This window comes from Rhinoderma darwinii, chromosome 4 (assembly GCF_050947455.1).
Source record: "Rhinoderma darwinii isolate aRhiDar2 chromosome 4, aRhiDar2.hap1, whole genome shotgun sequence".
In the NCBI taxonomy this organism is placed as follows: domain Eukaryota; kingdom Metazoa; phylum Chordata; class Amphibia; order Anura; family Rhinodermatidae; genus Rhinoderma; species Rhinoderma darwinii.
The window spans coordinates 39,810,562-39,882,650 of NC_134690.1; the positions used below are offsets into that span (position 1 = coordinate 39,810,562).

Here is a 72,089-nt window from a genome sequence, read left to right on the forward strand (position 1 = left end):
ACCCTAAACTTTTGAACGGTAGTGTACCTCCCACGGATGCCATCCATCCCATGTTTAACCCCTTCCCGCTGCCACCACTTTTGACCTTCCTGACAGAGCCTTATTTTTTTTAAATCTGACATGTGTCACTTTATGTGGTAATAATTTTGGAATGCTTTTATGTATCCAAGCGATTCTGAGATTGTTTTCTCATCACACATTGTACTTTAACCCCTTCAGGACTGAGCCTGTTTTGGCCTTCAGGACGAAGCCGATTTTTCAAATCTGACATGTGTCACTTTATGTGGTAATAACTCCGGAATGCTTATACCTATCCAAGCGATTCTGAGATTGTTTTCTCGTGACATATTGTACTTTATGTTAGTGAAAAAATTTGGTTGATAAATTCAATATTTATTTGTAAAAAACACCAAGATTTGGAGAAAATTAGCAAAAATTAGCTTTTTTCTAAATTTAAATGTATCTGCTTGTAAAACAGATAGTAATACCACACAAAATAATTACTAGTTAACATTTCCCATATGTCTACTTTAGGCTGGTTTCACACGACCTATTTTCAGACGTAAACGAGGCGTATTATGCCTCGTTTTACGTCTGAAAATAGGGCTACAATACGTCGGCAAACCTCTGCCCATTCATTTGAATGGGTTTGCTGACGTACTGTGCAGACGACCTGTAATTTACGTGTCGTCGTTTGACAGCTGTCAAACGACGACGCGTAAAAATACAGCCTCTTCAAAAGAAGTGCAGGACACTTCTTTGGACGTTTTTGGAGCTGTTTTCTCATAGACTCCCATGAAAACAGCTCCAAAAACGGACGTAAAAAACGCAGCGGAAACGGCGCGAAAAACGCTGCGAAAAACACGAGTTGCTCAAAAAACGTCTGAAAATCAGGGGCTATTTTCCCTTGAAAACAGCTCTGTATTTTCAGACGTTTTTGGTCACTACGTGTGCACATACCCTAAGGCTGGGTTCACACGAGCACATTAACGTCCGTAATGGACGGACGTATTTCGGCCGGAAGTCCCGAACCCAACTCAGTGCAGGGAGCCGGGCTCCTAGCATCATAGTTATGTACGATGCTAGGTGTCCCTGCTTTAGTATTAGTATGTGAAGTTGAAAATCGACTTTTTTTCTGGAAAAACGTCGACATTTTTCATTTTTTCAAGGAATAAAAGAGAAAAAACACCCCAACATATGTAAAGCAATTTCTACTGATTATAGCAATACCCCATATGTGGTAATAAACTGCTGTTTGGACCCACAGCGGGACTCAGAAGGGAAGGAGCACCATTTGGATTTTGAAATTCTGATTTTGCTGGAATAGTTTTCAGTGCCGTGTCGCGTTTGCAATGCACTGGAGGGAACAAAATAGTGGAAACCCCCGGAAAGTGACCCTATTTTGGAAACTACACTTATCAAGGAATTTATCTAGGGGTAAAGTTAGCATTTTGACCCCTCAGTTGTTTTGCTGAATTCATTGGAATTATTCTGTAAAGGTAAAAATCTACTTTTTTTCTGAAAAAAAAGGTAGCCATTTTTAATTTTTACAAGGAATAAAGGAGAAAAAGCACCCCAACATTTGTAAAACAATTTCTCCCGATTACGGAAATATGCCATATGTGGTAATAAACTGCTGTTTGAACCCACAGCAGGGCTTAGATGGGAAGGAGCGCTATTTGGCTTTTGGAGCTCAAATTTAGCTGGAATGGTTTTTGGGTGCCATGTCACATTTGCAAAGCCCCTGAGAGGCCAAAACAGTGGAAACCCCCCAAAAGTGGAAATTACACCACTTAAAGAATCTATCTAGGGATATAGTGAGCATTTAGACCCCACAAGTCTATTTGCAGAATTTATTAGAATTAGGCCGTGAAAATGAATATCAACATTTCTTCCACTAAAATGTTGCATTTTTTCAATTTCACAAAGGATAAAGGAGGAAAAAGCTGCCCAACATTTGTAAAGCAATTTCTCCCGAGTACGGCAATACCCCAGATGTTGTCATAAATGATTTTTCATTAGAAAGTAATTAACCCTTTCTGGACTGATCCATTTTTTTCTTTTCCTTTTTAGTTTTTTCCTCCCCGTGTTCCAAGAGCCATAAATTTTTTATTTTTCAGTCAATAGAGTGGTATGAGGGTTTATTTATTGAGGGACGAGCGGTTGTTTTTATTGGTACCATTTTTTGGTACATACAACTTTTTGAGCACTTTTTATTACATTTTTTAGGTAGAGCCAAGGTGACCAAAAAAACAGTGATTTTGCCGTTTTAAATTCTTTATTTTTCACGTGAGACGCGCCATACATCACCCCCCACACTAAGACATGCTATGTCATGTTGCGCGAAGGGGTTAATGTGCAGCGGATGGTGCAGAGTGAAAATTAAAATTTTCCACTCATATGTCATTTTAGTGCACTACATGTTTATGCCCAGTTTGTGCCACTGAAGACAAATACCTCATAAAATATTAACCGGGTTCTCCCGGGTATGGCGATGCCATATCTGTGGACATAAACTGGTGTTTAGGCACGCTGCAGGGCTCAGAAGGGAGGGAGCGCCATTTGGCTTTTGGGGCGCAGATGTAGCTTGGTAGTTGTTCTGTTTGGGGTTTTACTGGTATTTCAGTTTATAATGTGGGGGCATATGTTATCTGTGCGGAGTACATCAGGGTACATGTTATCTGTGCGGGGTACATCAGGGTATAATAAGAGGGTATAATAATGCAGTAAATAAATAATAATTCTTAGATATGTGGCCGGTGTCGCACTAATAAATTGCGCCCGATCTTATCTGCTTTTGGACACTCTGCACATTTTGCATCGCCATATTCTGAGAGCCAGAACTTTTTTATTTTTTCTCCACCGGAGCTGTGTGAGGGTTTATTCTTTGCGGGACAATCTGTAGTTTTCATTTGTACCATTTTGGGGTACCAGAATTTTTTTTGATCACGTTTTATTCCATTTTTTGCCAAGCAAGGTGACCAAAAACCATCAATTCTGACAATGTTTTTTATTCTTTTTTTTTTATGGCCTTCATCCTGGGCTATAAATTACCATTTTTCTTTATTCTGCGGGTCGATACGATTACGGCGATACCATATGTATATACGTTTTTTAATGTTTTGCAGCGCTTGTGCAATAAAATCACTTATTTATAAAATAAATTATTTTTTGTGTCACCATATTCTGAGAGCGATAACTTTTTTATTTTTAAGTAAAAAAAGCGGTGTTAGGGCTTGTTTTTTGCGGGATGGGTTGTAGTTTGTATTGGTACCATTTTGGCGTACATGCGACTTTTTGATCACTTTTTATTGTATATTTTGGGAGTGTTGGTAACCAAAAAAATTGTGATTCGGGCACTGTTTTTCATTTATTTTTTTCGCGGTGTTCACCGTCCGGGAAAAATATTAGAGTTGGGGCCATTACGAACGCGGTGATACCAAATATGTGTACTTTTTTTAGCGTGTTCTTTTTATAGGAAAAAAAGCATTCTTTGTTTATGTCACTTCTAACTTTTATTTTTACACTTTTTAAAAACATTTTTATTATCTTTTTTTTACTTTTTTTACTTGTCCCACTAGGGGACACTTAGACTTGCAGCTCTGATCGCTGCTAGAACACATTACACTACCTACGTAGTGTAATGTGTTCTAACTGTCATTGTGATGTGACAGTCACACTGACAGGAAGCCTCGGAGGACCGGCCGGAGGCTGCTCCTCCGAGGCTTCCATACATGGCAGCCCGGAGGCCATTTTCTGGCCTCTGGTTGCCGTGATAAGGATCGCCAGCCCCCACAAATGCATGTGGGGGGCTGCCGATCCGCTGTAAACCTCTTCAATGTGTTGATCGCAATCGACCATCGCATCGAAGGGGTTAATTGTAGATTTCAGCGGCGACAGGCCACTGATCAGCAACGGGAAGAGCAGGGCAGACACCCTGCACAGTTAACCGCCGCTGCGGTGTAGCGCCGCGCAGCGATTAACTGTTAAAGCACGGACGTAACTGCACGCCCAGGTGCGCGAAGTTACTACTCACCTGGGCGTTCATTTACGCCAAGGTGCGGGAAGGGGTTAAGTTAGTGGTAAAATGTGGGCTATACATTCAATATTTAATTGTGAAAAACACCAAAATTGAGTGAAAAATTGCAAAAATTAGCATTTTTCTAAATTTAAATGAATTAATAATACCACACAAAATATTTGCTAAATAACATTTCCCATATGTCTACTTTATGTTTGCATAGTTTTTTTGAACATTTTTTTTATTTTTCTAGGACGTTACAAGGCTTAGAACTTTAGCAATTTCTCACATTTTCAAGAAAATTTCAAAAGGCTATTTTTTCAGGGACCAGTTCAGTTGTGAAGTGTCTTTGAGGGGCCTATACAATACAAACCCCCATAAGTCATCTCCTTTTAAAAACTGCATCCCTCGAAGTATTCAAAACAGCAGAAACAGAAAGTTTCTTAACCCTTTTTGCATTTCACAAGAATTAAAGCAAAGTGGAGATGAAATTTTATTTTTTTTGCAGAAATTCATATTTAATCAATTTTTTTCTGTAACACATAAGGTTTTACCAGAGAAACACCACTAAATATGTATTGGCCAGATTCTGCAGTTTTTAGAAATATCCCACATGTGGCCCTAGTGTGCTAATTTACTGACACACAGGCCTCAGAAGCAAAGGAGCAACTAGTGGATTTTGGGGCCTTCTTTTTATTAGAATATATTTTAGGCACCATGTCAGGTTTGAAAAGGTCTTGTGATGCCAAAACAAAGGAAACACCCCAAAAAAGACCCCATTTTGGAAACTACACCCCACAAGAAATTCATCTAGGGTAGTGAGCATTTTACTTCTCTGGAGTACGGAAATACTCCATATGTGGGCATAAACTGCTGTTTGGACACACAGCAGGGCTCAGAAGGGAAGGAGCGCCATTTGGCTTATGGAGCATAGATTTTGCTGGATTGTTTTCTTGGCACCATGTCGCTTTTGCAAAGCCCCTGTGGGACCAAAACAGTGGAAACCACCCAAAATTCACTCAATTTGGGATACTGCCCTTGAAGAATTCATCTAGAGGTGTAGTGAGCATTTTGACCCCCCAGGTGTTTCATAGATTTTATTAGAATTGGGCAGTGAAAATGAAAATAAAAATTTTTCTTCAATAAGGCATAACTTTAGCTCAAACGTTTTCATTTTCTCAACAAATAAAGGAGAAAGAGCACCCCAACATTTGTAAAGCAACTTCTCCTGAGTACGGCAATACCCAATATGCGGGCATAAACTGCAGAATTGGTTTCTGGGCGCTATGTCGCCCGTGTGGGACCGAAACAGTGAAGACCCCCAGAAGTGACCACATTTTGGAAACTACACCCCTCAAGGTATTCACCTAGGGGTGTAGTGAGCATGTCAACCCCGCAGAGTGAAAATGGGAATTTTTCCATAGATATGCCAATATGTGGTGCCCACCTTGTGCCACCATAATAAGACAACTCTCTAATTATTATGCGGTGTTTCCCGGTTTAGAAACACCCTACATGTGGCCCTAATCTTTTTCCTGGATATTTGACAGGGCTCAAGAGTGAAAGAGTACCATACAAAATTCTATTTTGGCAACTTACAAAGTATTGGTTCACAATTGCAGGGGTTCTGGTGTGAAATAATAAAAGAAACCCCTGAGAAGTGACCCCATTTTGGAAACCGCACCCCAAGGCCTTTATTAAGAGGTGTAGTGAGCATTTTCACCCCACAGGTCTTTTCCATAAATGAATGAGCTGCGGATGGTGCAAAGTAAAATTTGACATTTTTTGCTAGATATGCCATTTCAGTGGCAAATATGTTGTGCCCAGCTTGTGTCACTGGAGACACACACCCCAAAAATTGTTAAAGGGTTCTCCCGGGTATGTCGATGCCATATATGTGGAAGTAAACAGCTGTTTGGGCACACTGTAGGGTGCAGAAGGGAGGGAGCGCCATTTGGCTTTTGGAGCGTGGATTTTGCTTGGTAGTAGATTTGTTTGATTATTGCTGGTATTTCAGTTTATAATGTGGGGGTACATGTAAGTCGGGCAGAGTGCATCAGGGGCATAGTCAGGTGGTATAATAATGGGATAAAATAACAATAAAATAATCCATAGATGTGTGTTACGCTCTGAAGCAATACTTTCTGCAAAGGCCGGTGACGCACTTATAAATGGTGTCCTTACTTATCCCCCTTTTGGTTCACACTCCGCACCTTTGCAGTTTAGGGAATTTTGCTGGGAAGTGTTGACCCGGTATAATACGGGCGCCCACGCTTCCAGCAGATATGTTTGAGCCCTCCCCTTCCTAATTTTAGGGTCTTGATAAATCGCCTCTTGAAACAGAAGAAATGTTCCCCTCGGGCAACAAAACTGCATATTTCTCTTTCCTGACTTATTGGAGCCTAAACTAATTAAATTTTTTCATAGACGTATTGGTATGAGGGCTGTTTTTTTTTTTTTTGCCAGACGAGCTGTAGTTATTATTGGTACCATTTTGTTGTACATGCGACTTTTTGATTACTTTTTATCGTATTTTTTTGGGAGGCAAGGTGACCAAAAAACATTAATTCTGGCATAGTTTTTTAGGTTTTTTTTATGCAGCGTTCACCATATGATATAAATTACATGTTAACTTTATTCTGCGGGTCAGTACGATTCCGGCGATACCTATTTTATATTTTATAGCACTTTTTTATGTTTTACATGTTTTTGCACAATAAAATTACTTTTGTAAAAATAATGTATTTTTTTTGTCGCCATGTTGTAAGAGCCATAACTTTTTAATTTTTTAGTTGACGGAGCTGTATGAGGGCTTGTTTTTTTGCGAGACGAGCTACAGTTTTTATAAGTACCATTTTTGGATACATGTGACTTTTTAATCACCTTTTTATTTCAATTTTTGTAGGGAAAAGTGACCAAAAACCAGAAAATTCGGCATAGTTTTTTTACGTTTTTTTTTTACGCCGTTCACTGCGTGGAATTAAATAACATAATATTTTTTATAGTTCAGGCCATTACGATGACAGCAATACAAAATATTTATGGTTTATTTCTTCTTCTCAATAATAAAGGACTTGATAAGGGAAAAAGGGCACTTGTGTTTTATTTTATTTCTTGAAGCTTTTATTACAACTTTTTTTCCCACTTTTTTTATTCTTTTTTCTTTTCTTTTAACACTTTTTTTTTTTAGTCCCACTTGGGAACTTGAAGGTCCAACTGTCAGATTTTTTTTTTCTAATACTTCCACTATTTTTGTTTTTAAATCTATTAGATCTGTCCGTCATTCACTCACAGCAAGCCGATTAGGCTTCCGCTCTGGGCGTGGCCTAATTGACTTCCGTAATGGCAGAACAGGAGGCCATTGTTAGGCCTCCTCTTGCCATAGCAACAGCGGGCAGCCCTCCGATTGCAGGGCGGGGCAGGGCTGCTGATCTGCTGCCAACCGCTAAGATGCAGCTATCGCTTTCGATCAAAGGGGTTTATGGCAGGAATTGGAGCTAGCTCCGGTTCCTGCCGTTACAGGTGGATGTCAGCTGCAACATTCAGCTGACATCCACCGCTGATTACGCCGGCTCATCTCCTTAGCCGGCGCCATCTTGCCGACGGCTACGGAAGCCTTTTAGGCTCCTCCACCGGGCAGGGCCTCAAAGGCTTCCGTACTAGGCAGACCCGGAGGCCTCCAGTTGGCATTGCACCCACCGGCCCCGTGGAAATTTATTTGCTGGGGTGCATTTAAGGGGTTAATGGCGGGGATCGAAGCTAACTTCAGTCCCCACCATTACAGCAGGTTGTCAGCTGTAAGATATAGCTGACATCCAAGGGTGATGGCACCGACTCAGCTTCTGTGCCGGTGCCATTCATTTGTCGTAAGTATACGACAATTTTGTCGGGAAGGGGTTTAAAAAGTATATACAGTGAAGGAAATAAGTATTTGATCCCTTGCTGATTTTGTAAGTTTGCCCACTCTCAAAGACATGAACAGTCTAGAATTTTTAGCCTAGGTTAATTTTACCAGTGAGAGATAGATTATATAAAACAAAAAACAGAAAATCACATTGTCAAAATTATATATATTTATTTGCATTGTGCACAGAGAAATAAGTATTTGATCCCTTTGGCAAACAAGACTTAATACTTGGTGGCAAAACCCTTGTTGGCAAGCACAGCAGTCAGACGGTTTTTGTAGTTGATGATGAGGTTTGCACACATGTTAGATGGAATTTTGGCCCACTCCTCTTTGCAGATCATCTGTAAATCATTAAGATTTCGAGGCTGTCGCTTGGCAACTCGGATCTTCAGCTCCCTCCATAAGTTTTCGATGGGATTAAGGTCTGGAGACTGGCTATGCCACTCCATGACCTTAATGTGCTTCTTTTTGAGCCACTCCTTTGTTGCCTTGGCTGTATGTTTCGGGTCATTGTCGTGCTGGAAGACCCAGCCACGAGCCATTTTTAATGTCCTGGTGGAGGGAAGGAGGTTGTCACTCAGGATTTGACGGTACATGGCTCCATCCATTCTCCCATTGATGCGGTGAAGTAGTCCTGTGCCCTTAGCAGAGAAACACCCCCAAAACATAATGTTTCCACCTCCATGCTTGACAGTGGGGACGGTGTTCTTTGGGTCATAGGCAGCATTTCTCTTCCTCCAAACACGGCGAGTTGAGTTAATGCTAAAGAGCTCAATTTTAGTCTCATCTGACGACAGCACCTTCTCCCAATCACTCTCAGAATCATCCAGATGTTCATTTGCAAACTTCAGACGGGCCTGTACATGTGCCTTCTTGAGCAGGGGGACCTTGCGGGCACTGCAGGATTTTAATCCATTACGGCGTAATGTGTTACCAATGGTTTTCTTGGTGACTGTGGTCCCAGCTGCCTTGAGATCATTAACAAGTTCCCCCCGTGTAGTTTTCGGCTGAGCTCTCAGCTTCCTCAGGATCAAGGATACCCCACGAGGTGAGATTTTGCATGGAGCCCCAGATTGATGTTGATTGACAGTCATTTTGTATGTCTTCCATTTTCTTACTATTGCAACAACAGTTGTCTCCTTCTCACCCAGCGTCTTACTTATGGTTTTGTAGCCCATTCCAGCCTTGTGCAGGTCTATGATCTTGTCCCTGACATCCTTAGAAAGCTCTTTGGTCTTGCCCATGATGTAGAGGTTAGAGTCAGACTGATTAATTGAGTCTGTGGACAGGAGTCTTTTATACAGGTGACCATTTAAGACAGCTGTCTTTAATGCAGGCACCAAGTTGATTTGGAGCGTGTAACTGGTCTGGAGGAGGCTGAACTCTTAATGGTTGGTAGGGGATCAAATACTTATTTCTCTGTGCACAATGCAAATAAATATATATAATTTTGACTATGTTATTTTTTTTATTTTTTTTAATATAATCTATCTCTCACTGGTAAAATTAAACTAGCCTAAAAATTCTAGACTGTTCATGACTTTGAGGGTATGTTCACACGAGGGCGTCCGTAACGGATGAAATTACGGGGATGTTTCAGCCTGAAAACATCCCCGTAATTTCAGCCGTACCGGCATGTGCAGGCGCTTGAACGCCGCGTCAATTACGGCCGTAATTAGCGCTGCTATTCATTGGAGTCAATGAATAGCGGCTCCAATTACGGCCAAAGAAGTGACAGGTCACTTCTTCTACGCGGGCGTCTATTTACGCGCCGTCATTTGACAGCGGCGCGTAAATATACGCCTCGTGTGAACAGACAAACGTCTGCCCATTGCTTTCAATGGGCAGATGTTTGTCAGCGCTATTGAGGCGCTATTTTCGGGCGTAATTCGGGGCAAAAACGCCCGATTTACGTCCGTAAATAGGCCGTGTGAACATACCCTCACAGTGGGCAAACTTACAAAATCAGCAAGGGATCAAATACTTATTTCCTTCACTGTATTTAATGTATATTGTATGTTTTTTTTTACTAGTTGGATGTGATGGTTGCCTCTGATGGTCACCCATCGACTCATATTTAAAAAAAAAGTAAAGTGTAATGTATACATTTTTTTTTACTGGATTGCACAAGTTTGTCTTGAATTGGTATCATTTATTATAGTTACTTATATAGCGCCAAAATATTATGCACTGCTGTACAGAGGTCCTCTTTTACTATCCCCATTGGGGGTCACAATCTAAATTCCCTATTGGTATGTTTTCGGGGTGTGGGAGGAAACCGGAGTACACCCACGCAAACACAGGGAAAACATACAAACTCCATGCAGATGTTGTTCTTGGTTGGATTTGAACCCAGGACCCCAGTGCTGCAAGGCAACAGTGTTAACCACTGAGCCACCGTGCTGCCCATATTCTGTCTCATCAAAGGCTAAAGATGCTGTTCTGTCCCTCCCCATGCTTTACACTGCCATTTTGTCATTTCAAATATCTGCTATGTATAAGCTGAAGATCACCAAGAAGTAATTGCATGGAGGAGAGGCGTAACGATAAGGGCCCAATGGCCACTTAAGAGGACAGCAGTACTATAAATGCCCCATTACAGATTTTGCACCAGGGCAAAGAAGCTACAAGTTACCATTACACCAATAATTAGATTGATTATGAGCTCTAAGTGTAACACCCATGGCCACGGGCCGTTGGGAGATTACTCAACTGCCGACCGCCGAAGCCATGGATCTGTGAGTGCTGGCCCGCATCTCCTCCTCAGGAGACGCCAGTACTCTCTACTTCCACTTCATTCTGCGGTGTCCCGTAGGGGGCGCGCGCACGCTCGTGCCCAGCCTTAAAGGGCCAGCACGCGCACATGAATTTAATATGTAATTAGCCCATAACTCACCGTGGCCTATAAGATGGGCCCTGCCCCTTCCCTCATTGCCTGAGCGTTGTTGTGTTTACCCGTGTTAGTCTTTGCAAATAGTCTCTTAGTGTTTTCCAGTTCCCAGTGTTCCCGTACCTGCTACCTGTATCCCATCGTACCTTGTCTCTGTGCCATAGAGATTGGAGTCATGTTGTGCCGTATACTATGCCTTCTGTGTTACACCGCGCCTGACGTCTGCCTGCTGCCAAGGTCCCATCCGAGCCTAACCATTGCTACTGTCTGAATTACTACAGGTACCCTTATTTGAACTATAGACATTGACTTGGTATCCTGTTGACCAGCTGCTATCCTGCTACGGTGGTATTGCCCAGTGGGTCCACATACCCACAGATCATGACACCAAGCAACTAAAACTAAACTAAAGTGAGAAAGAGAAGATTATCAGGTAACTGCCTCTTCTATTTTCACAATTTTTCTACTATACACAGAATGACATAGTCCGTTGGGTGGTGGAGAGTCCGTGTGGGTCATCAGATAGTGGAAATATTTGGATTCAAAGCCAAACTATGTGACGACATGAACAAAATGCAAGAAATATTTCCCTACATGCAATGACACTTATTGTCGTAGAAATTGCGTTGCTGTGAGTCATTCTTCGACAGAGAAGTTAAGGTTTGTATTGACTCTTTGCTTTAACACAAAATGGTATAACACGGGACAAAGCAATCACAAACATTGTGTAAATATATAAAGTACAGTAGATAGTCAGCTTAATGACCCAGATAAATCTGGCAGATAGGAAATTCTCATCCCAGCACTCATCGTCACATTCTCAGGTTTATTGTTCTTATTTGCTGAGTTTGTTGAATCATTATTTTACATGGCATGCAGTTTATTCATTTGGTTTTATTTACTGTATTTGGTTATTATGTTTTCACAATGATGAATATTTATGTTTTCTTTGCTGTAATCTCCTGCGATCACTATATCGAAGTGGCAGTGGTGCTTGGAAAACTTTCATCAGAGGCCCCATGGTCAGCCAATTATAGTCAATAGCCGACCGTAAAAGCCAGAAAGAGTCGCCAGGAGACATAGTGGCATGGCGCTTTCCTAGTGCCGCTGCTAATTTGTTCAAGTGATTGGATCACATGGGTCAGACCCTTCAGACCAATGTCTATGTTGAGACAACCTCTTTAAAGAGAACCTGTCACCAGCATTTCACTTATTAAACCAGCAATACCTGGTGGTAGTGGGTGAAAAATCATTTGTATGTAACCTACAATTATCTTCTAAGTAGCTCTGTACCTTTAGTATTCAGTTTTTTAGTGTTCCCGCGCCATATGCTAATGAGCATAAAAAAGTCATATCTTCGTATGAAAAGAGTCATATCTTAATTCCTCAAGCCTTTCCAAGTTAACGCGGATTATTAACATAAAAGGCGCAAAATGTTTGCCAACCGTTATTTACGGTCGTAGGAGGAGTTTAGGAGAGGGGATAACAGCAATTAACTCTTGACAGCAGTGACCAGTGAGGGGTGAGTAGAGTTCAATGGTGAAATGCTGGTGACAGAGTCCCTTTAAGTCTTTTTATGGTTAATGTGGTATCAAGAGATAGAAAAAGACTAATGGGGAATGTATCAACCTTTTTTGTGCTGAGTATCTGGCGTATAAAAGTTGCAAAAGGGCCAAAACGTCGCAATTTGGCCTTTTTATGCCGCCCTCGCCACTTTTGCAAAAATGGGCGTGGAGATGTAAAGGGGCGTGGTTACGGCGGCCCAACAAATTTATTATAATTATAATTGCAAGATCTTAACGACGGGCAGCATCAGGACCTTGTATGACCTGCTGCACGTTGAAGGAGCCTGAGGGGACCTGGAGCGGAGAAGAGGAGCGGTGCGGTAAGTATACTTCCTTCTTATTTTTGTCCGGTGGGGTGAGGATGGATGTATGCGCCTCTTAATAAATCTGTTGCATCTTGTTCTAGTGGAACGGAGTAACCCAAAGTTTAACTTCCATCAAGCCACTTTGCCCCTTCTCTGCCACTACTTAGAGGGGTATTCCCAGAATGGACATTTATCACATATTCTCACTGCACCGGACCGCTGAAACCCCCACTGAGCCCCCTTTAATCCTCATTGCACGACCACTGTGAAGTGTACTTTAAATGGATTAGAAAAAACAAGAGGGGGGAGGAATCCTCCAGCTCACCTGATACGTTATTTTGTATAGTTGACAGCGCACGAGTACTCGTGTCGGCACACGATGTATAGACAGCAAAGATAGAGGGAATTGGATCCAGCGCTAATTTCGATAAAATGGAAACTGTTTCCAAGTTTTATTCAATCATTGTTTAAAAAGGATCCATAGGTTGGAATGCTGGTGTCCAAGAAGGGATATCAATCCAAAAGGGGGGAGCCTACGCGTTTCAGACGTCTCGTGCGTCCTTAGTCATGGCTGTTGGACGCACGAGACGTCTGAAACGCGTAGGCTCCCCCCTTTTGGATTGATATCCCTTCTTGGACACCAGGATTCCAACCTATGGATCCTTTTTAAACAATGATTGAATAAAACTTGGAAACAGTTTCCATTTTATCGAAATTAGCGCTGGATCCAATTCCCTCTATCTTTGTTGTACTTTGAATGGAGCTGCAGTTGAGCATGCCCAGTGCCGCTCCATTCAAGCTCATCATCTCTGCGGGGGGTGAATTGAGGAGGAACAGGAGTCTCCGGATCCCTGTTCTAGTGATCGGTGGGGTGCCAGCTGTGGGGACCACTGCGTTTAGACAGTTATCACCTATTCTGTGGACTTGATTAATCTGAGACAAGTGGTTGATAGAGATTGGCTGCCTGACAAACACATAAACTGTAATTGTTGTGCAGCCTATCCCTAGCAACCAGACTGTAGTGAACGTATAATTGTGGCCAGATTGCTGTGTTCTAGCCACGATCTGACATAATAGTGCATCAAATACAAAACTTGCCTGTCAGAATGCATGGAGATAAAAACATGGCTGTATTACGGCTCCGTTTTCTGTCGAGATGTTGTAAGGCTATCCTCCGATTTCATTTGGAGGTTTTTTGTATGTATTGTGTCATCGGACTCTGTATATTTGGAGGTGTTTTCTCCTTGAAGCAATGCCAGAGAAGGTACGGTAGTGCACTGATGCTGTAGGGCTCTGTGCTAAAGGAGCCATGCCGTGTGCATGAGCATTTAAAGAGGTTGTCCAGGATTATAATTTTTTTTAATTAGCCCCTTTACTCTTAGTATTCTTTAAATTTGAACTGTTTAAATGTAAAATCCTTCCTCCTCCTGTGTTGTGTCCCATAGAGCCGGGTGGCAGTGGTCCGGCCACAAAGCCTGGCATAAAACAATTCCGCCATGTGGTTTTAGCACAAATTGGTGCTGTTTTTACAGTATTTTTAGTGTTTACAAGTTTTTTAAGGTAAACGGCAGTTTAACCTGCAAAAAAATGTGCGGACATTAACAATATTTTAAAACTGCACAAATTTGCGTTAAAACCGCATGGCAGCTCAGTGTTCGGCCGCACCTTAGTTGTCTAACAGCCTCTACGTGTGTTTCTACCCTTATACATTGTTAAGACAATTAGCACAATTAATAGTGCCCTGTGTCCAAGCATAACAGACGGAAATTTTGCCAATCCACCCCCCCCCTCAAAAAAATATTTGTTTTTAACATAAATGCTAATGTATACAGTATGTACCTTACAAAGGTATCACTCATCCCACAAAAAAACAAGCCCTTATACAGCTACATCATCAGAAAAATACAAAGTTCAGTTGCATTGCTTACTACAGTTCCAAACTGCCTGTGGAAGTCACATCAGCACAAAAACTGTGCATCTTTAGTTTCATGAAATGGGTTTCCATGGTCGAGCAGCTGCACACAAGCCCAAGATCATCATGCACAATGCCAAGCGTCGGCTGGAGTGGTGTAAAGCCCGTCACGACTGGACTATGGAGCAGCGTGTTCTCTGGAGGGATGAATCACTGGCAGTCTGATGGAGGAATTTGGGTTTGGCAGATGGCGAGAAAATGCCACCTACCAGCATGCAAAGTGCCTATTGTAACATATGGTAAGGAGGGATAATAGTCCGGAGCTTTTTCTCAGGGTTTCGGGACCCATATTTCCAGTGAAGGGCAATGTTCTACAGCATATTTTACACAATTGTAGCTTCCAACTTTGTGGTAACATTTTGGGGAAGGACCTTTTCTGTTCCAGCATGACTGTGCCCCTGTGTGCAAAACGAGTTCCAGAAAGACATGGTGTGAGGAGTTTAGTGCGGAGAAACTTGAGTGACGAGTATAGAGCCCTGACCTCGACCGCTTTCCAACACCTTTATGATGAATTGGAACGCCACTTGTAAGCCAGACCTTCTGATCCAACATCAGTACTGGCCTTAGCCCAAAAATACTCTTGGTTGAATGGGCACAAATTCTCACACACACTCTAAAATGTTTTTGAAAGTCTACCCAGAAGAGTGGAGGCTGCTATATCTGCAAAACGTGGCCCAACTTCATATTAATGCCCATGGTTTGGGATGGGATGTCGAACAAGCTCATATAGTGTAATTGTGGCTCTTAAAAGGGTAGTAAAGACATGGGAGATATACTGTATAGCTTATGTGACCAGCAGACAACAGTAATGGAGGGATTGAGCTGGTCAGAGATTACTTATCTGATCACATGACTATTAGATCCTGTCCTGAGACGACCTCTTTGGCAAGGTACCCCTCACTGTTGCTGAGTTCAGCCCCGTGATCTAGGCCAATGTTTACAGCCCTTGCAAAATAAACCGACAATGAAAAAAGTTGTTACATTATATCTATAAAATATGGAGTTGTAATTAGTGAAAGTGACTTTTGTTTTCAACACAAAATTTATCTGAATTATCAACTGTAGATCTAATACTTTTTGGACTTTTGAAACAAACATAAAAATCTATTCAGGGTTATGTATAGATATGTGTTTTTTAATTGGCTTAGATGACTGAATAGACCATGTAGTGCTATTATAAACTGGATATGACATAAATCTGATCGTTGGGCTTCTGACCATTGGGATCCCCACCGATCCCGAGCATTAGGGGTGATTGGTTTAGTGTTCAGTAGAGAGCTGTCTCTATGTGTGCAATTACTCTCTATAGAAATTAAATAGCCAAATATTGGTTCCATATTCATTTCCCTCGAGAGTAAACAAACATGGACAATCACATCTCTATGAAGAACAGGGGCCTGGGACTTCTTGATATCAGGCTTGGTATGGGTCCTAATGGTCAAACCCTAACCAGTTATCATTTTGTGGCATATCTAATTGAAATGCCATTAGAATTAAAGGGGTTGTCCACTTTTAATTTGTTTTATTTATAGAATAGGAAATCATACAGATTTCTAATATACATATATTTAAAATTCTTCTCACATACCTTTCTTATATCAGTGCAGTTGCCTTTGTCTAAAAATATAAAAATAAATGGTACAGCCCACACATTAGTCCATAGTAATGCACCCATAGAATAACTGAGTGGACTAAACATAGCGGCAGTCATGTGACCCCACATCATGTGACCCCTGGCTTTCAGGTATCACTGTCCAGGTATATTGCAGGTGAATAATAGGTTATTGAGGAGCAGAAGTTATAAAATATTTCTACCTACAGCAACAACTCCTCATCATGTCTGTGAGGAGAAGCTCTTACATTCTTCTCACTGTCTCCTGTGTAATATGTAACTTTATTAACAACATGACAACATCCCCTAGGGACAGGCAGCCATTTTATAAATAATCTGCAGATAGTAAATACAGGCAGTGAAGTAGCTGTACATCATTTTTCCACCATTAGTCCTATTCACTTAGTCCATGGATGTTTCCTCTATGAGGCCTAATACATCTATGTCATGTAACCCTGCTGCTAACTAAATGCAAGAGGTCACATGATGTGTGTATGGTGGTCACATGATGTGTGTATGGTGGTCACATGATGTGTGTATGGTGGTCACATGATGTGTGTATGGTGGTCACATGATGTGTATTTGGTGGTCACATGATGTGTGTATGGTGGTCACATGATGTGTGTATGGTGGTCACATGATGTGTGTATGGTGGTCACATGATGTGTATTTGGTGGTCACATGATGTGTGTATGGTGGTCACATGATGTGTGTATGGTGGCCACATGATGTGTGTATGGTGGTCACATGGTGTGTATATGGTGGTCACATGATGTGTGTATGGTGGCCACATGACTACATGTAATCGATCACACATGTAATCGATCACATCTAAGTTATGAACTTAGATGTGATCGGTAACAGCTCGATCCTGCGTATCAGGACCCGCTGACACTGACGCCAACTTGACGGGTACAGGATTCAGTGTACGATACAGCTGCTCAGTATACAGGATACAAAGCAGCTGTATCTCAAAAATAAAAATATTTTAGTAAAAACTCATTATAAAGATGCATCAATCAGACTAACTGCCATTTAAAAAAATAAATAAAACTAAAAAAATCCCCTTCAAAGGCGTACATAAGCCTTTAAACACTATAATACATTGTTTTGTTAAAAAAAAAAAAAAAGTGTTCAATGGTTTACAAATCCATTGACTAAGGGTATCTATAATACAGTATGCTCTTACGGAAATATATAGGGCATCAATATAATACAGTATGCTCTTACGGAAATATATAAGTGCTACTGTACCTGCTGATCATATGGTCTCACCACACTTGTGGTCGACACTTGGCCAATCACAGGAGTTTAGGATAACGATCAGCAATATTATTGGCTTCCATGTTTCTCTAAAAATATCTTGTATCTTCCCTTTTAAGAGAAATTATTTTTGCTAATGCAAATTTTCTGCGTCTTAAAGCAAATATGCTGACCTTAGCGTGCAACCACATGCGGCAGACAACATACCTTAGTCCTAAGGTTAAACTATACATGAAACATGACTGGAGTGCGCTAGGACCGATGAGCACCCCCGTCTTCCGGTATTGTCCAACATGACACATACAATTAGGCTAGAGCTACACGGCAGCATGTGGTATTTAGTGACATGCTCAGATTATTTTTTCCATAGGGAAACATTGAGACTAGAGCGATACTGGGTGTCTCCATGTTGCTCTAGCCTTTCTGTCAGAAAGAACTGTTGGGGATCCTCCTAGTCACCTTCTTTCAGAGACATGTCTAACGTGACCCACAAAAAAGTGGACTATCCACGTGGACTATCATTAGCCGAACGTACACCCACAAAAAATATTTTTGGGCCTACATTTGACTAGTACATATACCTTTACTTCAACTACATTGACAAGCACAGTTAACTTTGTAAATAAATATGTTGCTGGCTTTACGCATCTTACAGTTGTGTTACATGATGTTTTCGTCACTATTCCCATCCAAAGTTTAATTAGAAATCTATTGGCTTCCTATTACCAGAGAGTAATGCATTGTGGGACCTCAGTTGACAGTTACACAGTTAGGTCACATGTCTGACAGCAGAGTGACAATGAATTGCTGTCTGTTTCCAAGGACATAGGAAGAATTATAAACACCTCTGTATTTGTACAAAGGCAGTAGAACAATGTCGTTTCAAAGTTACTCCACTTTTTATATAGATTTTAGCAATGAAATGCTTAAGGGGGTTTTCCAGGCAATAAAAATTGATGGCCTATCCTCAGGATAGGCCATCAATAGCTGATGGGTCAGGGTCTGACTTCTGGGACCCCCACCGATCAGCTGTTTTGAAGGGGCCACATCGCTCTTACGAGCGCTGCTTCCCCTTCATTTATTCTTGCCAGGAGTCGGACCCCGACCCATCAACTATTGGTGGCCTATCCTAAAGATAGGGCATCAATTTTTATTGGCTGGAAAACCCCTTTAAACTGAAATCATAGTTTACACACATATATGTAGCAAGGCCCAGTTATAGGAAGGACATAAGGGGCAATTGCCAGGGGCCTCTTCAATTCAATTCCCTCCAGTGATTCCCAGACAAAACACATGATTCAGAAAAGTGTTTAAGTGCACCCCAAAAAAGTACATCAGTGTTTGATCAGTGAAGGTCTAAATCCCGGGACTCCAATCAACAAAGGGAAGGGGCTGCAGGCGCTGCCTCTGTCTTAAAGAAGTTGACCCACCATAACAACTTATTACCTATCCACAGCATAGGTGATAAGTGTTTGATCGCTCCGGGTCCTACCGCTGGGACCCCACCGATCACGAGAACGGGGATCTCCTGTGACACCCTGTGTCTGTGTAAACAATGAAGCACTCACTAGGCCACCGAGGCCCTTTTATTGGGCTGATCTACAGGGGTCCTTAGTGTTGCAATCCTAAGAATAGTCCATCAATATTTAAGTCCCAGAAAACCCTATGTCTACCAACCTATGCCTGACCTATAAATATTTGTACACATGCCACGGGCCCCAGGGTTTTTTGGATCGGAACCCACCGTTCAAACATAGGCTTTGAAAACCCTTTTAATATGTGGCAGAGGTGATTATGTAGCCCTTACTAATATATATCACTAAGGGTCGGAGGTCTAGCTTCCTTTTGCGCCATCTGATCCCCCACCGGCCTAGTGGGCAAACGTTCATTTTTATTACCACACACATTACCCTGGTGGGGATTACCGACTGCCATGGTCAGAATCTGTGATGATGGCATCATCACAAACTGCTGACAAAAAACAATGAGGTGCACAAAATAACAGCGGTGGGGAAAAACTGGTGGCTGTTAGGTAAGTATGTAGGAAATATTTTTATTGTCACATTTTGCCTCCAAAGAAGACTTTTTTTTACATCCTTGGAAAAGCCACGCGTGATGTCACTTGGGTTCTCCACCAATTTGTTTGCCCATTGAACTCCACCAACGTTAATCCGGCCCAGCATAAAGCACTATGTATAGAAAATTCATATAATTCTAATCTCTGGTGCTGCTGTCATGGTCACTGCGACTCTGCTGTTTTCCCAGCTCTAGGCCCAGGTCATCACACTAATCTCCCAGGCAAAACTTTACCCTTTGGACCTTTTGCAATTTGCTCTCAACTCCCAAACACAATAACTCAGCTGGTTTTCCTGCCTATATAAATTCATGTCCAAGGCAAAAGGCTCATTCTCTCCCTGGGACGCAAGAACAGAAGACAGGATTGGCATACAAGGGAGATAAGGAGCTCCTGAGAGCTGTAATAGCTCATCATGGGCACTAGGACGCTCTTGCTCCTGGTGCTGTTCGCCAGCAGTTGCATCTTAGCTCGTAAGTAATCAATCGACTCATTCTGGGGCAATTCTATAGATATCATTTTAAAGGACCTAAGAATTGGAAAGGCAATGCCTATAATAAGAATGGTTGACCAGGGCTGCCTACTGAAATACTGAGGCTTATTAAGTATTCTACAAAGATATTTAGTAGTATAAAATAATAGAAATAAAACAGCATTGTTACGGCAAACAACAGTTTTATAGATCATTGAACAACCATATATGGTTTTAATGGTTAATTAATGCACAAATAACTTTAAAACATGTATGTGTTGTTTTAATAAATTATTACTTCTATTATTTTTTTATTCAATTATATTAAATATAAAGTGATAAAGTGTTTAATGTGTTAAAATAAATACATTTTAGTGAAATATTACAGTATAAAATAATACATTTCTTAATAATTAATTAATAATAAATACTTTTATTATTGATTGAATGTCATTATAATTAATAAAGGAACCCAAAAATAGTGTAATTAATATAATCTATATACCTATATTATATAATTAATATTAATATATTAAAAGTAATAAAAGCTAAGGTTAACCCTAACGTTATTATTATCTTCAAAAATTTGGAAACATTTTAATCTCCCTCAAATGTAAAAACATTCATGCTTTGGACTGTTATTGAACAATATCTATTACAATATTTATTTTTTTATTATATGTATAAAAATTTGAAATGAATAGAAATTACAAATAAAAAAAATAAAAAAATAAAAAATATATATATATATTTATTATATTTGTAAGCTTTAGACGTTATTTTTTACTGTTGTTTTGGGATTTTGTTTTAATATAAATAGGATATATAGAAAACTTATTTGTGAAAATATATAGTCATTTTTATTTACTAAATTAAATAGTATTAGTGATAATAGAATAAAAAAAATATATACTGTATATATGAGATAGATGGGCGACATAAATAGATAGATAGATAGATAGATAGATAGATAGATAGATAGATAGATGATAGATGATAGATAGATAGATAGATAGATAGATAGATAGATAGATAGATAGATAGATAGATAGATAGATAGATAGATAGATAGATAGATAGATAGATAGATGATAGATAGATAGATAGATAGATAGATAGATAGATAGATAGATAGATAGATAGATAGATAGATAGATAGATAGATAGATAGATAGATGATAGATAGATAGATAGATAGATAGATAGATAGATAGATAGATAGATAGATAGATAGATAGATAGATAGATAGATAGATAGATAGAGATAATGAGATTAGATAGATAGATAGATAGATAGATAGATAGATAGATAGATAGATAGATAGATAGATAGATAGATAGATAGATAGATAGATAGATAGATAGCTAGATAGATAGATAGATAGATAGATAGATAGATAGATAGATAGATAGATAGATAGATAGATAGATAGATAGATAGATAGATAGATAGATGAGAAATTATATATATTAGACATTTTTAAGTTGTTAAAAGAAAAGTTACATTTTAATCGACTTTGTTACTTAGTAATAAGATAATTGCACAAGAAGATAAACGTCCTTATATTTATTTGGCCAGTATGTCTATGTAGAAAGCTGCAGAATGTGTCTGTAGGCTGCTGTAAAGGCTGTATATACAATTATACAATGGAAATCACTTTTCTACCTAAAACCAAGAGCGATCATCTGTGCATTCAGCCTGAATAAACTTTGTTGTTCCATTGTAATAAGACAATATGACATTTTACATGGTGCTGTGGATATTAGAGATATATATATATTTTTTATTATTATTATTTTATAAAAACTATGTTTTTTTTCTATTACATTTGCAGAAGAAGATGGGACAGAAAGCCAAAATCCCAGCTGTTCAAGTAAGAATATAAGATGATATTTTATTCATTATATATGTTATGGATTAATAAATTAGAGCAACAATGCTGCATGGGAATCCTTGATACCAAATGGAAGCTAAAAATTCTTATTACGTTTTATTATCGGAGTTATAAGGCTCTGTTCATACAGAGTATTTTGACTAGTTTTTTGGCGCGGAAACCGCTCCGCAAAACTCGTCAAAAACCGTCCGAAAATGCCTCCCATTGATTTCAATGGGAGGCGGAGGCGGTTTTCTCCCGCGAGCCATAAAACTGCCTTGCGGGAGAAAGAAGGGACATGCCCCATCTTCGCACATCAATGGGAGGCAGAGACAGCATATTTTGCTGAGTTTTTTTGCCCGTAGCAAAGTGTGGGCGCGAGTGAAAAACGCAGCAAAAATCGTGGCAAACGGTGTGGAATCCCAGACGGAATTTTGAGACAGAATTTTCCTCCTGCAAAAAAACTCAGTGTGAACACAGCCTAATAAGAGTTAACATAGTCTTGCAACAGTGTTTCCATCTGTTTTTGGAATGGACTATGGCACCTAACTCCTAGTCAGCCTGGTAAACAGCAGGCAGTGAGGTGACTTCATACCTGCCCTATCAGTGTGGATAATTATTTATTGCAGATAATCTTCCCAGGGATCATGAATGTACTGTGTGTTTAACCTTTGTATTGAAGGCTGGAGGCCATTCCTGTTCCCTGGAAGAGATACATGTTGTCCATAGGACAAAGTGTGAGATAAACTGCTGTACCTTCGCAAGTGACCACTGTTACATCAGTGTAGTGTGAGGACATAGCGCCCTCTAGTGCTCACCTGATATATTGCAAGTGCAGCTGAGATTCATATACATGTCACTTCCCAATCATGGTTCATTGTTAGTCACAGTCTAATGGAAATACAAGAGAGGGATTGAGAAACTGTACAATGTATTTATCTGACATCCTCTTAGTGACTTCGACTTCTGCAACTTTTTTTTTGTTTTATGCCATAGATGGTCACATTTATACATACTAATAATATATATTTTTTAATGGGTATCTAAACTTTTAAAAAACTTTTGACGTCATAGTGACATGTCAGAAGTTTTGATCGGTGGGGGTCTGAGCACTGAGACCTCCACTGATCGCTAAAATGAGGCAGCAGAAGCGCCCTGATGAGCACTGCTGTCGCTTCGTTTCTGAATGGCCAAACGAGCAGTTTACGGACTCATAGACTTTCTATTGAGTCCATACACCGCTCCGAAGACAGCTGATCAGAAACAAAGCGGCACAGTGCTCACGCAAGCGCTTCTGCTGCTTTGTTTTAGCAATCGGTGGGGGGTCTTAGTGCTCGGACCCCCACCAATGAAAACATTTGACATGTCACTGACATGTCAAAAGTTTTTTTTAACGTTTAGTTACACTTTACAAAAAAGAATGTGCAAATCTCTCGTCTTTCATAGGGCTAGTGTGAAATAAAGTAATTTCCTCCTCAAAAAATCACCAGATAAATACTTTCAAATACCTTATTAGGGAATTCTGGGTAAATAGGTTAGGACTTTCATCTATCAACCAAAGAGCGGTTATAAAAAACGTCTCTCTCTCTTGAGGAATCAGCATGTCCATGCATTACACCTACATCTTAATAATTTCAATGAAACGGTGTAATTTTTTATTTCACCTGTGGTGGCGCTGCTAAGAAATAAAACACTTACTACCAGAATCTCCCCAGATTCCAGCTGATCACTGAGGGGACCCAGCAGCAGGACACCATTTGATCAACTTATTGTCAAGGGACCCTTCTAACAAAAAGTGGTTGTCCAAATAAGACAACCCCTTTAAGTCATCCTCTTCAGTCCAGGTCTGGAAAAGCTAGGTGACAACCAATATGGGCATCAGTCCAGTCACCAACACTCAGCTTTTCTAGACTATTAAAAGCAAATCCACCTAGTTAGGTAGTGAAATGGAAGTGCATAAGTACTTTATATTTGGGTGTATTTAAATGTGTTGTTTTTTTTGACGCAATTGTTTTAATCATGGAAAAAAACGCAGTTTTTAAGAAAAAAATTACTCATGTAAATACACCCTTTAGCTACTTGAGAATTTTGGGCACAACCGCTGTAGGTAGAATAATGTAATTGAAAAATACATTAAAGAAATACATTAAAGGGATCCTGTCATCAACATCTTACCTGTTAAACTCGCCTGACCCCTCAATGGCCGCAGCTGTCCAGAGTGCGTTCCTGTTCTCTTCTTTCCTGAAGTCCTCCTCTGTCTGTAAATATCGTCGTTTAAACTCTTCCCGCCTTTTATGGTAATTATTTTTCCCTCTGGGATGCAGCTTCTTAACCCCGCCCACCGTTGCCACCTGTCTGGCCCTGACTGGCTAAGGAGCTGTCAATCAAAAAGAAGGAGGTGGAGTCCACTCTGAGATGCTGGAGGAATGAAAATCTGACTCTTTTCAGATAAAGATTTGACTCTTTTCTGCTCATTTGCATACGGCGCGGGACCACTGAAAAACGGAATACTAAAGCTACAGAGCTTACTCAGAACATATTTATAGCTTAGATGACAATGATTTTTCACCCACTTTCACCAGGTATTGCTGGCTTTATAGCTAAAATGCTGGTGACAGGTTCCCTTTAAATGGTCTTGGTTATTTTTAAATATATCATTGTGAATTTATGTAATGTAATGAGATTGTTCCGCGTGGGAGGAGCCATACACAATCAAGAGTAGAAATGAGGTGGGGGTAGGGTTTGGTTAATGTGCCGGTTACATAGGGTGGACCTACAAACTTATTCTCTACATTTTATTCAGGAGATGCAATCAAATTCAGACATCTTAGGAAATATACTTACAATTATGAAGCTTCTACATCCAGCGGGGTGACCGGGACTGCGGATTCACAGAGTGGCACCAAGTTTAACTGCAAGGTAAGTGGATAAAAACAAACCGCACATAGAGCTCTGCATTTTTGGGGATTTTTTCTCTTTCTAAATAGTCCCATATTTATGTTTTATATTAGGTTGAGCTGGAAGTGCCACAGCTATGCAACTTCATCCTGAGGATAAAACAGTGCACCCTGCGAGAGGCGTATGGAGTAAGCTCCGATGCCAAAGCCCTCTACAAGAAGGCAAAGAACTCTGAAGACTTCTCCAATGCTATGTCCAAGTAAGTGAGATGGATATTTTAAGGGACCACTACAACCATTTTAATAAAATAAGCAAATTGTAGAGCTTTCCAGACTCATTACAATAAAGGCTGTGACATTTCTCGAAAATGTTCCTGTCTAAAATGATTGTGGAAAAAAAGATCCGTATTTTTATTGAATAAGATATCAGCCTAATTAGAGAAGGAGGCGCTGTTGCACTTCTCTCTATGGAAAACAGTTTTGTTAGCGGTGGTCATAAGTGGTACTGCAGGTGACAGAAGTAAATATCAATTCCATGATATGAAGGAGGCATTCCTTGGAAATGGAAGACCATGGTAGTCCACACATGTCAGTCAGTGACAAGAGTTATATAACAAGATATGAGAGACCAATATTATAGAAGGGTTTGTATCCCCTTTAACAAGTGCAACTACATGCAGTGTAGACTGAAGCATCAGATTTGTATGTCTATGGCTGAGTACCATTCTATTTTCCATCTTCCAAGTACAGAAATGGATTTTGGATTCTCCTGCCAAGGGGCCAATTTGAGACACCTAGGGGCCCAGGACGAAGCCTTGTTCTTACTACTGTTATATTGATTCCACTGCTTTATACTTTTATACTGTACATTTATGATGTAATGAAATGTCCCCTGCTAGGTATGAAGTCAATTTCAGTGTTCAGGATGGAAAAAGGGTCATTTTATATCCTAAAGAGGAGGAAACTGTGAATATTCTGAATATTAAGAGAGGCATCATTTCAGCTCTACTTGTTCCAGATGAGACACAGCAAACCAGTAACATGGTAAGAACTCCTAGTATGGCCCGAGAATTGTGGACCCGCAACCTATGGATCTCCAGCTATTGCAAAAACCACAACCCTACTGTTGTAAGGACATGGTGGGACTTGTAGTTCTACAAATGCTGGAGAGCCACAGGTTGGAAACCTTTACTTTTGAATGTTGCTGTTCTCAAAAAAATATTTAAGCATTACCCTATGTATAATCTATTAATGGGCTTCTTTACTGTGGACTTTCAGGCCTGTCAGCAGACACAGGCTGTAAACAAAATTCTGCTGACAGTTCTTCAGGGCAAGCACTATTCATTTTAGGGATTACATGGTGCCCTTTTATTTTCTAAAAACACTGCCACCCCTAACCATGGTCTGTACCTTGTATTGCAGCTCAGTCCTATGCACATGAATATTGTTGTTTTTTTTATGCATTTCTATAGTTTTTTTATTTTGTTCCTATTTCTTCATAGGATACTGTATATGGAAAATGTAAAAGTGAAATCAGTGTAGGAAAGAAAGGAGGCACCGATGTTACCGTCAGCACAAATCTGAAGACGTGCGATCAGTTCACACCACACAGAGACTACGTCAGCCCCATTGCCCTCTTTAAAGGACTGGTATGTAAACTTTACCAGACTGGCTGTGGCAGATATCCAAGGGTTTACTGGTTTATATATTGACCTTATATATTCTTATCCCAGAATACCCCATTGTCCACACTGGTCAGCAGCAGCCAGTCTTGTCAGTACACCCTGGAAACAAAAAGAAGACATGTGACGGAGGCGTCCTGCGTGGAGACTCACCTCTTCCTTCCCTTCTCCCACAAGTAAGTTTAACGAATCACGCCGGAAAATTTACAAGAACAACTCAAAGTGACCGTAAACAGCCCGGATAGAGATAAATGGGCGACTTTGTCTCTATGATGCCGCGCCTACAAACTAAATGATCTATTTACCCTCCACCCAAAGCAAGGGCATACGTAACATAGAGGCTAGAGGCGGCCCATCCAGCTGCTATGAGGGACCTAGGTAGATGGGCCAAGCTCTGGTTGACTGCATCCCTTATTTTAATGGGTGGGCCCTACAGTGCTAGCAAACGAGGGTGTAGGGAATTAACCGAAAGACCATAGAAAAGACATAAGGGGCGAAATCAAGCACCAAGTCTTCAAGTTCTATGTGGTTTGTGGGGTTGTGGGAATTAGTACCAGAAAGGGGTCTCAATTTATTCTTCACTTCCATTAATAGAACATTTCGGACTAGCCTGATACTCTCTTTAGCATTCCTTAAAGGGGTTCTCCAGGCATTCATAGTATAGGTCATCAATATCAGATCAGCGGGGATCCGACTCCTGGTACCCCTGCCGATCAGCTGATTCTAGTCAACGAATGCGGCGGCCTCTTCAATGTTTACCAGGCACAGCACCATACACACCTGTAGCAGCTGTGCCTGGTATTGCAATTCAGTCCTATTCACTTGAATGGCACCAAACTGCAATCCCAGACACAGCCTCTATGGAAGCGTACGGCGATGTCCCTGGTAAGCTAAGAAGAGGCTGCCTTGTTCGTCGCTGTGGCCCCTTTAGTCAGCTGATCTGTGGGGGTCCGATTCCTGGCTCTAAGTATAAGCCATGAATATAAAATGCCAGGAGAATCTCTATGCCATGTATTGGTCCCTTAGGCCGTGCGCTAGCTGATAAGTGTACAGTTATTATATTGTTATTCATTTATTTTAGGAGTCAGTATGGCATGATGGCAAAAGTAACCCAAACCCTGAAGCTGGAAGACTCCTCAAAGACCAACAGCAGAGAATTTGCAGGTGGGAATAATGTTCACATTATGTATTATTGCTAATATTGTAATTCCTAGGGTAACCAGCAGATGGCGAACCACATAATTACTGTCTAGAGGTATTTTGTAATAGTTTACTGTGTGAGTGATATCAGTTTAATACATAGACCTAATACATGTCCCTGTATTCCTCTTAGATTCACAGTTAGTGAAAGGCCTGGCCCTGGAGGCTGCAGAATTTCCTTCTAACAGTGGAGCAGCTGTTGAGGAAAACCTTATGGAGCTACAGAAATTATCATCCTCAGAACAGAACCAGCAGAGAGCAAACAGGTTCCACAAACTTGTAACTGCCCTGCGGACCCTGAACAACGAGACCCTGGGGCCCCTTGTCCCAGGACTGATGAAGTTATCCAGGTACTTTACGGAATTGTTTAGTTTAGAAAATCCCTTTTTAAATACCCTATTAGGGAATTCTGAGTCAATAGAGGGGGAGTCCCGCACTCATAACCTCCATTAAATTGCCAGAGCAGGGAGTGGCTACAGGAAACATCTCTCTCATTCTGGAGGACCCACAACTTTCATGCAGCCCATTGATTTAAACCGTGTAATGCTTCATTTCACCTGCGGTGGTGCTGCAGGGAAATTTAACATTTGCTGCTGGGTTTCCCCAGAGCTGATCGCTGTGATCAGCCTATTTTTGCGAGAACCTTTTAACAAAAAGGGAGTAATTGTAATGTCAAGTGACCTACAAAATACATTTGTGCTCAGGTATTAATCTGTCTATGACAGAATGACACAAGTACAACAGAAAATATGGGAACCCTTACATGCCCACTAGTCCCTTACCTGTCTCCACTGCCTTCCTGAGGGCATACAGTTGAAGGGTACAGCTACCTACACAGGCAGCTAGTGCTATACAGAGCACCCAGAGGAATATTGCTTACACAGTGACCCTGCAGTCCTACTACTTGTTCAACTATTGGCCGAGAAATCATTGTAAAAGTGAATGCTGGATACAAGCCATACCTGTCTATGTAGTAGTACCTGCCGTGCACCCACATAGCGTTCTATCGGGGACACCTGCATTGCTCTACTGCCCAAGTACTAAAACCTCCTTTTCTTTAGTTTCTTCACTCTATCTTACTATATAAGTCACCTATCTCTCTATCGCTTCTCCATTGTTTTCTATAGAGTCCACAATATACCCTCTAGCAATAACTTCTGATCCTGGATATTGCAGCAGGTCTTTGTTAAACAGTATTGAAGTTCCCGTTATGGCCACTAGATGTCAACATTGTACTAGATTAACTTGAATAACATCAAAACTTTCTAGAATTCTTACCATTGTAATAAATGTTTTCTATTGTGTAAATTCATCTTATTTGAATTTAATATATATATTTTTTTTTATGTTCAGCCCTATTACGCTGCAAGCCCTGACCCAGTGCGGTACTCCTGAATGTTTTGGAGCTATACTTCAGGTCCTGCGCGCAGGAGATGTATCACCTGTATTGTCCGATACCGTCACATACGCACTTGGACTTTTGCCATCACCGTGCACTAAACGTATACGAGAGCTTCTCAACATGGCCCAGTATAAACAAAGCAGAGCTTCATTTTATGCCTTGAGCCACGCTGTCAACAAGTGAGTTTTCTATGAAGTAATACAGAAAATAGTATATATTATATAAAAATGAAATACATATTTATCTATATTTTCCAGAATGTTTTTCTTACTGTGGCCATATGATAATCAGTACTGACCTAATACATCTCACAGCTCAGGGTTTGCTACAATTGTATCCAGGCTAGATAATCCACTGTCAGCTAAATACATCAGCATCACGAATCTCTCTCCTGTCCAGTTTACTACAATGTATCAGTGCAGGTAAAGGTATGTTCATATCCTCGCTGATCCAGTCCAAGATCCAGTAAAATGATGGACACCATGATGGAAACAATTAAAGTCAATGGGGACAGTCAAGCACCGTTGATGTAGCAGAGCGATGAAAAACTGAACGCAAATGGGAACAGAGTCTAAAATTTATATTAGGCTCTGGTCACACTAGCATTATGGCGATCCATGACAGCTATGACGATCCATTTTCAAACGGGTCCCAAAGAATCCTTAAGGATCCCATTGAATCATAATGCGGCCCATCTGGTTTCGATGGGGATTCCGGTATTTTTGACAACAAGAATAGCGCTGCAGACTGCGCTATATGTCCTTTAAAAAATGCTGGAACCCCTGACAGAACAGCATAATGCGAATGTAAACAGAGCCTTAGAAAGATCTACGTTGCCAAGTAAGTTTTACAGTGACATCTGGTGGTGAAAAACATACTGCACATCATTATAATAAAAAGCCATAAATAAATAATAGTAATGCGCATAGTTTACTGCTAATACTAAAAAAAAATGTCTGCAGTTTCCGTAACTCCTGTAGACTTCAATAGAGAGGCAAAAACCCACCTCTCTATTGAGGCTCCTCCTGGATCTGGCTGCCACCAGCCCACCTTGGTTTCCAGAACTAGGGGTCATTTGACCCAATCTCCCTATAGGAAGGTCCCAGAGATGAGACCCCACATATCAGGGATTTATGGCATATGCTGGGGATAGCTCATAAACGTCTGTAGTTCTAACACTCCATTAAGATTTGACCTTGAGACATGACCTTGTGTAATGGTCAATGACAAGTATAACAATATATATAAGATGATATGAATTATGAAATGGTGTTTTAACCCTTCCTACTTCTTATTATTCCAGCTTCTATGAAGACAGGAACACTATCGCTCCGGAGTTAGTTGATGTGGCCAATTTCATGTCATCTCTCATTGACAATGAATGTACTGGAGATCAAGACAAAACCTTCCTGACTCTTAAGGTATTAAATGCAAAACATTTGTAAACCCCCAAATCATAATATCCACTTTATATTTGGAGAGCACAGTCTCAATGATTTTTTTTTTTGCTCCTCAGGCCATTGGAATTATGGGAAATGTTTTAGAAGAAGCCAATCCACAGATCAAGTCCTCTATTCTGAGATGTGTCAGGAGCCAAGCGCCATCATTCGAGGTGCAGAAGGCAGCTATTCAGGCTCTGCGCAAAATGTCCATCACAGAGGATGTAAGTTACCTCCATAAATGTTTAACCCATTAATAGAGTCCTAAGAGAATATGACACCATTTCTGGTTGTGACATCATAGCATCATGTGACAATATAGATGTTGGTGGTATCCAGGGGCATAAAGTGAATCTTCAAGACCCCAATACGAATTCTGTAACTAGGCTCCCACCTACCATGTGCCATTTATAGTATAGTATAGTACTAGTATCGTCTTATGTGACAGACGGGCAGTGGTCCCCCCCCTTAGGCACCAGATGCGTCTGCTATTTCAGCACCGCCTATGGCTATGCCACTGGTGGTCTCCAGTAGACTGGTAGTCTCAATAGTTCTGTATATAAGATGAGTGTCTATACTGTACAGAATTAATGCACATTTCCTATGAGTTATATATAACCCCCAGATAGTCCATAGCATTGCATACAGTTCCTGACCCCACGGCTACTCACAATCTAATCCCCCCCCCCCCCATCTCACATACACACCAGGACCAATTTCATAGAAAACCGAAAATGAATAAAATATAAAAAGAGTAAAGAAATTATATTTACCATGGTCTACCATTAACTTTAACTTAAAGGTCATTCCTTAAAGAGCAACTCCAGCCACATTTAATATTACCATCAATTATATAGTAAACATCCCTATATCACATGGTAAAAACTTTTTTTGAACAGATTTTTCTAAATCCCTTTTTTTTATTCTGAATGTCACTCCCTTAATGCATTCAGGATGGAGCACAGATTTCCTCTTCGCCTTATCCTGGGAGGAGCTTTCTCCTGTGCTCATTGTCGCCCCCTGCTGAGTAATCATGTTATCACTTTCATAACACAGGCTCGAAGTACACTTGTCCAGGTCTTCCAGGATGGAAATTCTCCAGTCCAAAAGAGGCTGGCAGCCTACCTCATCCTGATGAAAAACCCTTCACAGTCAGACCTTCGCAAGGTGGTTCGAACCCTCAATAAGGATGACAACGAGCAAGTGAAGAACTTTGTTGCCTCTCACATTGTTAACATTCAGAACTCTCAGGCACCAGAAATGCAGGAGTAAGTGGAGCAAATCTATGAATATATAATTGAAATGTAATTATTATTACCTAGATCTAATCAGTGTTATAATATATTTAAATATAATTAAAAATTATAATTATCTCCACCTGCAGTAAACTCCCCCTAGTGGTCAATATATTGTGAAATTAATTGGTAGAGAATTTTGGAACTGTTTAGATTTAAAATGGTGTTAAAAATGTTGACATTTACTTTAATCCTATCAATATCATCTTTTAGTGTCCTGATTCACTTATCGCTTTTGTTCACAGGCTGAAACACAAGATAGATGAGACCCTCAAGTCAACTGGTGTTCCGGCTATTGTCAGCGACTTCACAAAATTGTCTAAGAACTATCAAATTTCCAAGACTGTGAATGTCCCAGGTTTATTGGAGAATTTAGCAGCTAAAGTGGAAGGAAATATCATTTATGACTTTACCGGTTACATGCCCAGAGAAGTCATGCTGGAGACAACCCTGAATGTGTTTGGAAAGTCTGTCGATATGTTTGAGGTAAGGAGACCCACTGTAGATGAAGAGCTGAGCTGGATTTTGTAGACAACACAACCTTTGGTACATACTGATGTAGCTTAGACGATTTAGTAATTTGGCACAACTCATGGTGATTGGATAAAAAAAACTGCAGGCAATGATGAAGCAGTGCTGAATTCAGCTATAAGAGGTGCAGAGTTTGCACCCAGTCCTTGGTCTGACAGGACTTTATGGCGCCTCTGCTGCATACATATGTCCTTCTGGCTATAATTGATCTGCTTATTAAATGCATTATGATAAATCTTGTGTAAAACCACACATAAGACATTGTGACACAGATGTAGCAGAGCCGGATTTGTCATTGTGTCCATCGTGATCGTAGTCATTCAGTAAAAAAAACAAAAAACATAACACCATGAGCTGTGTTAAAGGACTTGTCTCATCAAAGACACCCCCTTTGATATGGGAGCCGCCATCCCATGATCCCCACGTGTCCGGCTCCTGGGAACCTCAGCAAACATCTGATTTTGCTGGAGAAATTTTCAGTCACCTGATGATTTCCATTGTAATACATAGACATCGTGAGTCCACCAGAGCGAGACCCGCTACTAATTAGCTGTTTACTGCTTTGGCTCATAAAGGGGGGGTGCTGTAAGGAAGACCTCTCCTCATGATCTCCATATAGGTCATATGGACAGGGGTTGTCCTGATGGGACAACCCTAAGGGACAAAGTCAGCTCTGTTTCATCTGTAAACTTAACTTTATTGTAATATCACTCTGCATATTTCACTCTGTATATAATGTTTATATTATATGAATAGATCTAATAGATAAGGGAGACCATCGCCTATGAGATGACCTTCCAAGATAGTCAGCTACCTTCAGCTGCACAGTCCAGTCATACATAACAGTAAAATATAATCCTAAAATGGTTATAATATCCCGTCATATATATGCTGACCGTTACAATATCTACTGTGGTGGTAAATATAGCGATGGGTGACCGGTTACTGAGATTTGATTGTTTTCCATAGATCGGTGTAGAAGGTAAAGGCTTTGAACCAACGCTCGATGCCCTGTTTGGTAAGGAAGGCTTTTTCCCAGACTGTGCCACCAAGGCCTTGTACTGGGCGGACGGCAAAGTCCCTGACAAGGTCACCGAGGTTTTGTACAAGTGGTTTGGTATCTCCAGACAGGACAAGCAGAACCAGGTAAATGTACAGAAGATACAATGTGGTGCTTCACCATAGAAGGTACATCTTCTACCATGGACTCATATATGTCATCACTTATTGTAGGATCTGAAGAAAGCTGTCCTATACAACGTGGATAAGCTGATAAAGAAAGTGAGGTCTAGTGATGCCCCAGAGGCTAAAGCATACCTGGAGATCCTTGGTAAAGAACTGGGTTACTTTAAGTTGAGCGACTTCAATACTCTGGGAAATGTGATGCTGAAGAGTTTCCAGTCTGCACAGGATCTCCCTGCAAAGGTAGAAGCCATGTATACAATAGAACATGATCTCCGTGAGCGGTTCAGATTGGTTGCCAGTAGGGTTTACGAGGTTACAATCGCATCTGGGACCCTATACCTCAAATTCAGAGTTCAGTTGTACAATATGTTGGTGGTGTAGAAATGGTATATATAGATAGTATTTAGTTTGAAGTCATGATATATGACACCACATATATATATATATATATATATATATATATATATATATATAGTCACATGGTAGGATGGGGTATAGCTTCTACACAAGGAGCCCAAGCTCTTAAGATATACCTCAACTTCTAGCTATCAAAGGGGTCCATGATGCTCTATGAAGCGCCGTACCCCTTCAACTCATACCAGAGAGATTTCCATATTTGTGAGCAATGCCGAGGTCAAGGGAGCTGTAATGTGAATTTTTTTAAAGGGCTTTTCCCATCTTGCACATTTATGGCATAACCACAGGAAATGCCATAAATGTCCAATATATGCGGGTCCCATCACTGGGACTCGCACCGATCCCTAGAATGAGGCCCATTGACCCGTAACCTTTTTCCGCTGTTGATGCTCTCCGGCCACTATCTGACGAGGTGATCTGGAGTACGAGCATGCTGAGCTTTGCTGTTTCTGGAACTCCCATAGAAGTGAACGGGAGTTCCGAAAAAAGTGTAGCACGGTGAACTCGGCGGTTTCCAGAGCAGCGAGAGCAGGAGAAGGTGGGACGGGGGTCAGCGGGCTCCATTCTAGAGATAAGTCCAGGATCCAGAGGTGGGACCCGCATCTGTCAGACATTTATGGCATATACTGTGGATATGCCAGAAATGACTAAGATGGGAAAACCCTTTAAGTCAGCAGAGTATGATGTGAGATTTCAGCTCTTCAGGACTTTACTACAGACTGTAACTCAGTATATTTAATCTGTAAATTGGTATTCAAAGGGGTACAACATACAGTTTAAGCTACAGCTCTGATAGAAGCACAAGTCAAGGTATAATTTGAAGTGCAGAAGTTTGGAGACAATAGATGTAGTTATTGGAAAAAAATAACTGCAGTACCATATTGTGGACAGCAGATGGCAGGAGTGGAATCATGTTCTTATCACTGTGAATTGTAGACTATTTACGGGCAGGATGTGCATTGTGATTTGGTTTTATAAAAGGAGCATTATCAATTCAATAAAAATGTATTTGCTTATGTGAACATCGGAAGACACAATTGCGACTGATACTAATATACAGCACTAGTGTGCTAGCTTATCATTGATATTTACTATACATAACTGAGTAATATTACATGTATTATATCAGATTGCACGGATATTCTCCAGTGGTACTGACGGTGACTTCTTCATCCATTACATCTTCATGGACAATCAATTCTCCCTCCCAACTGGATCAGGTCTTCAGCTGCAAGTATCTTTGTCTGGAATAATTGCTGCGGGTACAAAGGCTGGAATAAAATTTCGAAACAATGTGAGTCCTGATTTTTTGGAGTTGTCTGTTTTGGACAATCACTTTTTGTTAGAAGGTTCCCCCAACAATAAGCTGAGAGGATGTCCTGCTCCTTAAAACCCCTAGCAATCAGCTGCAATGTGTGATGAATCCAGCAGCAAGTATTCAATTTTCCTGCAGCGCCACCACAGGGGAAATGAAGCATTACACAGTTCCTTAAAATCAATGGGCTGTTCGTGTAATACAGGGATATGTTGGATCTTTCAGAGGGAAAGACACTCTTTTGGCCGCTCTCTGCTCAGGTTAATAGATGAGAGTCCTGAATGGGGTCTCACTTCATTTAGATCAGAATTCACTAATAGAGTATTTGAAGAAGGTTTTTTTTAAACCTGACAACCACTTTAAATAACTAAAAAGTTATTGATAACACTGGATATTTTTCTACTTGTACAATAGCCATCGCTTTTCATTCATATTAACCTGCCCAGAACTGACAGATGCTGAAAATTTCCTATTCTCATCCTTACATATATACAGCAGATTATTAGATATAACGGTTGCTATATTGTTTACATTTTAATTTGTGTATGTTTTCCATAGGCAAAGGCAGAGTTTGCCCTGAATCCTGCAGTTGCAGTAGAGTTTGTTACTGAATTAGGAATCCAGATTCCTGATTTTTCCAAGCATGCCGTTCAAATGGACACCAACATCTACCATGAATCCAAGGTCCAGGCTCGGTTCTCTGTGAACGATGGACAGTTCAAGTTCTCAATTCCTGCACCCACTACACCAACAAAACTCTTCAGCATTAAGTAAGTGTGAGAGAGAGAGAGAGAGAGAGAGAGAGAGAGAGAGAGAAAGAGAAAGAGAGAAAGAGAGAGAGAGAGGGAAAGAGAAAGAAAGAGAGAAAGAGAGAGAAAGAGAGAGAGAGAGAGAAAGGGAGAGAGAAAGAGAGACAGAGAAAGAGAGAAAGAAAGAGAGAAAGAGAGAAAGAAAGAGAGAGAGAGAAAGAGAGAGGGAGAGAGAGAGGAAGAGAAAGAGAGAAAGAAAGAGAGAGAGAAAGAGAGAAAGAAAGAGAGAGAGAGAGAGAGAAAGAGAGAAAGAAAGAGAGAGAGAGAAAGAGAGAGGGAGAGAGAGAGAGAGAGGAAGAGAAAGAGAGAAAGAAAGAGAGAGAGAGAGAAAGAGATAGATAGATAGATAGATAGATAGATAGATAGATAGATAGATAGATAGATAGATAGATAGATAGATAGATAGATAGATAATCAGATATGAGATAGATAGATAGATAGATAGATAGATAGATAGATAGATAGATAGATAGATAGATAGATGGATGGATGGATGGATGGATGGATGGATAGATAGATAGATAGATAGATAGATAGATAGATAGATAGATAATCAGATATAAGATAGATAGATAGATAGATAGATAGATGGATGGATGGATGGATGGATGGATGGATGGATGGATGGATGGATAGATAGATAGATAGATAGATAGATAGATAGATAGATAGATAGATAGATAGATAGATAGATAGATAGATAGATAGATAGGTATTAATAGATGTGTGATTTTAATAAAGCAGTAAATAACAATTTGTTCTCTTCTCATTTAGTAACAAAGTTAACTTGGTCTTTGCATCAAAGACTGAGGTCATGCCTTCCATCGTTGAAAACAGAGAGGAGCGGACAACTTGCCGACCTCTTTTCACAGGGCTGAACTACTGCACAAACCTTGGATATTCTAATGCCAGTTCTATAGACAGCGCTCCATACTTCCCACTCACCGGGGAGACCAGGTAATTGATATTTTCACACTTTTTACCCGTAAAGCAGCCCATAAACAGCTTGTTTCATACATTCTATATATACCATCAACATCATCATCATCATCATCATCATCATCATCATCACTGAAGCACAGTGACATTGGTCTGTGACCTCAATAAAGCTCTTTATCTAATTTTTATATATGAAAGATACACTTGGGGGTTTCATTGGAAACCGAGTAACCTATCAGTAAATTTTTGAAGTTTCAATTTCTGTGCTTATCTCATAATATAGCTTTATATGCGTGTTAGCCACCACTGGGGGGGGGGGGGACTACAGATGAATTTATAGCTAGTATTGAACTCATTGGGAGCTGTATAAATCTGTATACAGTGAGCTCCCCCTAGTGGAGGCTGCAGGTAAGCAGAATTTTATTGCAAAGGGATTCAGGGGTCACAGTTCACTGCCAGGCCCCATAGCAGTGACATGTGCTACCTCTTTGGTAGTTACGCCACTAATAACTGTATGTTCTTTTTATTATTATTTTTTTGAGAAATAAAAACTCTTTTTGTTTTTTGCTTACGTTTGCAAGGTATGAACTGGAGATACAGCCAACAGGAGAAGTGCAAGAATATTCCCTGATGGCAGGTTACAACCTGAACAGGGAAGAACGTGACCTGGTAGACACTATTCAAATCTCCGCCCAAGTAGAAGGTAATGAGATTTCTTTAGATTTTTGTGTTTTTTAAAGAGGTTGTGCAGAAGCAGCTCCGCTCGTGTCTGGTATTGCAGCCTATTCAAGTGAATAGAGATGAGCTGCAATTCCAGACACAGCCCATAGACAAGAGTGGTGCTGTTCCTGAAAAAAAATAATCTTGGACAATACCTTTAATATAATTGGCTCTATGGACTTTTTCTGAATCTTACCAAATGTTGTTTTACAGGGAGGGAGTCATCAGAGGCAAGGCTGACAGTCAAATATAACCGCAACAAGATCATTTTGACAAGTAATGTGGAAATCCCAGATGCCAACATGAACTTTGGTGGCAGTATTAGAGTCAATGACGAATCCAATGATTTCAGCAGATCTTTCGCTCTTGTTGCTGAACTCAACAATCAACAAGTCTCAGAAGTCACTTTCACAGGAAGAATTAGGTATATATATATATATATATATAGGTACAGATCACAGCAAGTGTTCAATTTCCCTGTAGCGCACCCACAGGGGAAATAAACATTACATGGGGTTTATGTAATTCAATGGTCTGTCCATGTAATGCACGGACGTGTTTGGTCCTTCAGAATGAGAGATGATCCTTGTAGCCATTCTCTGCTCTGGATAATTGATGAATTTCCAACCAAGGGACTCCCTTCTAGTAATTTAGGATGCCCTAATGGGGTGTTTGAAATTGACTTTTCGAAAAACTCTTTAAGAATAACATCCGGATCCATGCAAATCATTATGCCGAGAAGTCAACTGTGCAGCCAGGATTAATTTGTAGTGTTAAAGTGTTACTAAACTTTTAGAAAACTTTTGACCTGTCAGAAGTTTTGATCTGTGGGGGTGAGAGTACTAAGTCCCCCGCCGATCGCTAAAACAAAGCGGCAGAAACGCTCGGGTGAGCTCTGTGCCGCTTTGTTTCTGATCGGCTTTCCTCGAAGCATTGTACAGGCTCAATAGAAAGTCTATAGGCCCGTACACCATTTGCTCGGCTTTCCGAGGAAAGCCGATCAGAGACGAAGCGGCACAGCGCCCACCTGAGCCCTTCTGCCGCTTTGTTTTAGAGATTGGTGCTGGTCTCACTCCTTGGAACCCCAGTATTACATTCTTGACATCCTGGTTATCTATTGAGACATAGGGTGACATTGCGTACCAGAGGTTGAGAACTAAGCATCTATAGCATTGATCACCACTGACCTTCAAATTAATGGCAGATCTTATTTTTTCTCTTGACAGCTATGATGGCAGCACTCAAGGTGTCCTTAGTGGAGAGCTTTTAATTCCAAGACTACATATAGAGGCCAAAGCAGATGCTACCCTTAAGAAAGTACAAAGTGACTTCAAGCTTCAGCTCAAGTCTTCCGCCACGATTTGTGCTCTGTCTGGATCACAAAACGTTGTGTTCACCTACGGTAGGTTCATTTCACTTTTTTAATTGGACATACAACTGAACCTGTAGATTCACGGTCACGGTACAGACGGAGCACAGGTTTACTGACAATATACTTTCAAAAATTATACTCAGACCATGAAAAGATTGAACTAGATTGGAGCACTACCTCTAACAGCAATGTGAAGAAGATCATCTCGAAATTCCCTGACATCAGATTCTCCGACCTTGCCAGCTACCCTGAATCTCTAAAGACCTACGCCAACAATGTTCTAGATCATAAGGTGGCTCAGACCGACATGACTCTCCGCCATATTGCTTCACAATCCATAGTGGTAAGTTTTTATTGATGTATCAGTAATTTGAAGTGCATGTGCATCTTTTAGAAGATGGCGGGGGTCTGCAACCTGGGTCTTCTGCCGGTCACTAGAATGAAGCGGCTGTGATGTGACAGCTATCCAAGTCAATGGGATTGTATTGTGCATGGACATGCACATCCACTTCAAGCTTGCATCGGTGGGGATCCCAGATCAAGGATTCCCACCAATGGTATCTTCTTATACGTCTCAATGGCATGTAAGATAATAGGTGAAGGTACACATATTTCAGTTATTATTATTATTTCAGTTATTTATATAGCACCAACATATTACGCAGCGCTGTACAGAGGTCACATTTTAAAGTAATGTCGTATACTATCTAAATTAAATATCTCTTCATTTCAGGCAACCAACAATTGGTTGCAGGCGGCTTCAAGAGACAGTCCATATGCACAAACTCTAAGCAACAAGTTGTTTGCCTTAAGAGATCTGGACATGCAGGAACTGGGTATCCCGGCTTTCCCTGATGACCTGTTCTTAAATAGGTAATTGAATGTTTATAAACACACATGTAGCAGAGCTGTTAGTGATTTTACACAACATATATTGATATATGTTCCAGATATCTGCGATAAACCAACTGCATTATCTTAACTCAGCGAGTTATTGTGATGCATGAAATAAACTGTAAAATAACCAACTAAGCTCTGCTACATGTATATATGCTTGTATTATGTCTAACTTTCCGAGCATTAACAGTAGTCCGTTTATAATTACTTTCTTTATTTTCTTGCAGTGATGGAAAGATCAGATACAAATTTAACAAGGAAAGTATTACCATCAATATCCCACTACCCTTCGCAGGAAAGTCATCTCACCAAATATTGGCAAAAACATTGAGGTCTCCATCATTAGAACTTCAGTCAATGGGATTTAATATCCCAGCAAAGGAGTTTAAGGTCCCAGCCTTCACCATTCCTGACTATTACCAACTAAAAGTACCTTTGCTCGGAGTATTGGATCTATCATCTAACATAAACAGCAACTACTACAACTGGTCGGCATCATACACCGGTGGAAACATTACCAGTGACATCCAGACCTATACTGTAAGATACCAACTAAGAGCAGACGCCATTGTGGATATTCTTTCATATGGCATTGATGGTAAGTCATTTCTTTTTAAACATTTTCATAGTCAATCATATGTCTTGTAAAATATTTACAGCCTTTTTTATTAAAATGAATGGAAACTGTCAAAGGAAGCTTTTTAATTGCTAGCTTCTAGGGTTCAATGTTCATGTGAGAATACCTCATTATAACAGTGCCTACCCAGCGTGAAACAATCTAAGTAGGCACGTGCCCCAGGGCCTTCACCACATTGGCTTTCGAGGGAGCCACCACCACCCACTCTCCCTGTCCAGGTCAGTTCTATCTATCTATCTATCTATCTATCTATCTATCTATCTATCTATCTATCTATCTATCTATCTATCTATCTATCTATCTATCTATCTATCTATCTATCTATCTATCTATCATCTATCTATCTATCTATCTATCTATCTATCTATCTATCTATCTATCTATCTATCTATCTATCTATCTATCTATCTATCTATCTATCTATCATCTATCTCTTTCTCTCTCTCATATCGATATATCTAGCATTATCTACATACTTACGCCCTTCATTCATGTGGCTCTCTTTTTAAGTCTAAGGGAGGCACTGGCTTGGCTGTCTTTATATCTTGGTAGAGGGCCACGTGCATGTGTTTCTACCTCTCCCATATGTGGCTTCTATATGTGTTCAGGTGGCATCGTGGTTCCAGAGAGGCCTCCACTATTTTTTTGCCATGGGGCCTATACCAACCTTAATTCGACCCTGCGTAGGGGCAAAACTAAGGATTTCCTTGGCCACATAAAGGCACAAGCCTACATATCGAGTGCTATAATAGAGGTCACAGAGGTGTGAAGTAACTTCTAATATTGGTAAGATCTTACTGTAGGCCACTTTGGCTTTTAACAGACTCAGTGCCAGCTTTGCCTGAGCACTGTATCTTGTATTGCAGCACCGTGGCCCCTTTGTTTGGTTCCAGGATCCTGGGGATATGCCATCAGTTATTATAGATATAGAAACCTCACTAAAAGTATCAGATATACATGTAAAATAACATATGCCTACAAAAAACACGTTCGATTTGTAAAGTCAACCAATATACAGTAGAATGAACCCAATCAGCTACATATGGACAGTGATCTAAAAATTATTCTGTATTCGGCCTCATTGATTACCGTTATATATTTCTCACATTTTTGCAGGTGTGTGTGTATATATATATTTACATTGTCATTGATTTTTTTTACTATATTAACAAATCCATTTTACTATTACAGGTTCTGCAAAGGGATCGTATGACCCAAGCAACATATTAACCCTGTCCTACGAAGGATCATTACGCCACACCCTTCTTGATGCAGGTCTAAGGCTTAGTGAAATATATAACTTCAAGAACAACCAATGGTTTAAAGGATCCTATTCTTACCAGGCCAGGAGTGTATTGGGATTTGAAGCTTCTGGAGTTTCCTCACTCAGGTCATCAGTCAATAACCACATAGTGGTGACCGAGGCTGATATGAATACCAGACTGAATGTAGCCTCCCTATTTGCAAACAGTGATTTCACGTTAGCGTCCACCATCAACCCAGAAGGCAAACAGACAAAAATAGATTCCAACTTTAAGTTCGATTCATCATACTTGAAAGCAACAAACAAATTGTCAGGAATGTCCCTGTTAGGAGTAGCAACATTGAGTTCAACCACGGATTTACAAGATGGAGCTTTTGTCAACACCATGACTGTTGATGTGAGAAACAATGAGTTGACCCTAAAGTCAAATACCAATGGAAACTACTACAACCTAGTTGGGCTGAACAGATTTGAGCTCACCTTGTCGAGGCAGATGGCTGCAATCCGTTCAGAGTATCAGGCTGACTACAAACGCAACAGGTTCTACACCCTTCTGTCTGGATCTCTTAACTCCCTTGGTCTTGAATTAAATGCTGACGTCACTCTAAATAACCAAGCAAGTAGAGGTGCTCACAAGGCCACTTTGAAGCTCAGCCAAGATGGCCTTTCCACTAGTGCTACCACCAGTGTCAACTTTAGTCCATTATTGTTGGAGAGCGAGTTGAATGCTGGTATTGGTTCAGCAGGAGCAGTCATGAAAATGATGGCCAGTGGAAGATACAGAGAACACAATGCCAAGATTTCTGTTGATGGAAAAGGTGCCTTGAGTGAACTGTCTCTGGGTAGTGTATATCAAGCTACTCTTCTTGGTGTGGACAGTAAACATCTGTTTAACTTTAGGGTTAGCAAAGAAGGTCTGAAGCTTTCCAACAACCTAATGGGCTCATATGATCAGATAAAACTGGAGAGCAGCAATGACCTAAGTATTGCAGGATATATTCTGCAGTTTACCTCCAAATTTGAAAACGCTCTAAGCTCTGACAAAATCCACAAGCACAAGTTTGACTTCCAGATGCAGCCATATACCATGACAGCTGTCCTGAACAATGAAATGCAATATGGTGCCTTAGAGTTAACCAACAAAGGTCAAGTTCAGCTCGAAGCCTTCAAGGTGAATATCAATGGCAATATAAGAGGTGCTTTCAACAAAGATGAAATAAAGCATTCCTATGTCTTCTCGGCTGGTAACATGGAAGCAAATGTTAACACAGACACCATTGCAAATATACAAGGAACTGCCCACACTCATAGATTTACGCTGGAACTTGCCGGACTCTCTCTCTCACTTAGCAGCAACACAAATTGTGACTCAAAAGCCATGCGGTTTACTAACAGAATTCGCTCAGTTGTGCAACCATTCACCATAACCATTGACTCTCAAACCAATGGAGATGGAAGACTGACGATTTATGGGGAACACTCAGGACAACTTTACAGCAAATTCATATTAAAAGCAGAGCCCCTTTCCTTTAATTTAGTTCATGATTATAGGGGATCAACAACGCATTCATTTGGAACAGGCAATACTCATGAAACTCTTCTAGATTACAACACCAACCTGTTGTTCACTCCTTCTGAACAGTTAAGCTCATGGAAACTTAAGAGCCGCCTAAACCAAAATACATACAACCAGGATGTTAGTGCATTCAATAATGCTGACAGTATTGGAGTTCAACTTAGTGGGCAAACTCTAGCCGATCTCTCTGTACTGGATAGAGAGGTTCTTCTGCCTTTTGGCAAGTTTAATCCAATTGACTCTCTAAACTTAAGAGACACAGTCAATACACCTCAAGAGTTTATTATTTCCGGCCATATCAAGTATGATAAGAATAAAGACATGCATATCATCAACTTGCCTTTCATTGAATACATGTCTTTATATTTTGAGAACATGAGAGCTGTATTACTCACCACTCTAGAAGCTTTGCAGAATTCATTGAAAGATGTAGATATTGACCAATATGTACAGAGATACAGAAGGGCATTGGATACAGCTGGCCAAAGAATGAATGACTATGTGAATAGTTTGGATCTAGAAAGCAAAGTTAGTCTGGCAAAAGAAAGAATTCTATCATTGGCCAAGGGATATAAGATCACAGCTGAGGAACTTCAATCTGCAGTCGAAGATTATTTCAGACGGGTACAAATCCGTTTGCAGAAATCCTTTACTGAAATGGACAGATATATTAAAGAAAATTATGACCTTGAGAAGCTTACGAAATCCATTGAGATGTTAATTCAAAGATGTGTGGAGAAACTGAAAGCCTTCGACAATGAATACAAAGTATGGGAAAAGACCATTGAGATGATCCAGAACATTCGAGTTTCAGTTGAAAAAATTAATGTTAATGACTTAGGCCAAAGCTTGGCTGCATGGATCCAAAATGTTGACGAACAATACCAAATCAAAGCTAACATCCAGAGACTCTTACACCAAGTCCAGGTTTACATACAGAGAATCAATGTTGATCAGATGGCTCAAAATGTGAAGGAACTCCTACAGTCCATTGAAATATCAAAGTATGCAGAGGTGATAAAAAATGCTGTCCCTATTGAGAATATTAGATTTATTATAGAACAGATAAAAAATCTTGTCATCACACAATTTGAGGAATTTCAAGTAAGTGAAAAAATCAATGCAGTAGTTGACACGTTTCAGGACTTTGTGGCCAAGTATGAGATTGAGAAAAAGATTGAAATCCTCATAGAAAAGTTTATTGAGTTCCTGAACCAACAGAAAGTTAAAGAAACCATCAAAATGGCAACAGACATGCTAAATAACATTGATGTCAGACTGTATTGTAAGAGGGTGATTACGTTTGTTGATGCCGCAGTCAAACAAGTAAGAGACTATGATTTTAAGAAGCTAATTGATGATGTCAACTATAACTTAGACATCCTGGTTCAGAAGATGAGGTCCTTTGATTATGATAACTTTGTGGATGAGTTCAACAACAAGATCAAAGAGCTGACAGAAACATTCAACAATAAACTGAAGGCTCTAGAGCTGCCACAAAAAGCCGAAGCTTTAAGACAATATTTGATGGAAGTGAGAGCCGTGGTCACTAAGTATCTTCAACAAGTAAGAGACACCAGGCTTGCCTCCGTTGTTCAGTGGTATGAAGATATCATGACCTCAACGGTATTAAATGAATGGAAGACCAGAGCAATTGAACACCTTGAGGATGTCAGAGATACAATATATGCTATGAACATAAAAGAAGAATGCCAGAAGTATCTACAACAGGTGGGCCAGGCTTATCGACACTTTGTAATTTCCATAACACAGGAGTGGAAAAACATGGCTGCCAAGATTAATGACTTTGCTCAAGAGAATGATATCCAGGAGTGGGCTGACAGACTAAAACTACTTGTAGAAGAAGGATTTGTTGTGCCCGAAATTAATTTAAGATTCATTATCTTGCCTGCATTTGAAGTTAGCCTGCGGGCACTGAGAGAAGCAACATTTAGGACACCATTCTTCATTGTACCTTTCACAGATTTGCAGATCCAGTCTTTGGAAATCAATTTCAGAAATCTAAGAGGCATTGACATTCCAACAAGATTTGTAACACCTGAGTTTACAATTTTAAATGCCTATAAAGTACCATCCTACGAAATTGATCTAAATAAAATAAAACTTGAGGTTGTAAGGATAATCGATCAAATTATTTCAAGAGACTATAAGTTCCCATCCCCGGACATACTATTAAGAGATATAACGATGAGTGACATGGGGCTTCCTGAATTTTCCATTCCTGAAATCTACATCCCCAATATGCAGCTACCTGAGTATAAAATCCCGAAACTAAACTTGGAGAATTTCCAATTCCCCGAAATAAAGATTCCTGAATTCCAGCTTCCAAAGATTCCTCACTCTGTTTCTGTTCCAACTTTTGGCAAGCTTTCCAGTTCATTCAAAGTAGCATCACCCTTTCTCACAATGTCTACTTCAGCTGAGGTCAAAAATTCCACGGTCTCTGAGAAATCACCAGAAATGATTGCTTCTCTTAGTACAGAAGCAACCTCAATGATTGAAGCTTTGGATTTCACCTTTGGAGCAGATGCACGAATTTCTGCACCCTTGATGGAACAGTTAATTATCAAAGAAACTGTGTCCCTGTCTAACCGACATGTAAAGCTGGATCATTTTAGCGAGGTTATCTTCACATCAAGTCAAATTCAGACACAGATCCAAACAAAGGCTAACTTGAAGACTCAGAAAAATACAGCTGAGCTTCAAAACTCCATTACTGTCAAACTGCAGAAAAGAATTACAGCAGATGTGGCTACAAAATACTCTCATAGATTGAATATTCCACAGTTGGATATTTCCAGTCAACTTGACCTACAAAATGATGTTGACACAACAGTAGACATTGGACGCATTTCCTTAATATCTTCTGGCAAAGGAAACTGGAAATGGGCTTGCCCTCATTTTACAGATGAAGGAACCCATCAGGCTGATGTCAAGTTCAATCTGAAAGGTGGCAACATTGAACTTTTGGGCACTAACAAAATTAATGACAAATACCTGAAACTGGATCAAAGCCTCAAGTATGATTCCGTGTTGCTGAGCTATGCAAACATTGAAATAACGTCAAAGGCTGATGCTCCTAACGTTGGAAACAGCATTGCTACACTAAAAGGAAAGGCTCAGGTTAATGAGATGAAGGTAGAACTTGAAGCAACTCACAATGCAGAGCTATCAGGTCCGGCTACTGGAACAATAAGCAACAACTTTGCCTTTTTGACTAGAGCCTTTGAAATGAAACTGTCCACTGCAAACAATGGAAATCTAAAAGTAAGTTTCCCTCTGAAGCTAACTGGCAGGATCGAATTTCTAAACAACTATGACTTCACCCTCAGCCCCACTATTCAACAAGTGTCATGGCAAGCAAATGGAAGATTCAACCAATACAAAGTGTCTCATACAATTTTACTGGGTAATAACGAAGAGAATATTCAGGCTGCATTGGCAATGAATGGTGAAGCTAACCTTGATTTCTTGACAATCGCAATCTCCATTCCCGAAATTCAGATCCCCTACACAGTAATAAAAACACCAGAGGTTCGAGAGTTTTCTCTATGGGAAAAAAGTGGCCTGAAGAATTTGTTGACAACAACTCGTCAGAATTTTGATCTGAACATAAAACTTCAGTATCAGAAAAATAAAGACATGCATGTGATACCTCTGCCACTAGATGCAGTTTTTGATTCTGTAAATACAAATATGAAGACCTTTAACAAAAAGTTTGAAAGTGGAAGAGATAAAGCAATAAACCTCCTGATGGACTCTTACAACCAAGCCAAAGTAAAGTTTGATAAATACAAAGTGGACAATCAAATAAGTGGAGTACCGAGAACATTCAGAATTCCTGGTTATACCATACCACTAGTGAACATTGAAGTTTCTTCCTTCTCTGCTGAACTTCCAGCTTTTGGTTACCTAGTTCCTAAAGAAATAGGTACACCAAGCTTTGTTGTGCCAATGATTGGGTTCTCTATCCCATCTTACAAGTTTGTGCTGCCTTCACTAGAAATGCCTGTACTGCAGGTGCCCAACTCTTTACGCAGACTTTCTCTACCTAAATTGAAACTGCCCAGTGGGCAAAATGGTATTTTTATACCCGCATTAGGAAACCTCACTTATGAATTCTTCTTTAAGTCAAATGTTATTTCGCTCACCACAAGTGCTGGAATATACAATCAGTCCGATGTCTCTGCCAGAGTAAGTGTAGCCTCCACATCAGTTATTGATGCTCTTCAGTTCAACATAGATGCAACAACAGGTCTTACTAGGAAGAGAGGCCTAAAACTGGCCACAGCCCTGGCTTTGAAATCTGTATTTGCCGAAGGAAAACATGAAAGCTCTATATCATTTGGAAAAAGAAACGTGGAAGCATCTGTGATAACCAATGCAAAATTGGATACCCCACTGATAAAGAGTACATTAAAACAAGAGCTGACCGGTAACACAAAGTCAAAGTCTACAATGTCATCTAAGATTACACTCACTTATGATTGTAATGATCCATTGTTTGGAAACGCAGCAAAGGGTAAACTTGATCATGTGCTAAGTCTTGAAGGTCTTACATCCTATTTTTCAATGGACTCAAAGATTTCTGGAGATATAACTGGATCCCTTCTAACCCAGCAAATGTTTTCTGGAACATTTACCAATGATGCAAATACTTACATGAATTCAAATGGCCTTAGATCTACCATCAGGCTTGTAGCCAACTCTAGGGCAGATGGCTTAGGACACATGGACTTAACAGAAAATCTTGCTGTTGAAGCCTCCACCAGTAGAATCTATGCAGTTTGGGAACATAAGGGAGAGAATTATTTAAGAATCACTCCACTATTCACATCAACAGGACAGCAGAGTGGTAAAGCCACCTTCGAACTGGCCCTTTGGAGTCTACTAACAGACCTTCAAATGAAGATCAGCCAACCCAATTCATTTATTGAAGCAGCATCGTTGAACCAAGGCATAACATTAAATGTTAACATGGATAAGCAAGAATTTAGCATGAATGGACAAGGTATTCTCGAGTCTCTCCTTTTGGCACACAACATTAAGCTATCCAATGATCAAACAGATGCAAGACTTGAAGCTGGAGGATCATTACAGGGCCACGTGGCTTTCCTAAAGTCACTCATGCTATCAGTGTATGACAGAAGTGTGTGGGATGTCTTGAAACTCGATGTTACAACTCACGTTGACAGAAAACAATACCTTAATGCATCAACAACACTGATTTACACAAAAAGTAATGATGGATACTTTTACCCTATTCCATCTGAAAGAATTGGAGATGGTTCCACAATAACCTTCCCAGGACTGATACTACCCAAAGACATTTATCAATCTTCATCTTTGCCAGAAATTAAATTCCCTGCCGCTGACATGAAGTTATTGTACACTACATCAGAAGGCTCCAATCGTCCCCTTGTTGAACTGTCTGCACCACAATATCAAGTAACACTATCCAAATACACTCTTCCTAAAAAGTTCTATGACTTGGATTTCAACAGCCTCTTCAACAAAATAGCAGATATTGACCTACCAACTATTGAGATCCCAGAACAGAAGATTGTGATTCCACCAATTAATGTAAGAATGCCTGCAGGAATTTACATTCCAGCTTTTGGTTCAATATCCGGCTCGGTTCAGTTTGCTTCCCCGATATACAATCTCACATGGACAAACAAGCTGGAAAACAAACCAGACTCTTTAGTAGGCACCATTGATGCTACCAGCAGCTCAACACTACAGTTTCTGGAGTTTGATCTTGATGGTGAGTTATTTTTTCCTTTCATGTGTTTTATACATTTTATTATTCTTTGACATTATATTATATTTTCTTGATTTCTTTTGGGAGATTGGTAATATGTCATACTTTTTTCCCTATAGCTTCATTAGCAGGTTCAATAAATGGAAGAACTCTTAATATTGTTGGACTCGGAAGTCTTGCACATGTGGATTTAAGCACAGTTTGGAAGGAGGAGGCTTCATTTAATGGCCTAAGGTAAAAAAAAAACAACAATCTTTAATATAGACAGATAAATAGTTATGAGATAGATCCTATTTATCGACGTAATTATATCGTTATAAAACATACTTATTTCATATATGTAAGCCTTCATTATGTAATGTTTCATTATCAGGCTGCCACAGCACAACTTTCAAATGGACATTACCAGTCCTACATTCACAAATGTCCAGATACTTTCCCAGCAAAATGAAAATGGTATCTCCTCATCTGTCTCATCACCATCCACGGGAACTCTGGGTCTTCTCCTTCAGAAAGATCCTAAGATGATCAAAATGAAAGTGTACAGTCGCTCTGCAGTGAGTATCTTATCGTAATCTTATATAAAAAGAGTGGTTGAATATGTTGAAGACACGTATAATCAACTTTTCCAATTAGAATATTCTGCTTACATTTATTAGCTATTTCTGATCTTGACAACTGCCATATAGTTATGATCATTCCTAGGAGAACTATAATGTAGCACCTCCATCACACTATTAATATTACTACCATAAATAACAACTCTCTCGTCGATGGCAGCTCCTGAGGTCAAAGCTGCTGTTTCGGACCTCAATGTATTTGCTTACATTCTGTGGGACACCACAGGGAATATGAAGTATTGCACTGCACCAATTGAAATCAACAGGCATTTGTCGACTACAGTAGATGCTGATCTGAGATTGGCGACCCCTCTATTACTTTAACGTGCTTTAGTACAGCATAGTATAAAAAGTTGACTTAAGAAGCTAACGAGCGAAATGTCGACAGTTAAGAAAAAAGCAATAAAGTACTTGGATTCTATACTTATTTTCATATTCTTTCCCATCCTATAGGCATCACCTGAAAATGAAGTACTTATCCTGAAAAATGAGATATCACTAAAATACCCAGATAAGATTCAAAATAAGCTTAATTGGCGCGAAGATGCTGCTCAGGATGTACTCAATGGGTTAAAGGAAAGATTGCCCAAGATGTCTGATGCCATCTACAATTGTGTCAACAAATACCACAAGGAACACTTGGGCATGGACATAAAAGACGCTGGTCTACGAATGAAGGAACGTCTACAGACAAAAGTGTCTTCAGCTTACAGTTATGCGTCCAATAATATTGACATGTTTGAATATCAGCTAAGGTCAGCAGCCAGGGGTGCCGGTGGAAAATATACAGATGTCGTCTCCAAAGCTCAACAGTGGTACCAAGAGCCAGCCGACATGTCCTTCCTTCTAAATGATAGGGAACTGGGCTCAAAGATGTATGAAAAATCGGTGATCGCTGTCAGAAAATACCAAAGTACAATGAAAGAGTTGATTGATGCAGCTATTACATTTTTAAGGAGCACAAGCTTTCAGCTACCAGGCCAAAACAAGAAATATACTGGTGAAGAACTGTTCACAATGGGTATACAGTGGGCAACCTCTACTATGGAGCAATGTATTCAGAAGATCCAACAACTTATTGATATCGTCATGCAGTCAATTACTGATGCAAATTTTATTATCCCTGGTACAACCATCAACATTGAGAGCAGACAAGTCATCCTTGCAGTTAAAGACTTTTTGAAAGCGCTACAAGACATTGCCAAGAAATTATTTCATGATCTCAAGTACTTAAGTCTTGAAAGAAACTTACAGCAACTTAAAGGATTAGTTCAGGAAATTTCACAAAAGTCAGAAAAACTTATTGAAGCCTTGAAATCCAGAAATTATCAAGACATAAAACTTCAAACCCAACAAATGTACAATGATGCCATCAATTCAGAGTATGCGCAATACCTTAGCAATCTTGCCACTGGAATCAAAAAGAGCACCAACCAGCTGCTTAACGTTTACCAAAATATCTATGAAGAACTTCTGGAGAAATTAAAGCAGTTACTTGTTTATGCCAAGGCCTTGAGAGAGGAATATCTAGACCCAAATATTGTGGGATGGTCTGTGAAATATTACGAAATTGAAGAGAAAGTTCTTCAACTCTTTAAACTCATCATTGATTCATTGAAAGAACTGCCTTCAAAATACGGAGTCAATGTCTCAGAGGTTACTGACCAAATGAAAGAATTGCTGAAAGAGTATTACGAGCAAACCAGGGTTCTAGTGACCAATGCGGAAGACAAGGGACGGAAGCAGGTGATAGAACTTTCCATGAAATTGGAAGGAAAAGTCAGTGATTGGTCAAAAAATGCCAAACAAGCCGCAGTGGAACATTCTCAGATTCTTAATGCAAAACTACATAAAGCCTATGATCAACTGCTGATCTTCTATGAGGAGGTTCTCGTTGAAGCAAACCACCTCATCGATCTGGTCATTCAAAAATATAATGCCTTCATAGAGTTCCTTAGTCAAATGCTGCAAAATTTCCAGAATTCTGCCAGTGAAGAGGTAAAAACATACATGTCAACACGTAAAGGTGAGCTTAAGGTAGAGATCCCACATCCCTTTGATTGGAAATCCTTTGAGGAAATTCCCCAAGTAAGAAAGGACATCATATCTAAGAGGATGGAGATTGCACATTCCTTGGTTCTTGAAGGTATTGAGAAAGGATCTAAACAATGGGAAGAACTGCAACAACTTATTGAAAAACAAGTTGAAGATGGAAAACTTACCGCACAGCAAATCATTGAAAACATCAAAAACTGGAAAAGAAACTGAATGGACATTATGTACTGTAGTACCTAAAAAGTAGTTTTTTACCCAGGTGAAAATAACACCAATCAGTATACATTATGTTTCATACAAGCTATTGTTGTTTCTTGTAAATGAAAAAAAAGCAAAACAATACAATGAAATTGTCTTTGAAGTTAACTAATAAAAATTGTTTGATATAAGCTGGCATTATTTTAAGTAATTTTTCTCCTTCTTTGCGAAATACAAAATTAAATTTATCATCATATTTGCATTCAATGACTTTTCTTTAAATAACTATAAAAAAAAATTGGTGAACCCTGAGCCTCACTAGTGGTAAAAGGCAATGACAACCATTCTGTCCATTTATAAGATGCAGGCACCAACACGTCTAACCATTAATACGGCAAGTAGTCATGTATAATGTCAATGGGGCATTTCTGTCCCTCGTCCGCTTGTTGTGGGACACCAAGCTACACTGAATAAAGTGGTACACTTTTACCCCAATTGGTGGTATTGTGATATCTACTTTGCAGAATTATTTCTGAGTCAAATTTTTTTTTTCAAAATTTGTCCAAGCCAAATGTGGTAGGTTCATTGTTGGGACCCGCACCAGGCAAACGTACACAGATGCAAAGGCTCACTTGATGGGGGGCATGATAGTTTGGGCAAGCATTGTTATAGCTGAGGGTAGGGTAGCTTGATGGCCCACTGTGACCGTCTCCCAATAGTCTACAGTGGGTAGGTTACACTAATTTTGCAAGATTCACTATTTCCTACCAGAAAAACGCACACACATGCCAGTTTCACATGACTTTTACTGGGAGAAATAATTCTATCCAGAAAATCTGGGTGAACATTGGAAGAACATATAAACTCCACGCGCACATTTCCCTGGTCATAGATAAACCAATATTTTCAATACTCCATAGCATCGCTAACAACTGTAACACCATAGTGCCTTATAGTGCTTTAGTTCTGATTATTTTGCATCCATACTATTAGCTTAAAGGTTATTCTGACAATATATAATTATAGCATCACAATTATTGGGAGAAAGGAGTCCCCTATTGCCTGTTGTGCTTAGAAACTGGAAGCAAATTACGAGGAGAGTTGGCCACTCATATTCAAGCCACTTTCTATCATAGTCTATAAGGAGCAACAGAAGCCTCCAAAAAAAATATGCCATAAATCATCAGGGTACAGCTACAGTATGATCGGTGACTTTCCCTTATCTACATTGTCTAACAGGAGTCTGGGATACATAAATCCACTTCCTGTCTGATCTGTCCCTTCCCCATGCTTTATACTGTAGCTCTGCTTATTCACATTGGCTGCTTTGTTAGTTGTGTTTAAGCCAAATCAGAAGTCAGTGCTTAAGAAGTTGATTTCCAATACATCAAATATTGAATAATTTTAAACTACATTCAATGAAACCACCAGTCTGAAAAAGAAGCAATAAGTGGGATCCTATGAGTATGGTCCAATCAGCCATCTCTATCATGGACATGTGACCTTCAGTCGGACTCCCCTCTCTACAGGTATCACAACATTAGGGAGGCCAAATGGTCATGCTACCCTCTTCTGTCTCAACATCTGGAGTGTGGCAGCAGGAATAAGCACCGCAGGGTGAACCTCTGATCAACCCCTGACTAGATCCTAAAACTGATATCCAGAAATTAATTCTACAGGTTCCCTTTTTCTGCAGATCAAAGTATATATTTTATAAACTAAGGAATCATGTTAATAACAAAAAACAGCAATTCAGTCTGCGCTGTGATTAATCCCGAGCTAATGACACTTTTTACGATACACGAGACCACCTTAAAAGAAAGCTTCTTCAGCTAGATGGTCATCGGAACGATACGAGGAAGGATATTGTGTTCTCCATTTTTATGATTGTCCTCGTGTGTTTTTATTTTTTTGGCAGAGTAAGAAAATATGATAAACTCAAAGATAAATTTGTTCTTGGACACAAAACTCAAATCGAAGAAGAAAAACTATAACTACAGCAGATTATTCACTTACATGTTGGTAATAACAAAGATCACTGAGTCTTCACTTGTCATTAAACATAGAATTCTTCAGAAAGCAGAAGGATTGCTTAACCCCAAGGAGCAAGTCACATTATTCATTCGAATCCGTGGCACATGTGGCAACGCTCCATCCAGCCGTTATGTTTCTAGACAAATAAAACATGTTTTTGGGGTTACTTAGCAATGCAAAAACAACTGTATACAAACTATAAATGTGAATATTTTTTATTAGCTGACTCAAGGCGCTAGATTCACAGCCTTTTTATATTACAAAAAGCAAAAGGATTTTGCAGACATTAGTTTATTTCGAAAATTAATTTTTAAAGGGCTGTAAAATTCATTATTTTGTTTAATTTGGCTCAAATGGATCTGGATTTACCATTAAAGTATGAGGTGAATTTTTTTCCCTCGCTAAATTAAGCACACCTTACAGCAACCTTGACCTCTGGTGAACCTATGCTAATATATTTTGAAATTGCATAAATCTTGGGTTCCTAATATACACTTATTGTTAAAATCCGTGCCTTGACAGCGGTATTCTGATAATAGCTCAGAGAAGCTATAAGGAGTTAAAATTCCTGTCTTCACACTTCACATAAAATGTATACATTGTGTTATACCTGGTGCAGGTCCTGAGTGGGCGGAGCATGACACAGTAATTAAAAAAAACAACAAAAAGAGAATCCTTGTCTCATGCTCCGCCCCCTAAGTCCCTGGTAATAATGTGTTTTCGAAGTGGTGTACTGAACAAATGATACAATACAGTTTAGGCTCTATTCACGCTCTGTTGTCTCCTTTCATTGGAGGTATTTGTCAAAATATACCTCCGATGTATAACTTCAATGGAAAATTGTGGCTTATGCCACTGTAAAGGCATACGTTGACAATAAGTTCCCATTGTACAAAAAAATGTATGCCATGCAACATAAGTTTTTTTTACTGTGTACCCCTGTATGGGAAAGCACAGCAGACATGCTTTCCTATAAAGTGAAAGAAAAGGTATACCAACGCATACCGGACCACACTCTTTTGGCTTATCCTGGAGGCACACATGAGAAACGCAATTGAAAAACGAAGTGTGAACAGGGCGTTACATAAAGTTTCTCTTCCTTGGATGCATGTTACAAGGAAAATTATGGGATAGCAGGTTTTCCAGACCAGTGAATGTTCTCAAAATTCAAGATTTTCCAGGGAGTCCCAAAGGTCATGTTCAGCCCTTCTAGAGTATGTTTAACCACTTAACGCACCTTGACGGAGAAGTATGTAGCGCGCTCACACGCTGTTTTACAGCTGACACTCGGCACTAATGGCTAGGAACAGCGATTGCACTGTTCCTGGCTGTTTAACCCCTCAAATGTTGCAGTCAATCGCGATCGCAGCATCTGAGGTGTTATAGAAAGGGGATGGCCCCCTCTGACAGCTCATCGGCGCTCCCACAACGCGATTGAGGGTTGACGATGGTTGTCATGGCAACCCAGGAGCCTAATGAAGCCCCCAGGACTGCCTTCACTTTGCCTCTGTTAAGCCCTGCCTGTGTCTTAACCTGTGGCAGAGCTTAACATAAGCCGGTAAAAATGACAATATACAGCAATACATTAGTATTGAAGTGTATTGTACCAGTGATCCATCGATCTCTGGTTCAAGTCCCTATGGGGACTAATAGATTGTGTAAAAAAAAGTTCAATAAAGTTTTTAGTAGTGAAATTTTTTTTAAAAAAATTACAAGTTCAAACAAAAAACCTTTTCCCAATTTTCCTCTGAAGTAATGTAAAAAAATTAAATTGGTATCGCTGTGTCTGGAAAAAAATCCTGAATACTATAACATAGCATTATTTAATGTGCACTGTGAATGTTGTAAAAAGAAAAAAATATAAAAATCCAGAATCGCTGTTTTTTCGTTGGTGAAAAAATGTTTTAATAAAAAGTGATCAAAACGTTGTATGTACTAAAAAAAATGTACCAATAGAAATCACAGCTCGTGCCGCAAAAAATAAGCCCTCACACCGCTCAATCAACAAAAAGAAAAAAGTTATGGCTTTCAGAATATGTAAAAAAACATATTTTTTTCTAACAAATAGTTTTTTCTTTGTAAAAGAAGTAAAACATTAAAAAACTATATAAATCTAGTGTCGCCGTAATCATATTGACCAGCAGAATAAAGTAAATTTGCCGTTTTTACCACACAATGAAAGACAAAAAAATAAACCCAAAAGAAAATGGAGGAATCACAATTTTTTCCAATTCCACCTCACATAGAATTTTTTTTCCAATTTCCCATTACATTATATGGAACTTTAAATGGCGGCAATAGAAACTACAACTCCTCCTGCAAAACACTCTATTGACGGAAAAATAAAAAAGCTATGACTCATAGCAGGCGGGGGGGGTGTAAAACGAAAATGAAAAAAAAAATGGCTTGGACTGTAAGGGGTTTAACCCCATCCCGGCATATCACATACAGTTCTGTCATAGCCGGGTAGGGGAAGTATGGAGCGGGCTCACGGAGTGACCCTGCTTCATACGATGGTGGTGTCGGCTGTATGTTACAGCCGACACTTCAGAGTAATGAGCGGCATCACACTCGAGCGCGATCCCGCTCGTTTAACTCGTTAAATGTTGTGGTCAATAGCGACCGCAGCATTTAAATCATTAGAAAGTGGGGGGCGACCCCCTCTAACAGCTCATCGCGCCCCCTGCAATGCAATCGCAGGGGGGCGATGGTTGCTATGGCTGCCTGGGAGCCTAATGAAGACCACCAGGTCCGCCATCTTTGTACACCTTAATAAATGCCTGTCAGAATCACGATATACTGCAATACATTAGTATTGCAGTATATCGTGCAAGTCCCCTAAAACCCCCCCTTTTCCCATTTGCCCCCTAGAGCATAGTAAAAAATTAAATAAATAAACATAATTGGTATCGCTGCGTCCGTAAAAGTCTGAACTATTACAATATATCATTATTTAACCCGCACGGTGAAGGCCGTAAAAAAAAAAAATTGTAAACGCCAGAATCTCTATTTTTGGTCACCTCATCTCCCACAAAAAATTAAATAAAAAGTGATCAAACCGTCACATGTACACCAAAGTGGTATTATTAAAAACTAAACCTTATCCCGCAAAAAATAAGCCCTCACACCACTTAATCGACGGAAAAATAAAAAAGTTATGGCTCTCGGAGGTTTTTACTTGTAAAAGTAGTCAAATATGGAAAAAACTCTATATATTTGGTATCACCGTAAACGTATTGACCCGCAGAATAAAGTTAACATGTTGTTTTAATTGCACAGTGAATTCTGTAAAAACGGCGCGCAAAAAAACATGAAGGAATCACAGTTTTTTTCATCTTCTACCCCACAAATATTTTTTTCCCGTTTCCTAGTACATTTTACTGCAAAATAAATGGTGCTACGAAAAACTACAACTTGTCCCGCAAAAATCAAGCCCTCATAGTACTATATAGACGGAAAAATAAAGATGTTATGGCTTTTGGAAGGTGGGGAGGAAAAAACGAAAATTAAAATCTGAAAGTTGTTTACGACGAGAAGGGGTTAAGGGATTCTGCAAGACATTAAAATTAATGGTCTATCTTTGGGAGACACCATCAATGTTTAATCGTGAGAATTCGGCCTCTGCAACGTTCACCAAACAAGAAGGTTAACGAGGCTCTGTCACCACATTATAAGTGCCCTATCTCCTACATAATGTGATCAGCGCTGTAATGTAGGTAGCAGCAGTTTTTTTATTTAGAAAAACTATCTATTTTCACCAAGTTATGAGCAATTTTAGCTTCATGCTAATGACTTTCTTAATACCCAACTGGGCGTGTTTTTACTTTTGACCAAGTGGGCGTTGTGGAGAGAAGTGTATGACTCTGACCAATCTGTGACCAATCAGTGACCAATCAGTGTCATGCACTTCTCTCCATTCATATAATCAGCACATAGTGATCCTGCGTTGTTCACTATGTGCTGTCATATACACCCACATTAACGTTACTGAAGTGTCCTGACAGTGAATAGACATCACCTCCAGCCAGGATGGGATGTTTATTCACAATCCCGACACTTCGCTAAAGTTTGTGTGCGACTTACAGCACAGCAAGCGTGATCTCGCTGTAAGCTGTTATTTACAGCGTGATCTCACGAGATTACGCTTGCTGTGCTGTAAGTCCCACACAAGTAGCGAAATGTCGGGATTGTGAATAGACATTGCGTCCTGGCTGGAAGCGATGTCTATTCACTGTCAAGACACTTCAGTAACGTTAATGTGTGTGTATATGACAGCACATAGTGAACAATGCAGGATCCCTATGTGCTGATTACATGAATGGAGAGAAGTGTATGACGCTGATTGGTCAGCGTCATACACTTCTCTCCACAACTCCCACTTGGTCAAAAAGTAAAAACACGCCCAGTTAGGCATTAAGAAACTGATTAGCATAAAGCTAAATTCGCTCATAACTTGGTGAAAATAGATCGCTTTTCTAAATAAAAAACAGTGCTGTTACCTACATTACAGCGCCGATCTCATTATGTAAGAGATAGGGCACTTATAATGTGGTGTGGGGCTGCGGCACGCGCATGAAAGGGATGAGCTGCTGTACCTTTACAGTGCTGATCGGTGGGTGTTCTAGCCATGTCTGATCATATATACAGTGGAGGAAATAAGTATTTGATCCCTTGCTGATTTTGTAAGTTTGCCCACTGTCAAAGACATGAACAGTCTAGAATTTTTAGGCTAGGTTAATTTTACCAGTGAGAGATAGATTATATTAAAAAAAAAACTGAAAATCACATTGTCAAAATTATATATATTTATTTGAATTTTGCACAGAGAAATAAGTATTTGATCCCTTTGGCAAACAAGACTTAATACTTGGTGGCAAAACCCTTGTTGGCAAGCACAGCGGTCAGACTTTTTTTGTAGTTGATGATGCGGTTTGCACACATGTTAGATGGAATTTTGGCCCACTCCTCTTTGCAGATCATCTGTAAATCATTAAGATTTCGAGGCTGTCGCTTGGCAACTCGGATCTTCAGCTCCCTTTATAAGTTTTCGATGGGATGAAGGTCTGGAGACTGGCTAGGCCACTCCATAACCCTAATGTGCTTCTTTTTGAGCCACTCCTTTGTTGCCTTGGCTGTATGTTTTGGGTCATTGCCGTGCTGGAAGACCCAGCCACGAGCCATTTTTAATGTCCTGGTGGAGGGAAGGAGGTTGTCACTCAGGATTTGACGGTACATGGCTCCATCCATTCTCCCATTGATGCAGTGAAATAGTCCTGTGCCCTTAGCAGAGAAACAACCCCAAAACATAATGTTTCCACCTCCATGCTTGACAGTGGGGACGGTGTTCTTTGGGTCATATACAGCATTTCTCTTCCTCCAAACACGGCGAGTTGAGTTAATGCCAAAGAGCTCAATTTTAGTCTCATCTGACCACAGCACCTTCTCCCAATCACTCTCAGAATCATCCAGATGTTCATTTGCAAACTTCAGACGGGCCTGTACATGTGCCTTCTTGAGCAGGGGACCTTGCGGGCACTGCAGGATTTTAATCCATTACGGCGTAATGTGTTACCAATGGTTTTCTTGGTGACTGTGGTCCCAGCTGCCTTGAGATCATTAACAAGTTCCCCCCGTGTAGTTTTCGACTGAGCTCTCACCTTCCTCAGGATCAAGGATACCCCACGAGGTGAGATTTTGCATGGAGCCCCAGATCGATGTCGATTGACAGTCATTTTGAATGTCTTCCATTTTCTTACTATTGCACCAACAGTTGTCTCCTTCTCACCCAGCGTCTTACTTATGGTTTTGTAGCCCATTCCAGCCTTGTGCAGGTCTATGATCTTGTCCCTGACATCCTTAGAAAGCTCTTTGGTCTTGCCCATGTTGTAGAGGTTAGAGTCAGACTGATTAATTGAGTCTGTGGACAGGAGTCTTTTATACTGGTGACCATCTAAGACAGCTGTCTTTAATGCAGGCACCAAGTTGATTTGGAGCGTGTAACTGGTCTGCAGGAGGCTGAATTCTTAATGGTTGGTAGGGGATCAAATACTTATTTCTCTGTGCACAATGCAAATAAATATATATAATTTTGACAATGTGATTTTCTTTTTTTTTTTTTATATAATCTATCTCTCACTGGTAAAATTAACCTAGCCTAAAAATTCTAGACTGTTCATGTCGTTGACAGTGGGCAAACTTACAAAATCAGCAAGGGATCAAATACTTATTTCCTCCACTGTATATATACACATGTAACTATGGCCACTATTCTGTGTACACTCTGAAGCTACCTGAAGTCCTGCACTCCTTAGTTCTTGGTTATGGAACCATTAAAGGAGTTGACTAATTTGGGCACCCCTTTCTACATGCCCTGTTAGAGCACATGGACATCAAAGAGAGGGGTCCACTCTCAAAATCTCCCCCCCCCTCTTTAGCCAGTGGAGAGCTGCCGACAAATAGTGTCTCTAGTTCTGGCGGACCCCGTGGTCTACGTATTACATGGTCGGCCATAGGCCTGGCCAGGTAGAGGCTGCCTTGACCATAACAGCTTGTTGCCGAGGGTTTTGGAAACCGAATCTTCATGCAACCCCTTTGATATACTTTTTAATTGTAGGTTAAACTAAATGATATGGTCTATTTAAAGTCATATCATTTATACCACTTTTTCACAGTCGGAAGGCGCCCACCCCCCATAAAAGTATTATACTCTGCAGACTTATTATACTCAGTCAGTGATGACATTTTTTGTACGTGCAGTTATAATGATTACAACTTTATTGTTTGAACAGGCTAAAAAAAAGGTAAATAATTTTTTGCAACTTTTTATTTTTGAGCTTTATTGATAGAAATATATATTTTTTCCTTTTATGTGTTATTAGAGACAAAAGGTTGTCAAGGGTTAGAAAAACATTGCTGCTTTCTTCCAGTAACAGCGCCACACCTGTCCATGGGTTGTATATGGTATTGCAGCTTGGCACAATTGAAGTAAATGGGACTGAGTTGCATTACCATATGTAACTTGTGGACAGTATATCCACCAAAAATGTATTCAAAGCTTCCAATAATCAGTCAAGACATGAAAACATCAAAAAAGACGAAAAAATGTCCAAACATTATAACAACGAAGTATTTTTAAATTTCAAAAATACAAATCTTTATTGTCCCGTTATGGGAATACCCCCCCCCCCCTATATTTCTCCACAATTACATACAATAGTTAAAAAACATATAATAAAAGACAACCTCGGACAAGAGACTCCACCATAATGTAATGAAGTTATTAATCAATAGAGAAGACCCATAATAAAGTTGAAAGTTTACACAGACCAGGTATCTAGAATATGGTCTCTCAGGTTACACCATAGGATCTTTAAAAATACCACAATAACAAAAGAAATCAATGTTTAGATGTAGTTTACCTATGGTGGACATGCTGATGGATAACAGACTCTGATCCAAGGAAACACCCCGACACGCGTTTCGCTACCTTCGTCAGGAGGGTAAGGGGACTTTGACGTTACATTGTTTTGTTTTTTTATTATCTTTTTACAATTTACTAGCATACTTACGTATGGCACTGGAATGCCCTAACAGACCATTGTTGGGTCGCAGACTGTCTCCATAGTGATGGCAGTCCTTATGTACATGTTGCCAGAGCTAGTGATAATGGTACAAGAGGGTCTGCCCCTCCCACCTTATACAGTGCTGCGATTATGTGTGATCACTGCACTGAATAGGTAAACTGTCTGAGTTTTCTCGAATCCTACCAATTGTGGCGGGAGAGCGGTTGTGTACGACAACTGTTCCCACTCCGATGCCACTGTGCTCATGCGATCACGTTGATGTAATAGTACGTCAAGGTGCCTGAACTACCTAAAACCTTTAAGGTACTATTAGGGTATGTTCACACGCTAGCTGTCATTTACGGCTGAAATGACAGCCTGTTTTCAGAAGAAAACAGCTGCGTCGTTTCAGCCGTAAATGCTCCGCCTCGTAATATACGAGGCGTCTGTGACGCTCGTATATCTTGAGCTGCTCTTCATTGAGTTCAATGAAGAACGGCTCAAATTACGTGGCAAAGAAGTGCCCTGCACTTCTTTGCCGAGGCAGTCAATTTACGCGTCGTCGTTTGACAGCTGTCAAACAACGACGCGTAAATTACAGGTCGTCTGCACAATACGTCGGCAAACATCTGCCCATTCATTTGAATGGGTTTGCCGACGTATTGTGCAGACGACCTGTAATTTACGCGTCGTCGTTTGACAGCTGTCAAACGACGACGCGTAAATTGACTGCCTCGGCAAAGAAGTGCAGGGTATTGTAGCTCTATTTTCAGGCGTAAAACGAGGCATAATACGCCTCGTTTACGCCTGAAAATAGGTCGTGTGAACCCAGCCTTATGGTAAGGTGCTGGAATAAGTTAATAAATAAACTTTGATTTTTAAATATAAATTTATAGAAGTCACAATAGAAGCTGAGATTTTCTTTTATTATTTTTCATTAACCCCTTCAAGACACAGCCTGTTTTGGCCTTCAGGACACAGCCAATTTTTTCAAATCTGACATGTTTCACTTTATGTGGTAATAACTCCGGAATGCTTTTACCTATCCAAGCGATTCTGAGATTGTTTTCTCGTGACACATTGGACTTTATGTCACTGGCAAAATTTGCTCGATACATTAAGTATTAATTGTGAAAAACACCAAAATTTAGCGAAAAATTGCAAAAATTAGCATTTTTCTAAATTTATATGTATCGGCTTGTAAGACAGATAGTAATACCACACAAAATTGTTGCTAATTAACATCACCCATATGTCTACTTTAGATTGGCATCGTTTTTTGAACATCCTTTTATTTTTCTATGACATCACAAGGCTTAGAACTTTAGCAGCAATTTCTCACATTTTCAAGAAAATTTCAAAAGGCTATTTTTACAGGGGCCAGTTCAGTTGTGAAGTGGATTTTAGGGCCTTATATATTAGAAACCCTCGATAAGTCACCCCATTTTAAAAACTTCACCTCTCAAAGTATTCAAAACAGCATTTAGAAAGTTTCTTAACCCTTTAGATGTTTCACAGGAATTAAGGCAAAGTAGATGTGAAATGTTCAAATTTCTTTTTTTTTTGCAGAAATTCATTTTTCATCAATTTTTTTTGTAACACAGAAAGTTTTACCAGATAAATTCAACTCAATATCTATTGCCCAGATTCTGCAGATTTTAGAAATACCCCACATGTGGCCCTAGTGCACTTATTGACTAAAGCACCGGCCTCAGAAACAAAGGGACACCTAGAGGATTTTGGGGCCTCCTTTTTATTAGAAAATATTTTAGGCTCCATGTCGGGTTTAAAGGCTCTTGCGGCACCAAAACAGTGGAAATCCCCCAAAAGTGACACCATTTTGGAAACTATACTCCTTGAGGAAATTATCTAGGGGTATAGTGAGCATTTTGACCCCGCAGGTTTTTTGCAGAAATTATTGGAAGTAGGCTGTGAAAATGAAAATCTACATTCTTTCAAAGAAAATGTAGGTTTAGCTAATTTTTTCTAATTTCCACAAGGACTAAAAGGAGAAAATGCACCACTACTTTTGTAAAGCAATTTCTCCCGAGTAAAACAATACCCCGCATGTGGTCATAAACGGCTGTTTGGACACACAGCGGAGCTTAGAAGGGAAAGAGCGCCATTTGGCTTTTGGAGCTCAAATTTAGCAGGAATGGTTTGCAGAGACCACGTTGCATTTGCAAAGCCCCTAAGGGACCAAAACAGTGAAAACACCAAAAAAGTGACTCCATTTAGGAAACTACAGCCCTTGAAGAATCCATCTAGGGGTGTAGTGAACATTTTGAAACCACAGGGGTTTCATAGATTTTATTAGAATTGGGCAGTGAAGATAAAAAAAATCCTTTTTTTCCAATAAGACGTAGCTTTAGCTCAACATTTTTCATTTTCTCAACAAATAAAGGAATAAAAGAACCCCAACATTTGTAAAGCAACTTCTCTGGAGTACGGCAATACCCCATTTGTGGTCATAAACTGCTGTTTGGGCATATGGCAAGGATCAGAAGAGAAGGAGTGCCGTTTGGCTTTTGGAGCACAGATTTTGCTGGATTGGTTTCTTGACACCATGTCACATTTGCAAAGCTCCTAAGGTACCAGTACAGTGGAAACTCCCCAAAAGTGACTCGATTCACGAAACTACACCCCTTGAGGAATCCATCTAGGGGTGTAGTGAGCATTTTGACCCCACAGGTGTTTCATAGATTTTATTAGAATTGGGCAGTGAAAATAAAAAAAATCCTTTTTCTTCAATAAGACGTAGTTTTAGCTGAAAATATTTCATATTCTCAACAAATAAATGAAAAAGAGCAACCCAACACTTGTAAAGCAACTTCTCCTGTGTACGGCAATACCACATATGTGGTCATAAACTGCTGTTTAGTCACAGAGTAGGGCTCAGAAGGGAAAGAGCGCTATTTGGCTTTTGGAGTACAGATTTTGCTGGATTGGTTTCTGGTCGCTATGTCGCATTTGCAAAGTCCCTGTGGGACCAAAACAGTGGATCCCCCCCAGAAGTGACCCCATTTTGGAAACTACACCCCTCAAGGTATTCACCTAGGGGTGTAGTGAGCATATTAACCCCACAGGTGATTGGCAGAAATTGGTGTGCACTCGATGTTGCAGAGTGAAAATGTTTTTTCAATAGATATGCCAATATGTGGCGCCCAGCTTGTGCCACTGGAGACACACACTCCAAAAATTGTTAAAAGGGTTCTCCCAGGTATGGCGATGCCATTTATGTGGAAGTAAACTGCTGTTTGGGCACACTGTAGGGTTCAGAAGGGAGGTAGCGCCATTTGGCTTTTGGAGCGTGGATTTTGCTTGTAGTAGTTTTGTTTGGAGTCTTACTGGTGTTTCCGTTTATAATGTGGGGGTACATGTAAGGCGGGCGGAGTATATAAGGGGCATAGTCAGGTGGTATAGTGGGGTAAAAAAAAACAATAAAATAATCCATAGATGTGTGTTACGCTGTGACACAATGCTTTCTGCACAGGCCGGTGTCGCACTAATAAATGGTCTTTACTTATTCCCCTTTTGGTCCACACTCTGCACCTTTTTATTGGTACCATTTTGGGGTACATGCGACTTTTTGATCACTTGTTATCCTTTTTTTCTTGGGAGCCAAGGTGAACAAAAAACAGCAATTCTGGCATATTTTTTTAGTTCTTTTTATACATCGTTCACCATGCGTTATAAATTACACGTTACCTTTATTCTGCGGGTCAGTACGATTCCGGTAATACCTCATTTATAGCACTTTTTATGTTTTACAACTTTTTGCACAATAAAATTACTTTTGTGAAGAGAATGGATTTTTTCTGTCGCCATGTTGTGAGAGCCATAACGGTTTTAAATTTTTCGTCGACGGAGCTGTATGAGGGCTTGTTTTTAGCGAGACGAGTTATAGTTTTTATAGGTACCATTTTTAGGTACATGCGACTTTTTGATCACTTTTTATTTAAATTTTTGGAAGACAGCGACCAAAAAACAGTAATTATGTCAGTATTTTTTAGTTATTTTTTTTACGGCGTTCATTGCGTGGGATAAATAACATAATATTTTTATAGTTCAGGTCGTTACGGTCGCAGCGATACCAAATATGTATGGCTTTATTATTTTTTAGGGACTCGCAAGTCTGGGGATCCTTGTCGTGGATTGCGAGCTTGCGTCCTTTTGGCCAAAATGATTACCAATACCCCAGGTATTTTTCATTATTATGTATATCCGCTTCTCTTGGACACAGCCGGGTCTTTGATGCTGGGAGAGCATGGTGTGTTGTTGTTTGGCATAGCAAGCAGGGTAGCCCGCTCTATGAATTATCAAGGCGTCACAAATAGGCTTCTACCTGGCTATACACGTTGTGCCTCATGACGTACACACTATCCCTCCATGTTTCACTCACTTGCACCCCATTATCCATTTATTTCTATTGAGGCACTTCATTTATTACTGCCCCCTATATTTCACTTATAGTATTACACTTGCACACACACTATTCATTTATTATTTCTTACTACACATCCCATGCACCACACACCACTCCCCTCAAGACTAGTGGGAGTGGCTATTATTATTTAAAGCACCTGCTCGCCCTTTCATCAGCATTTCTGGCCTGGCTGTGTCCATTTGTAAGTATGGCCTTTTTCGGTGTTTTTATTATTTTTTTCAATAATAAATGACTTGATAAGGGAAAAAGGGCGATTGTGTTTTGTGTTATTATTTGAAACTTTTATTGTATTTTTTTACACTTTTCTTTAGTCCCACTAGGGGACTTGAAGGTCCAACTGTTTGTTTGATGTTCTAATACATTGCACTACCTATGTAGTGCAATGTATTAGAACTGTCAGTTGTTCACTGACAGCAAGCCGATCAGACTCCGCCTCCGGGCGGGGCCTAATCGGCTAACGTAATGGCAGATAGGAAGCCATTGTTAGGCCCTGTTCACACGGAGTTTTTTGCAGGAGGAAAATTCCTCCTGTAAAAACTGACCCTGGAGGTTTTCATGTTTGATGTGGTTTTTGACGTGGTTTTTGACGTGGTTTTTGACGTGGTTTTCCAGGCGTTTTTTCAGGCTGTTTTTGCCGGGGTTTTCACACGCATGAGGCTGGGTTCACACAACCATGTTACGTACATAATGTACGGAACGTATTTCGGCCGGAAGACCCGGACCGAAGACAGTGCAGGGAGCCGGGCTCCTAGCATCATAGTGATGTACGACGCTAGGAGTCCCTGCCTCTGCGTGGAACTACTGTCCCGTACTGTAATCATGATTACAGTACGGGACAGTTGTCCTGCAGCGAGGCAGGGACTCCTAGCGTCGTACATCACTATGATGCTAGGAGCCCGGCTCCCTGCACTGTCTTCGGTCCGGGTCTTCGGGCTGAAATACGTTCCGTACATTACGGACGTAACATGGTCGTGTGAACCCAGCCTGACATCCTTCTGTCAACGGATCTGTCACCATTGAAATGAATGGTGATGCAAACGGAACTTACTTCACACTTGCCTTTCCGTTGAGGGGTTCCCCTGACTGAAAGCACCGACGGAACCCCTCAGCAGAAACCACGCTGATGTGAACAGGCCCACATTAAAAAAAACATTGTTTTCTGTTTGCATCATCATTGACTTCAATGCTGATGGATCCGTTGCTAATGGGATTCCCTACACTGCGGTATTGGTTCAGTCGAAACGACAGAACCCTTTGCACAACGGGGACAAACAGAAACCATTAGCAACGGATCTGTCACCACTTCACACTTGCCTTTCCGTTGAGGTGTTCCCCTGACTGAAAGCACCGACGGAACCCCTCAGCGGAAACCACGCTGATGTGAACAGGCCCACATTAAAAAAAAAAAAGTATACTTACTTCTTGAATCAATTTCCCAACATCAATGTCCATTCGGTGGTACACCTCTGCTGTCGTCATTTCTGTTCCTGAAATGTTAAAAAAAAATAAAAAAGAGATGACATACATGAACAACTGCATAACAAAATTAAAAAATTAAAAATAAAAAAATCTAAAAAAAAAATCTAAAAAAAAAATCTAAAAAAAAAATTAAAAAAAAAAATCTAAAAAAAAAAATGCACAGCTCCATACATGTATAGCATGTATGGAACATAGGAGCAATTGCACTTACTTGTATTCGATTTGGATACAGGACTTCGGTTTTCTGTATCCCTGAGTTCTGTCCACAATGTTTTTCAGGCTCCACGAGCAGACAGGAAATGACAGCCCCTTGCTGGGCTGGACTAGCAGCAGGAGACGACTCCTGCAAGAAACTCCTGCAAAACACTCGGCAATATACTCGTCAGAAAACACCTCACTAGTTCGAGGTGTTTTTTGACGTGTCCCCATTGCTTTCAATGCGGTTTTGGACGCGGAAACCGCATCAAGAAGGGTCATGTCCCTTCTTTTTGCCACGAGGCGTTTTTTTTACTCGCGGTAAAAAAACGCCTCCGTCTCCCATTGAAATCAATGGGAGTCATTTTGGGTCGTTTTTGGCGCGTTTTCCGACGCGTTTTCCGCGTCAAAAAACGTGTCAAAAAACTCCGTGTGAACAGGGCCTTAGGCATCCTGTTGCCATAGTAGCAGTCGCCATCCTTGCCATCGCATGGCAAGGCTGTTGTTTGCATACAAACCACTTTGATGCAGCGATTGCATTGAATCGCTGCATTGAATCGCTGCATTGAAGGGGTTAATGCCAGGAATCGGAGCTAGCTCCAGTTCCTGGCGATAGATCGGGGTGTCCGCTGTAACATACAGCGGACACCCACTGCTGATGACGCCGGCTCAGCTTCTGAGCCGGAAGCTGAGCCGACGCCATCTTGCCGATGGTACCGGAAGCCTCCTGGGCCCCGCCGACGACGGGGCATAGGAGGATTTCATTACTAGCGGATCGGGAGGTAAGTATTAGCCCTCCGATCACCTTTGCAGCCACCAGCAACCCAGCGATTACGTTGCTGGGGTGCCGATGGCTATTAACGCCTCACATGCTGCGATCTCTATTGAACGCAGCATGTGAGGGGTTAATCGGCCGGATCGGATGCTAGCTCTGGCCCTGGCCGATACCTCAGGGTGCCAGCTGTAACATACAGCTGTCACCCGGCGGTGATGTCGCTGGCTCAGCTCCTGAGCCAGCTTCATCTCCATCACGTACAGTTACGTGGAGATGCGGGAAAAGGCCATCTCCCATGACGTAACTGTATGTGAAATGGCGGGAAGGGGTTAAGGAGTCATTCAGCCTCCTTCATGAATAATTGTTTCTTGACATTTGCCCAATATATATATATGGCGGTTGTTGCAGGGGTAAGTATGGAGCAGATTCAGGAGCTGAGCCCGCTCCTTATGCAGTGGGTGTCAACTGTATATTACAGCTGACACCCTGCTCTAAGGGCCGGGATTGGAGATAACGCTAATCCTGAGCGTTAGAAAATCACTTAGATGTCGTGGTCAGTAGGGTACCGATGGGTTTTCATGGCAGTCGGGAGCCTAATGATGTCCGACAAGTCAGTCATCCTTGTTCATTGACAGGACAATACACTGCAATACATAAGTATTGTAGTGTGTTATGCAAGTGATCACGTTTAAGTCCCTAGTAAGAAAAAAAAAAAAGTTAAAAGGAAGTTTGTCAATATGTTAAAAAGAGTAATAAAAACCCTTTTCCATTTATTATGTAAAATAATCTAAACAATAAAAAATTAACATAATTGGCATCGCTGTGTCCCTAACGATCTGAACTATTAAAATATCATGTTATTTATCCCACATGGTGAATGCCACAAAAAAAAACCAAAAGGAAATATCATATATCAGACTTGTTTTTTGGTCAACTTGCCTCCCCAAAAAATGTAATAAAAAGTAATCGACAAGTCATGTGTACCCTAAAATGGTACAAATAAATACTACAGTTCCACTAGCAAAAAACAAGCCCTCATACCGCACATTGATGAAAAATAAATAATGGGTCTCAGAATATGACGGGACAAATATATTTTTTTATTAAAGCTTTTGTATCTTGGAAAAGTAGTAAAACATTAAAAATATATATATACATTCTGTATTGTAATAATTGTACTGACCCGCATGATAAATTTCACACCGTTTTTACTGCACGGTAAACATTGTAAAAATAAGATCCAAAAAACAATGCTGGATTGCTTTTTTTTAAAGGTTTTGCACCCACAATAAAAAATTTTTTAAAAAGGTTTCAATACATTATACAGTATGGTTTATTAAATAGTAAGATTCAAGAATACAACTATGTCAGGGAAGAATTTAAAAGTTATGGAAGGTGGAGATGGAAAAACTGAAGCAGAAAAATAAAAACTGGCTGCAGCAAAAAGGGGTGAAATGGTCTGCCTTTAAAGAGGATATGTCACTAGTTTAGTAATGCCCTATCTCCTAGCTAATCTAATAGGCGCAGTCTGTCATGCCCATGGCCGTCAGGCTCACTCACCTCTAGACGGGCGCAGCCATGGATCTGAGAGCACTGGCCCCAGCCTCCTCCTCAGGAGACGCCAGCACTCACTTCCGCTTAATACGGCCGTGTCCCGTAGGGTGCGCGCGCATGCTTGTGCCAGCTCTTAAAGGGCCAGCGCGTGCTCCTGAGTTAAAGTTAAAATTAGCCCATGAAGACCCTGGACTATAAGAGGGGCCCAGCCCCTTCCTGCCTTGCCAGAGCGTTGTTGTCTTACCTTAAAGTTTGTCTAAGCAAATGGTCTCCTAGTGTTTCCCAGTTCCCAGTGTTTCCCATTCCTGCTACCTGTAACCTGTATCCCATGCTATCTTGGTCAAGTGCCGTGTTGAGCAGAAGTCGTGCTGTGCTGTATACCACGACTGCCGCCTGCCCGCTGCCTAGTCCCAGCCGTGCCTGTCTTACTACTGTCCGAGCTACCACAGGTACACTATACGAACTATAGACTGTGAACTGTGTCCTGTTGGCCAGCTGCCATACCATCAAGGCAGTATGGCCCAGTGGGTCCACGTACCCAATGTGACACTGTCACACTGATAATACTAGTGAGAATTGTTAAAGGTTATTATTTTAAAAGTTTTGAGCTTTTTTCTAAATATGCAAATGAGGCTCTACTATACAAGTGGGCGTCAACACCAGGAATTCTCCTGAGGTGGAGCTACCTCACAGCCTCTGACGCTGTCCTATCAGCATTAAGCTGCTTCACACAGTATGAGAGACTGAGGCTGGAGGGAAGGGGGATCACTTCAAATGGCCATATCTCCCTCCGGCTGTGGACCACCAGCAGTTCTAGCTGTGAAACAGCCGGAAGTGTCACCAGTTGAAAACACAGTCGGGTATGGAAACTGTGTACTACGAATCCTTCTCAATGAATTAGAATATCATCAAAAAGTTAATTTATTTCCGTAATTCAATTCAAAAAGTGAAACTCATATATTATATAGATTCATTACACACAGAGTGATCTATTTCCAGCATATTTTTAATGTTGATGATTATGTTAACAGTTAATGAAAACCCAAAATTTTGTGTCTCAGAAAATTAGAATATTATATAAGCCCAATTTAAAAAAATTATTTTTAATACCAAAATGTTGGCCTACTGAAAAGTATGTACAATATATGCACTGAATACTTGGTCAAAGCTCCTTTTGCATGAATTTCTGCATCAATGCGGCGTGGCATGGAGGTGATCAGCCTTTGGCACTGCGGAGGAGTTATCAATGCGGCGTGGCATGGAGGCGATCAGCCTGTAGCACAGCTGAAGTGTTATGGAAGCCCAGGTTGCTTTGATAGTGACCTTCAGCTCGTCTGCATTGTTGGGTCCGGTGTCTCTCATCTTCCTCTTGATGATACCCCGTAGATTCTCTATGGGGTTTATGTCAGGCGAGTTTGCTGGCCAATCAATCACATTTGTACTGTGGTAATTAAACGAGGTATTGTTACTTTTGGCAGTGTGGGCAGGTGCCAAGTACACTTCCATAACACCTTAGCAGTGCCACAGGCAGATCGCCTCCATGCCACGCCGCATTGATGCAGTAATTCATGAAAAAGGAGCCGCGACCAAGTATTGAGTGCATATACTGTACATACTTTACAGTAGGCCAACATTTCGTTATTAAAAAACATTTTTGAAATTGGGCTTATATAATATTCAAATTTTAGAGACTACATTTTGGGTTTTCATTAACTGTTAGCCATTATTATCAACATTAAAAGAAAAAATGCTGGAAATGGATCACTCTGTGTGTAATGAATCTATAGAATATGAGTTTTACATTTTGAATTTAATTACTGAAATAAATTAACTTTTTGATGATATTTGAATTA

At 40.2% G+C, this 72,089-nt stretch overlaps 1 protein-coding gene across 1 annotated transcript; it reads left to right on the forward strand.

The window, feature by feature from the left end:
- Nucleotides 1-19,958: 19,958 nt before the first annotated feature.
- On the forward strand, nucleotides 19,959-52,381 carry APOB (apolipoprotein B). The gene is made up of 29 exons (XM_075861044.1): nucleotides 19,959-20,082; nucleotides 21,917-21,955; nucleotides 24,759-24,874; nucleotides 24,967-25,112; nucleotides 25,752-25,896; nucleotides 26,355-26,501; nucleotides 26,586-26,710; nucleotides 27,616-27,698; nucleotides 27,868-28,084; nucleotides 29,088-29,315; nucleotides 30,440-30,557; nucleotides 30,653-30,799; nucleotides 31,632-31,843; nucleotides 32,116-32,356; nucleotides 33,371-33,547; nucleotides 33,635-33,826; nucleotides 35,133-35,297; nucleotides 35,877-36,088; nucleotides 36,902-37,084; nucleotides 37,648-37,769; nucleotides 38,000-38,210; nucleotides 39,013-39,188; nucleotides 39,302-39,501; nucleotides 39,892-40,031; nucleotides 40,283-40,653; nucleotides 41,884-49,320; nucleotides 49,437-49,551; nucleotides 49,691-49,874; nucleotides 50,391-52,381. Exons 1-29 carry the CDS (start codon nucleotides 20,025-20,027, stop codon nucleotides 52,203-52,205), a joined length of 13,722 nt encoding a protein of 4,573 aa, XP_075717159.1. The 5' UTR covers nucleotides 19,959-20,024; the 3' UTR covers nucleotides 52,206-52,381.
- The last annotated feature ends 19,708 nt before the right edge of the window (nucleotides 52,382-72,089 follow it).

What these genes read in the sequence shown, in the direction of transcription:
- APOB (XM_075861044.1), top strand. Translation starts at nt 20,025, where the DNA reads ATGGGCACTAGGACGCTCTTGCTCCTGGTGCTGTTCGCCAGCAGTTGC. An exon ending in CCAAAATCCCAGCTGTTCAA is followed by an intron (nt 21,956 to 24,758) that starts GTAAGAATATAA and finishes CATTTTATTCAG; the next exon opens with GAGATGCAATCAAATTCAGA. An exon ending in AGTCTGTCGATATGTTTGAG is followed by an intron (nt 32,357 to 33,370) that starts GTAAGGAGACCC and finishes TGTTTTCCATAG; the next exon opens with ATCGGTGTAGAAGGTAAAGG.